Below are 71842 nucleotides of genomic sequence, written 5' to 3' on the forward strand. Positions count from 1 at the left end.
GCAAAAAGCTGGTATTGTTTGGCTTCTGACGAACCTGTTTTGTCGAGTATATTTTGCAGCTTTTAGCAGGTTTTTTGACTGAGCACATAAAACAGTTGCGTAGTCATCACAGGATGTAACAGATGGTTGTACGTGTTCTGAGAATTGCCTATACACGTCAAAATTGTGACTCACCGCATAAGAACTAGTGTGATGCGAGCTGTGGAATGGTGGGAAGATTTTGCGATCCTGGCACACCGTGTGTGCAGTCCTATGCTTTGAGCACTAGCGCAAAACTCGGATTGATGTGCGGAAAGTTATAATTTTATCATTCTGGCATGAATGATTACCTTGTGTGTTTTCGTTGAAGTTTTAGGGACCGTTCTAAAATATTCAAATTATTTTGACTTACTCACAAGGTGGTTTGGCGTTCGTGATATGACCAATAAGCTTGTTTTACTATGGTTACGCAGTACCTGTCTTGCTTTCCAAGCTTATAGAGGCATGGTTTTCAGCTTATAGAGCCCTGAAATTCGAGAACCGTTATTCCGTCTTTTCTTGTGTGAAGTATTAGCCATTTAATGTTTAATTTGAATATTCTTCAAGGTCCGACGGGTTTTTTAATTGGTCAAAGATCTATTGTGTTTATTATGCTCGTGGTCTGTGCAGTTTATCTTCGGCATACGACACTACATTTTGTGTGCATGAACTTTCTTAAAAATCTGTCACTCCCTAGCATTTGATTTCCTCCCCATTCTTATTTATTTACTTTTTTTCCTCAGATTCGCTGGGAGGTAGCAGCCACACTGTAATGATTGCCTGCATTAGTCCGGCAAGCGGCAACCGTGAGGACACGCTGGACACATTGCGCTACGCAGACCGCGCTAGGAAGATCAAGAACAAGCCAACGGCGAACATCGATCCAACGCAGGCAGAGATCGCGAACCTTCGCCAGAAGGTGGGCTTCTCTTCGCAATGCAAGCTTAAGGTCACCGTACAGCAAACAGCATCCGTGGTACTTGGATGGTATTGCATCGATGGCCACTCAGTACCTTAAGCAATTATCATATTTTCGGGACGTAACGAGAGTTTTTTTCCTTTGTGCGTTGGTTTGGGAACGCATCTTGCGTTATATCCCAAACCAAGGTGCGAACATAGTGTTTTTTTTTTGTTTTCGGCTACTTCGACGATAGCTACAGCGAGCTTCACCACTTGACTCGCGAGCTGCTAGAAGACTACTTTTCGGCAACCTTGGGCTGTCTCTCGGTGTGCATGGGCAAAGGCGAGGGTGGCGCGGGCCGATGAGAAAGAGAAGACACTGGACGAGATGAGTGAGGTAGAGAAAAGAAAGAACGGAGAAAAGAAAGAATGGGCACTGGGAGCAGGCCGCACGAAGCGTCAAGCAGCGGTGGCACTGCAGCAATGGCGGCTGCTACTCTACGGGAGTCTGCATGCATCAACGTGTCGAAGGCTGTGCTGCACTCTTTGGCTTCGCATGCATTACACCATGATATGTCGTTTTGCCAATAATATTAACGCACCTGTTGCTTTCATATTTTTGTGTGCCGTCTCCATTTTTGCAGAGCCCTCGGCTGTAGCTGGCTTGAACAGGCTGTGGTCGTGTTATACAGTTAAGCCTGGATTTAACGAAGTTGGTGCAATCAGCAGTTTACTTTGTGGCACTGTAATTTCGCTGGATAGAAATTCGTATTTATCGTGCCAACAATCCTTCAGAGCATGTGGCAGATTCCTCTCGGAGGAAAACGTCACTTGCGGTGAATACGGTCCTTTCCTTTTGTCTTCCTTCGCCGTCAAGAACAGGTTTACCCGTCACTCGTATGCCCGCTAGGATTGCATGTGCTCATGTTGTGAGCTCGCGAGCCACCTCAGCATGTCTACCACGCTGAGCATTTGGCCGATGACGGGGATCGCTATACTGTCTTGTGTTTCACTTTGCTGTCGTCATCCTCATGTGATTGCCCGAGCACTGCCGACTCGACACATTCCGGCGCCACCATGCCAGCTCACCCCAATCCTACCTTTTCTTTGGCGTACTTTATTTTGGGACCTATGCTATAATTAATTCTAGCAGACTTCCACTATAAAGGCAGTCATTATTAATTTAATTTGTTTAGTTTTTAGCGGTCACGCATGTGCATGCTATTTTATGCATGCATGTTATGTAAGAAAGGACAGATTTGAAAATTTGGGAGGTTTCTCGTAGAAAGCCAAATATTCAAGATTGAGAGTGCCTGCCTTAAAGAATTCAAAATATTACCTTGCAATTACTCAAAGTGTGCTCTCAATTACTCAAAGTGTGCAATTACTCAGTGTCCCCTTGTGGCGCGGTTCGGGTGTCCACTGAGATATGTGAGACCGTTGCTGTGCCATTTCCTATCCTGAAAGACAAATAAATTTTAAATTACTACTACTCACTTCATATTGTCTTCAAAGAATATTCGTACAAGCGTAATTGTAACGACCTCGCAAAGGGCTCAGCCACCTAGCAGTGTACCTAGGGCTTGGACATTTCGGTTTAAGCCGAACTAAAACGATAAGTGTGCGCCGATGTGAGTTTTTCAAATTCAGTTTCAACCGAATTCTGAATTCTTGGCATGCAAGGCAGAGATAGCTGGCTGTTGAATGCAAGTACGCTGAGTTAAAGCTGAAATTTAGCAAGCCGGAAGCCAGGGGCATGAAGCGACGATAGTGTTGTTGAATAAGCAGCGCAGCTGTGTGGCTTGAGGTATTGCTCTGCTAGTTGACGCGCCTGTGGTAACGGGGAAGCAGCAACTCCTCACCATCTGCAAGCTAAGCTCTGTTCCTTCACTATCATCACCTGCTTAGAGCAGCTAGTAAGTTAGGCAGGTTAATCAACTGCATGCAGGACACTGACACGGAACCGTGCATGGGCGTCACGAAAAGGTAGGTTCTGGCTACCACGAAAAATTAGGTGGCAGTTCCATCCCTGCCATCAACACAGAGACCATGTGATGCCCTTCCCTTGCGCTCAGCCCAGCGCGACAACCCAGTATTAATAAGTCAACCTAGACCTTAGCAGTAAATTTCAACTTTCGTTTTCGTCTTGCCGTTATCTTGTATAACTTGACTTACTCTTTTAATGAAGGCAGCAATTTCTTCTACAAGCACAGCTTGAATTAATAATGTTTGCACTCTGATTGCTGGTAAATAATATGTTCGTGATTACAAAAACACAGGCAGACTTCAATTGGCCATTGACTACATAGTATTGCCGCATAATATTACCGGGAAAAGCCAATATTTCATTCCTCAAAATATTATTCGGCGAAAAAACCGAGACCTCGGTTCTGATATAACTACCGATAAAAGTTCGCCAAATTTTCAAAAATAAAAACCTAAAAGTCCAACCCCTTAGTATACACGTATAAAATATGACCAGTAATATAACGAAAGGGGGAAGTTTTACGCTGTAAAAATGATCGACAGATGTACATTTGTTTTTCACTTGAGCCAGGGGATCTTCAGTACATTGTAAATATCCCATTAAAAATCCGCTAGACGGCACACGCATGCTTCAAGAAATGATGGCGCCACGTCAATCATTTGATGTACTAAGGCATATACTATGCACTTGTTAGCGTAGCGGAGAAAAAGCATCACTTGGATTGGCCACGTGGAAAGCACGCAAACAGAACTTTATTTATTCTCATAATAATGGAGGAAGAAAGGGAGTCGAATCTTCCGTACTAGAATATCGGGCATTGCAGGATTCCCAAACCAGGTGATATGAGATTGGAAGGTATTGTGGACTGACCTGTGAGTATAGATTACTTCTTGAGTTTCGCAGAACACTGAGGGGGACACCCTCAGTGTTCTCACGTGTATTCGCAGTAGTTGGCTTTTGTGGCTGAAAATTTTTGAGTGTCCCTGAGTCACTTACCCTGTGCGAATTGGTTCAACATGCGTTTGCTCGCTCACAATGTTTTGCAGCTCCAGGAGGCTGAGGCTGCACTGATGAGGTGCACAACTCATGAGGTGCAGAACCCAATAGCATCGGGTGGAGCGGAGGACGCAGAGCTGCTCAAGGATAAGTTGGAGCTGGCGCTTGCGCACAATGCGCAGCTGGAGACAGAGAACAGGCGCTTGGCCGCCAAACTACAGCAGGCACAGGACCAGGCGAGAAAGCAATCCGAGCAGGTGATCTCTGTAAGTGCCTTGTTACACAGCGGTTACTTAAGTGGGTTCCACGCAGCCCTTGGTTTCCTTCGACTTGCTTTCTGGGTTCCCCGAGCACCTAGATTGGTACATGCCTCAACCCCCCCCCCCCTCTTTCGTTTTATCCACTGCACTTTGGGAGTAATCGTGCTGGTGTTGCTTATAGCAGATTGCTTCGCTCATTTTTAATTGAATTCGTGCATTTTTCTAAGGAACTATGGACCTGCATACTCTTTTCTGCATGCATGTTAAGCATGAAGGGATGTAAGCAAAGGCACATGGGGTTCTTTGGTGCTTTTTGAAGGTTTTGAGCTCCGGTGAGGCTAAAAACATTGAAAAAGTTGTTGTAGTGTCCTGGCTTTAATTAAACTCGACTATAAAGAAAACTTTGAACGCTAAGGGGATAGAAGGTTTATTTGAATTAATGGGAACATTTTTTAATAGACTTGATATAGGTAGGGGACCAAAGCATCAGTTTGAGTACACTGGCTGGCAGATCAAGCTGATGACTGCCCATTACGCCCAGATTCCATTTATCTGCTGCATTAATGGGTAGGATAGTAAAAACGTTTATCTAGGACTATAATGTTGGTGCACACCTAAAGCAAGGTGGAGGCTGCTTTTTCAGGCTGCAGGGAAATTGGCCATGTTTTTTTTCCTTGAGGGCTGCAAAGAAATTGCATGAGCTTTAGTACTTCCTTCAAAGGCAGTTTATATATGTGTCCATCACATCACGTCGACATTTAATTGTTGAAGAGCCTTTATTTTTATTTTTTTCCTTTAAAGTTTTCCTTTTTTGTTTGACTACTCACAGCTACAAGGCTTCTTTCTTTCAGCAGCTGCTGAAGCAGCAGCAGCTGCTCTTCAGCAGCTGCTGCCGCTGCTGCTGCTGCTCGGTGGCCTGCACTCTGCACAGCGCAAGCATTTCTAAGCCAAGCTCAATACACTTCCTTAAGAGTGAAAATATCAGCCGCACTCCCCGCACCCCTCTCCACATTTTTTTGCTAATCATGGGGGCAATTATTACTGTGCGCCTGTTGGCGGGAGGCAATAATTTCATGGCAAGATTGGCCTTCTCATGTTATGTGATTGTAACTTGAACAACTACTGCCGCCGTGAAACTGAAACTTGAACATTGTTTCTGTGACACATTCAGCTCAAAGTGCTCAGAAGTAAAACATTACTTTCTAAATGCTTCAACGCCGATTGAACTGGAAAATATTTAGTTTCGCATTGTTTTGAGTAAACATTGCTTTAAACGACGCTCGCTGTATCAGCCATACCTCTGCGAGGAATTCTGACAGTACCATGACGGCACTGCGGGGGTTGGCACAGGCTCTCTTCTGTGCTTTAACCTCTTTCCTCTGGTCTGTACGTACCATGCAGATACTGGTGTTGAATATGTGACTTGGCAGGCTCAAGATTGTTACTTTGCGAGAAAATTTTGCACAGAAACTACTCATCAGTAAGCGCACAAATAAAGACGTAATAACAAGTGGCTGTCTGGGAAATGCAGGTCCCTCATATTACCACTATTTTCCATGTGCATGTTGGTAATGTCTCCTGGTTTTCCCTACAGCCTATGGAAAAGACTGTCAGCAAGCTGGGCGAGGAGCACGCGCCGGCTGAATGCATGTCTCGCATCAAGGAGCTCGAGGCCAAGGTTCAGAGACTCGAGAGGGGCTTTGAGCGGAAGATCCTTGAGGTCAAGAAGGAACTCCAGGTGGAGCTTGGGCGTGCAGTACTTTGTTATATAGCTAGGATAATTCTTACCTGCAAAGCTGCTTATTTCAGCTGCATGTTACGCATTTGCTTCGTAACTTGTAAAAAAGTAGTAACTGGAAAAAGGCGTTGTGTCAGATTAATATGCCATTGCTCAGGAGCACTGCAGACAAGAGTGACATGAATATTTCGCATGCGAATGAGTTGTGGCCAACTTGGTACTTTGTGAATGGGCACAAAGATGACTGCGAATAAATATGTTTTTGGCGCACTGCTAATGCCATTAAATGGGCCCGTCGATGCCCCCCGCGCCAAAGGACACCATTATTGAACACGGTTGTGTGGTGCGGGTGCTACTCGAACGTGTAATATGCACAAGCAGACTTCACGAATTGTGAATTTGGTCCATTGTGCAATTATATTCTGCAAAAGCAGGTTACACCAGCAGCACTATTGCATTGTGCTGTATACCACCGATGCTGCTTCGTCAACATTTGCCAGAGGGAAAAGCTATTTCTGGATTCTTATCTAGCGTCATGCCAAGAATTAGAAGTTCGTTCTTTTGCTTCGCAGGGTACTTTGCTTTGTGATGTCTACATTTACTATAACAGTGCCCCACATTGCACATACACAAACCTGTTCTAATACCTTCTGTGTATGTGCGCTGCAGGAGCTGTCCTTGTTCAAGCACTCGGCCAACTCAACGACTGAGTCTCACCAAGACATTTGTGCCTCACTGGTGGAGGGGCTGGAGGGCCAGGTATTTTTTTCTTGTCAGTCACTTGTACCCGCCGCGGTGGCTCAGTGGCTAGGCTGCTCGTCTACTGAGCCGGAGTACCCGGCTTCGAACCCGACCGCGGCGGCCGCATTTCGATGGAGGCGAAACGCAAAAGGCGCCCGTGTGCTGTGCGATGTCAGCGCACGTTAAAGATCCACAGGTGCTCCACATTATTCCGGATACCTACTACGGCACCTCTTTCTTCCTTTCTTCTTTCACTCCCTTCTTTATCCCTTCCCTACGGCGCGGTTCGGGTACCCATCGAGATAAGAGAGACAGTTACTGCGCCGTTTCCTCAAAACCGCTTCTCAATTTTTTTCGCTCATTTGCCGTGCCGAAAAAATAAAACTGGCAACGTTTTTAATTTTAGTGCGATAGCACTACTAGGCAAACTTTCTGATTCCAGGCAGCCGTTCGTACGTCTCTGAAGCCTGCTTTTTGGCAGGCGGTCCACCTACGCACCGGGTTGTGGACATCTTGCCAGGTGTGCACAACTAGGAGGCCTGGGTGAAGGGTACACCTGAGTGAAGGCCTTCATGGTAAATGCTTTCCGGGTAAAGGCCTTTAGGTCAAATGCTTTTGGGATGTAAGGACCTTACGTGCCCATCATAACTAGTGCTACTAAATGATATTCCGCGCTTAGCCATGCTTTATTAAACCGTCTGCTATCTTTTATTCCTGCACACAAGGCCTCAACCAAGACTAATTTGTGTGCATTTTATTTTTCTCCTTCGTGCAACTTCTATAGGCCCAGGAGATATACAAGCTCCAAAACGCCCAAGATGAGCCCAAGAAGAAGACTGAATAAGTGAAGACTCTGGAGGAGGACATACCGCCACACTCGTGACTGTGCAGTCAGTTTGTCTTCTCAGCTGACTTTGTGAAGGCTGAAGTGGTGTGGCAAAGAAATGCCGACCTTAGCACTCACTAGTGTAGAAAAAGCCAGCCAGCAGTCTTATCACCCTGTGATTTCTTTAACGTTCTGAAAATACACATCATCTTTATTACATTTTCTTTGCTAAGTGCTCTTCATTATTTGACAGCTCTGCGATACTGTAGTGATTAGAAGCATGCCCATAGTGCCATTGGGAGAACTAGGAGTTGCAGCCCTTTTAACCAAGGACAGTGTAAACTTGTTATTTCCAGCTTGCTAAATTCTGACTTCTGCATTAATTATACCTCTGTCACACGGGCAGTTTCGATCCTCATTGAGTCAATGCCCATCAAATCCAATGGAGATCAGAGGTTGTCACGTGGCCACTTTCAAGCGCAGTCGAGTCGGATCCTGCTTGGATCCCAAGCGCTCTTGAGGTTTCAAGCATAGTCGAATGCTGGCATTGACATTTTCGCCTGCAATGGTCTAGTAAAACAAAAGGAATTTAATAAAGTAAAAGCATGAACATTAAAGTATAAATTGGTTAAAACTCATGATCGACCATTTTTAGGACACGATTCCTGCTACACAGAAAGGGGATTGTTCGGGCTAGTTGGTGATCTATGAAGAATTTCAGCGCATCACAGCAGTGAACGAGAACAGAGACGAGTTTACACACAAGCACTGACTTCAAGCTGAAGAATAGGAAAGTCGCGCCATATCAGTAAACTTCAACCCGTGTTCTCTCTTTCGTCCTCTTCTTTTGCACTGCTATCCTCAAGATTCTTTATATACTCACTGCACTTGGAAGGCTGTGCTTGCACTGTGACATCACGAGATGGAGGCGGGGGCATACACCAGAAAATAAAAAGAAATGGCCGAACGAGTAAACAGCACCAGGCAGTCCGTAACGCCTACTAAGCTTCCCTCTCGCCTTGGTGAAGCGATGCCGTATTCCCGTTTTCCGAATGCCTGATGAGTCTTTTTTGCAGATGGCATTTTCCCGATGAAAATTACATATTCGAACCTGCATCGATACCAAGACAGTTCTAAGGATGACAAACGAGCATGGTTGAGGAGAAAAATGCTTATTCGATTCCTCGCGTGCTGAATATGGTACTAACCCTACCTCGGATTTCGTTTTTCTAGCCACTGAGGCCTCGCTGCTCCTGAATTTTCATGTCAGTGCTTTTAACAAATGGTACCATGTGCATTATAAAGAGCGAAGGCCACGTTCGCTAGGGACGGCAGGCGGCCTGCCAGCCGGACTGCTCTTGAGCCGCTCTGAACCACGGCGATACCACTACGGACGACCTTCTTGCTTTCTGTGCCCTCCCCTCTTCCACCACCACCGCCGAGAAACCGGCGGCAAAGGCTGGAGTCGCGATGCCAGCATGCTGCTGTGTCTGCAGCCAGCGAGGTGTGAGACGCGTACGGAAACGAGGCATCGCCGGCACATGGATAACGTGAAATGACAGCATGCTTCTTACTAATAAAGAGTCTGGCCTAAGCCTGAGTTGTTTCTGACGGAAAGGGACGGTGTTGTTTCACTGCGTCAAATAGCAGCCAACTTTGTGAAGAGCGCGCGAGAGGCCGCTCGTATCTCGTTCGCGTCCGTAGTCTCGGTCGCTTTCAATAACACAAACGGTACGTGTGTCATTCTAAAGCATCGCTAAGCTGTGTCGTCAGCGATCGTGTCGCCTTTCTTGTGTTTGATACTAGCACAAATATATTCAGGGCCATCTTAGGGACACTCGTGTTCATTTGTTTCCGATGCCGGCGACTATTCCCGCACGGCTAAAAATCAAGGCAATGAACACGGTCGACGGGTCCCCAGCCAAACGAACAGCCTAACTGCGTTTACCGAACTTGACTGCAGTTATCACTATTCGCCGTTATCACACATCTCGGAGCCACCGTACTCGGTTACGGCAACCAACTGCCCTTTGGATGCAACAAATGAAGTGCCGTCCGACGATGCCTTCCAGTGGCAGCGCTATACTTCCGTGCACCGCCGCAAACCGCCGCGCTAAGCAAACACCTTATCTACGGCGGATCCCTTTCGCGCTACAGGAGAGCGCCCTAAAATTTGCTGTTCCAGTGAATATTAATCCAAGGGATAAAGCAATGTCAAATATAAATCCTTCTTGTAGATCGTCGACCCATATATGCTGATCGAGTTGCTGGTACAAGTGATAGCTGCGATACAAGCAAGTTTCTCTACACAGCCGCATAGCAGCTGCTGCCGGTGATGTGGTGCGGCTGACCTGGTCTGCTTGCAGGGTAGCTACGCTTCCAATCAGACATCGCTAAAATCGATCAGATCTCTCTTTTAATAAGATACAATGGCGTTATCAGAAAGGCGGTGCCGTGAGTAGACCATGTACTGTAGCGTCGGCCAATTCCGAAGCGCCGTCCACTGCGGCTTCGATTGGAATGGCGCACTTCGAGCGCCGTTGTGCACCGGCACCGTTGCGTTAGGCTCGCGACGTCCGCTGTTGCGAGCGTTGCAAACTTGTCGCCTACTTTCGTGATGCGGCAGGGACCGGACCTATTTTTGCCGTTACGGCGCTAGAATATTTCGCAGCTTGAGCAGACGGTGCTGCAGAAAGCTGTTGATGCGCCGTCGGACGGTACTCGAAGGGCCAGAGTGATTCGAAAGCTGTTTAAAAGAGCCGTCGGGCGGCACTTTAGGCACTTCTTATTTTAATGTGTTGCTCTTGAAAAATGATTTGTGTGAAAATGCACGTTGTTGAAGCTGGACAGCTCGCGCGCTTTGGCACTTGGGCGCCGACGTGCACCCTCCGTCCAGAGGCGCCTCCATTTTCTCGGTTAACGACGGAAGCCGGGGCCGCTAAGCTCAGTTCGCGATAACTACGCTTTGGTCCGCAGTTAGTAACCACAGTTAGCGAAAACCGCGGTTACCGTAGCAGCAATTAAGCGTCGCAAAGAAGATTGTATCTGCGTTGAGAAGTGCGGCCAAACAGGCCGGGCATACCATGGGTGTCATAGTAAACATCTATTCGCCTCGCGAAAACCCGTCCGGGACGATAATCATATCCCTGGACCACTGCAAATTCTCATTTGCCATTGCTTTCAACACGCACAAAACGTATACTGCAGCTACCACGTTGGATAGGACGTTTGGGCGTCGTCTCTGTGGCACCCGCTATACCAACGCTGCTTCGGCGAGAGCCATGCCTGTAGCAATCACGCAGGAACTATAGCCATGCCCAACAAATGGCTCACGGCCGTGTTTCTTGCTCCATGCGCACGGCACTGAATGGAATCGCTGATGATGATTTCTGCTCGGCTGCCAGATTGAGAGAGAGAGAATGAAAAGGAAACGCAGGGAGGTTAACCAGATGTGAGTCTCCGGTTTGCTACCCTACACTGGGGATGGGGGATAGGGGTTAGAAAGATGACAGAGTAAATTTTCGGAAGGGCTATGGGGGTAGCTCAGGCGATGGCTAATGTAACGCTCGACGAGCCATTGCAAATAGCGGGAAGCGCAAAGGATTTTGTGTAGTTGACTGAAACAGAGAGGATAGAAGTAGCTTCCGCAGAGGCAGGTACAGCTGTCGTCAGAGACGCGCAAGTCTCGCTGCCCTTTCCCGCAAGGAAGGCTGAGGATGCGATAGAAGTGCTCGATGATTTATCAGGCAGTGGTATTGGACACAAAGAAAGTATCCCTGCCCATCCTAGAATAAACGGAGCAGACGGTCCGAGAAGAACGCTCTGAGAGCATTCGTGAGCGTGAGCGGCGAAAGAGGGAGCGGCAGGACCTGCATTCTGGGAGCAGCTGACGCGACGCGACGGACAGACAGGGACGCTCGAGAGTGCCGACTCGAGGGGCCGTTGCGAACGCCGTGCACAGATCGCAGGGAGTTTAGGCAGAGGCGAATAGGGCCGATCTCCCAGCTGTGCCAGCCACCCTCGACGGGCAGCGTCAACGTCTTCGTGCCGGGTCCGGTGGGCGCCGCAAATCCACCACCACGAAAGACGCATGCTGACGTCTCGTGCCACAGCAGGGCAGCGGGTCTACGTTGTGAGTGGCTAGGAAAGCCAGTAGGGGATGCCAGGGCGACCATTAAGCCTACCATGCCAGATTCAGGGGCGTATCACTATGATAAAACTTTCTCACGAATTAATAGGGGCACCCACTGATCCCGACGCCTCGTCAGCGCCGGCCATGTCTTGATGGGACAGTGGTGTTCGATGTGGGAGGTCAACTGACTCCACACTGTTCCCTCCCCGCCCTTGTCTTATTGCGAAAATCATAACATTGTTCGCTGGCTCGAGGAAGTGTGGCGAGAATTGGAGGGGACACTGCGAGGGAGAAATAGAGGGAGAGGGAGAAATACTTTCAAACACGTACGATGCGTTAATGTCGCGGAGTGTGCTCAAAGTTGATTTTGTAGGGGCGCTAGCATATAGTTCGCCTTCTCTGTAGAGAATTTTCTTTTTTCAGCTCAATATTTTTTATGGGGTTTGTTTCCACTGTGTTATCGGCTGCAAATTTCTCATAAAGGGCGTGTAAGGATGGCAGTTGTGGGCGCGTTCACATATTAGAATGATGAGTCGTTCGTAGGGGTTGCACCACAATGGGATAGATACGTCACGGTCTCCATCCCACCTTTTCTTTCCGCCCCTTTTGTTTTAAAAAACAGGGAGCGATGAGGGGAGGCGAAGAGAATGCTGGTTTTGGAATTTTCTTTTTGTCCGCTTCTTTGCTCTGCCGAGAGGAGGAGTCAATTTACGCTTCGCGCCTTCAAGAGGTCTCTCTCGCTAGCTCCCCTTTTCGACTGCCACGCGCTTCTGCAGGCCGAACGCGGGGTGTTATTCTGTTGATGTAAGACCCGCCATGCTTCGTGGTTGGGAGGCGGAGTCCTTGGCATCAACTTTAAGCGGTCGGCTAGGGTGACCGCGGATCGTCTCAGCCGTATCGACACCTGCACTACGTAAGTCTTGTAAATAGTTGTTTAAAAGTCTTCAGCCTCAATAGTACAGAGTCTCATGGCCTCTTCTACATCAAAGCCAACGCACCAAGGTACGAATTGTCACCACCGGACCGACTTTACTACAACAAACACAAACTCTTCTCAAAATGTCCGAACATAACCCATCGGTACATCTGGAATCTCCCTAGGAGGTGCTAATTTTTCCCGAGCACTCCCAATAGACGATCCCACAACCACCTGCTTCCAAGAAGTTGTCTTTCCAATGAAGGGCTCCAAAATCTTATACTTAGTAATTTCTCAGCTTTGGTTTGACGCACTGCGTTATTTTTGTTACGCAGCATGAAGTCATATATGCTTTGGTCACAAATTAAGAGAGAAGCTTTTTGGCGCTTGCCATGGTACGAACACTGCTTCGTGCATTTGTACATGAAGAGCTTTTCTCATCCACTCACATCACGTGCCACACCACGCACCGACGAACGATAAAGAAGTGCTTCCTTGGACATGCTCCGCACCAGACCCTGGCCAATCCCCCGCCGTCGGTATGTGCCATCGCTTCAGAGGCACCAAAAACAACATGCTCCGCGCGCCTCAAACTTGGCACTCCACTCATATTCGACCCTGCAACCCCGCGCAGTCCATAGACCCAGCCGGGCTATGTGCGCTGCGGCCCAACACGGCAAGCTCAAATACAGAGGAAATATATGTGCAGCCCCGACGTCTGCCCGCAACTGATACTAGCGCAGTGAAAGCGTTCGCGCCGCAGCTAATGATGCGGCGCGCTCTCGATCAGCACCTCTCCACGTTCAGTGAACATCAAATCCAGATCTTCTTGCTCCAATGTAGCTCATTGCATCAACTGAGGTGAGTGGAATAGTGAAGTACGTTGCCTTCCAACCTCGGCTCACGTACAGCGCCACTATTGTGCTACGGCGCAGAGGCCCTCCTCCACGCAGCAGTCTTGAATTTCGTCACGCTGTGAACAGAATGGTATGGCTCATACAGGCAAGTAGACAATATTTTTCTTAACGGGAGAGGCCCGAGGTAACTTCTTGTATTGGGAGGTGGATGGCGCGCGCCCCATCGATACGTGCCGGATGGTGGCGGCGCAGCCTTGGCCTCACATGCCGTCGCCGGGATTTTGCGGAATGGCTCGACTACTGTTCTCGCAGTAAAAGAAACGCAACGAAGCAAAATATTAATTCGAATAGGTTTTGTGAGGTATTCGGCAAAAATATTCTAAAATTCTCTAAGATTCCAAAATACGTTTATTCACTGTTCAGCGAAAGTTATATAGTTTCATTTAACATACTGTCTGTCACCGACTTGCAGAGTTTGGTTGAAAGGCTATCAGGAGCCGCGTATATAGCGCGAACGAAACTCATTACTGCATTTGATCTATGGTTAATTTCCTTTGTGTTTCACAATAGTTTCAGCAGCAGCTGATGTCTGTTCTGACACATCGACTATACTACCAACGTAGTAAATATGGGCGCACCTCTGGGCACCCACCCGCAAGAAATTCATTTTCCACCTGCCAGCTTCCACCTAATCCCCACCCGGCAGCCTCCACCTTCAGCTTATACCGCGGCTGCCAACGCGCACGTGCAGATGCCTCCATCTGCGCATGTGCATTTGCGGCCGCGGTAAGCGATCAGAGTATACACTATGCTAAAGGTATTATTTGCTGTAAATATTTGATTTTACAGTTGCAGTAGCAGTTTTTATTTTACATTAGTTGGATTACCTTGCAGTTATATTAGTGTACAGTTGCTTTACGAAATGTTCCACTTTCGTAGTGGAGTCCTACGAACAATTTCCCTTTACGTGTACCCATGATACACGTATAAAGGGACTCAAAGACACCCCCAGCAATTTTCTTGACACTTCTTCGCCTAGCAAGCCTTCCCCCTCGAGGCATTTCGCAAGATTACCTTATCCTCACCACAAACAAACAATTGACAGGGTTTCACATGAACTGACGTGGTGAAGCTCCGACAGCAGGGAGCTTTTGCCTTTCGCTCTACCGTGGTCGCCATCCCACTGGTTCTTTGAATTCGATTTCGCCGTCATTTTTTCGTTCCACTGATACGTGGGCTCCTGGCGACTGGAAGGTGAAGGTGGCTGGCGATACTGGAGGGTGGCCTGGCACGTTGACAGGATTTTTTATCGCGAAGGGGGCAATGAAAATTCTTCAATTGGGGGAAGTTGGACAACCTCAACAAGAGAACGATAAGGAAATTTGAGTATGAGGGCGGTTTCCTCGGGCCTACTTGGATACGTGCCTGGTATGGTATATGGTGTTTAAACAGTTTAACACCTCACAACGTCTCAGAACCAGTTTAACATCTCAGAACTAGGTGTGGGATTCCTCATTCATCAGGATATAGCTGGCAACGTAGAGGAGTTCTATAGTATTAACGAGAGGGTAGCAGCTATTGTAATTAGGCTCAATAGGAGGTACAAGCTGAAAGTGGTGCAGGCCTACCCGCCTACATCCAGTCATGATGACGAGACCGTTGAAAGTCTCTATGAAGACGTGGAATCGGCAATGAACGATGTAAAATCACACTACACTGTACTGATGGGTGACTTCACTGCGAATGTGGGCAAGAAGGAGGCTGGCGACCACGCGGTAGGCGACTATGGGATAGGTTCTAGAAATAGCAGGGGAGACTTGTTAGTAGAATTCGCAGATAGAAATAATTTATGTATCATGAATACTTTCTTCCGCAAACGAGAGAACAGGAAGTGGACCTGGAAGAGCACCAATGGTGAGACTAAAAATGAAATCGACTTCATACTATGCGCTCAACGTGGCATCGTTCAGGATGTGGCCGTCCTCGGAAAGGTGTGCTGTAGCAACCACAGAATGGTAAGGTCTCGAATTAGCTTCGACTTGAAGAGGGAATGGAAGAAGCTAGTGAAGAGGAAGTCCAGTAACAAGTTATAGCGGTAAGAGGGAAAACACAGGAATTCAGGATATCACAGCAAAACAGATATTCGGCTTTAACTGAGGAAGACGATCTTGATGTTCATACAATGAACGATAATCTGACAGCCATCATTACGGAGTGCGCAGTAGAAGTAGGAGGTAGGACAGTTCGGTAGGATACCGGAAAGCTATCTCAGGTGACGAAAGATCTGATTAAGAAACACCAAAGCATGAGGGCGTCTAACCCTACCGACAGAATAGAACCGTCAGAGCAATCGAGGTTAATAAATAAGCGCAAGGTAGCCGACATAAGGAAGTTTAATATGGAGAGAATCGAGCATGCTCTAAAGAACGGAGGTAGCCTAAAAGCGGTGAAGAGGAAACATGGCATAGGTAAAAACCTGATGTATGCGCTGAGAGAAAAGGAAGGCAATGTCATTAGTAATATGGATAAGATAGTTAAGGTAGCCGAAGAGTTCTACAGAAATCTGTACACTAGCTAATGTAATCATAGCGTTAAAGAGAGAAACAGTAGTGCAGAGCAATGTATCATCCCGCCAGTAACGAAAGGGGAAGTAAAGAAAGCCTTAGGAGCAATAGAAAGGGGAAAAGCAGCTGGGGAGGATCAGGTAATAGCAGATCTGTTGAAGGATGGAGGGGGGATCGTTCTAGAAAAACTAGCCACCCTGTATACGCAATGCTTTATGACCTCAACCGTACCAGAAGCTTGGAAGAATGCCAATATTATCTTAATTCATAAGAAGGGCGGCGCCAAGGACTTGACAAATTATAGACCGATCAGCTTTCTATCTGTTGCTTACAAGGTATTTACTAAGGTAATCGCTAGTAGAGTCAGGGCAACCTTACACTTTAATCAACCAAATGATCAGGCAGGCTTTTGTAAAGGATATTCAACAATAGATCATATTCATACTATCAATCAGGTGATAGAAAAATGCCCAGAATATAACCAGCCTCTGTATATAGCCTGCATTGATTACGAGAAAGCATTCGACTTAGTGGAATCGTCAGCAGTCATACAGGCATTGCGTAATCAGGGTGTAGAAGAGCCTTATGCCAAAATACTGGAAAATATATACAGCAACTGCACAGCTACCATAGTCCTCCATATATTCAGCAATAAAATTCCAACTAGAAAGGCCGTCTGGCAAGGACACACGATCTCGCCAATGCTATTCACCGCCTGTTTACAGGAGGTATTCCAAGGCCTGAATTGGGAACACTTGGGAATAAGAGTAAATTGAGAATACCTAAATAATCTGCGATTCGCTGATGACATTGCCTTGCTGAGTCACTCAGGAGGTGAACTGGAAATCATGATCAATGAGTTAGACAGGCAGAGCAGAATGCTGGGTCTAAAAATTAACATGCAGAAAACCAAAGTAATGTTCTGCAGTCTAGCAAGGAAACAGCTGTTCACAATTGGCAGTGAGCGCCTGGAAGTGGTAAAGGAATACGTCTCCTTAGGGCAGGTAGTGACAGCTGATCCGGATCATGAGAGGGATATAACTAGAAGGATAAGAATGGGGTGGAGCGCATATGGCAGGTTGTTTAAAATCATGAATGGCAGTTTACCAATTTCTCTCAAGAGAAAAGTGTAGAACAGCTATATATTACCGGTACTCACCTGTGGGGCAGAAACGTGGGGGCTAACGAAAAGAGTTGAGCTTAAGTTAAGGACAACGCAGCGAGCCATGGAAAGAAAAATGATAGGTGCAACGTTAAGAGACCGGAAGCGGGCAGAGCGGGTGAGGGAACAAACGCGGGTTAATGACATCCTAGTCGAAATGCGCTTGGGCAGGGCATGTAATGCGAAGGCAAGATAACCACTGGTCCTTAAGGGTAACGAAGTGTATTCCAAAAGAAAGTAAGCGTAGCAGGGGACGGCAGATGGTTAGGTGGGCGGATGTGATTAAGAAGTTTGCAGGCAAAGGGTGGTAACGCTGGCAAAAAACATGGTTAATTGGAGATACATGGAAGAGGCCTTTGCCCTGCAGTGGGTGTAATAAGGCTGATGACTATGATGATGATGATGAACATCTCAGCCAGACATGGCAGTAATTGAGTTACTGTAATGAAATTGCTCGCTTTTGATTATTTTTCTGGTAATCTCTAATGCGGTGAATTCCTTTTATGGTCTGGTAATTTAGTAATGTAATGAATTTCTTTTATGGTCTCGTAACTTAGTAATGTAATGAATTACTTCAAACAGACAACCGGATTCCTGATTTGGTGGTGAGGAATGACGACCAGTCATGGATCCTCGATGTCCAGAAAGTAGGGACGTGAGTGACCCTCAACCTGGCTCATACGCGAAGGTTCAAGAGTTCAGGGAAGCCTTGCCCTTCGCCCTGATTCAGGGGGGCAGTTCTAAGAGACCGATGTTGTGGAGTATCACTATGTTCTATCAGGGCGTCTCGTGCAAATAGGCCTCAAAGGAGGATAACGCCCCCCCCCCCCCCCCCCCCATAATCTAAGTCAGGCCTGTTGACACGAAATCACACTGTCAGACTGCAAGTAGGGCACGCAGGTGTAGCTGCTCTGTGCGAGCATTCCAGCTAGGAAGAGAAGCTTATGCTAAAAGCAAAATTTGGGAGGCGCTCGTATATGCACCGACAGGCAGGATGGAAACGGACTACATATATCTCCTTTTGGTATGTCAGCAACTCGTTGCGAACAGGATGTCCGTCATAATATCAGCTGCGGGTCGACGAACGGGCTTACACACGTACAGGGCTCCAGCCAGGTCATTTGTGGCATGGCTTGCATCCATTGCAGCGTATACGCTCGCGTACAAACACTTTTATTTGAGGCTGCGAAAAATTAATGCAAACGTTATACTTCCCTTATGTGCATGCCACCGTTGTACACAAAACGAAGTGGTTCGTAAACTAGGTACTAGTTCAAATTATTCGCACATTTTAATTTAAATACACTGCAGATCGAGGTCCGTTTGTTTTCTGTACCTCCGAAACAGTCCCAAAAAGTGCGTGTAAGCAACAGAGAATGAGCTAATCTATTAGAATCATCTTAGTGGGAATTGGATGCTTTTTGGTTGTTTAAGCATAGTTTGCGAGTACGACTGCTTACGCAAGCTTTAATACGCCATGTTATAGGAAAGAAATTAAGCGCCGAGGAACTTCAAGCGAGCATTTTTATGATTAAAACCAGGCCTCGTCGTATTATGTGCGTTAGGTGGTTGCACAACACTGCGCACATCTCATGCTCGAGTATGCAGTTCAGTTAGCGATGTGCAATTGTGGGTGGCACACTAATCTTTTCGCCATGTTTTTGTCGTGCTTATTCAATCTACCCGCCTCTCTCAAGATAAGTGAGTGAGCTAGATATTTTACATGACGGTTACCACAAGCGCCTGAATGTATATTGTATTACGAATTTTGTGTACTGCCATCCTATATAGAAAGATCGAGGGGCCGTGGTATAACGCACTACTCCGTTCGCTATAAATTTGTTTTAGAAATCAGATAGTTTGGAGCTAATTAAGCTGTGCGCTTCCATATTTTTTGCCCGAAAGAAATATATGCTACGACATGATTGCTCGGGAGGCTGATTCATGGGGTAAGCCTTAGAGGGGCAGGTGGAAATGGGAGCGGAATTTTTTGCACAGTGCATTCCTAGAACTTTGGGAACGCTGGGCGCTGACCTGGGTGTCCTCTAGAACTGAAGATTATCTTTCTCACTTTCCCATTGGAAGGGCCAGCTTAAACTAGCTGTTGAAGTTGCTGCGGAGCCCATCTTCTGTGGATGTCCACTATCCGATGAACTGCGCTCTATGAATGTCCTTAGGAAATCATGGCAAAAAATAACCGCAATTTAACCCCCTCAGCACGTCAAAATGTCCGGTATCGACCTACGGAAGGCATTCGCTGAGAAGCCTCCTTTTTTTTTTGCACGGAGCGGTCCTGAAGACATCTTTAGTCCGCATTTGGTATTCATATGCGTCCGATTTACAGCTGAAGATTTTGTGGCGGACATCATTCGTATATCCTTCTCCTCGGCTCGCTTTCTAGCTTTCGTGAGTTTTGAATGGGCAGCTTTCTTTGCATCCCGCACACACAAGCACACAATTCTCTTGGAAGTCCTCAGCCAACCATCCGTTTCTTTATTTTAGTCCTCACGCAAACATGTGATAACCACAGTGACTTAAAAATCCCCGCAGTCACATCCCCACTAACGCCAAATTAGATTACTCTACAGACTACGTCGACAGTCTGTCCTTCTGAATTACAGCCCGAAAAACGCCATCGAGACAAAGACAAGAGAAACAGTTACAGACCGGTGACTATCTACTCCTATTTTATCAATGATGCTTCGCTTATATAGGCGCCATGTTGAAGAAGCGACGGGATGCTGTTTCACGATAGCTGGGTGGTGCGAAATGCTCATGCCAGTCGGAGTTTTCAGCACGACCTGGTTAGGCGTGTGGTATGTCTGTTGCTTTTTGCCGATTCACTCGCATTAGCTCTGACAACCTTTTGCTGAGAGTTCAGGAGCAGCCCAGTGCAGCAACCTGTCACGAGGAAAAGGGGTAGAGGTGGGGATGTCAGGGCAGAGGTGCACGTACCCAGCTCTACCTCCCTTCTACATGACTGGTTGCTGCACCGGCTTCTGTAAAAGGGCAGGCGTGCCTCAGGCACTCACGCATGACGGTACAGGAGGGGTGGGGTGGGGGGAGGCGCTGTCATTTAGGATGAGGAGCATGGGGCGTGGCGTTGATAGTGCTGAAGTAGCCGAGCGCAGTAAGCATTCGTGGGAATGGGGGGAGGGGGGGGGGTGCTGGCGTGGAGGCCTCTGCCGACAGCGACATATGATATCACCAAACAACTGTTTTCCGTAAAACATAAACAAAATATGCGTTAAGAGCATCAAAATTAGTGATAGGCTCAGGTCATGGTAGATGCTTTAACCGGTGCCGATGTACGCCTCTTTGTTCGATAGCGCTATCGAAGTTCGACTGACTCATTTGTGGTGGCTCCTTGCGATCAGCTTACACAGCTTGTTCACGTCTTGTTCGACACCACGGTGCAGCGTCTTCCGCTCTATTATAGCTTTAAACTATGCCAATGCCTATTTTCCCTACTAGCCTTAGTGTTCCTAAAAGATCGCGCAATGGCGGATTTATAGGTCACTCATGGTGGGGTTAGAGGGTGGCGGTCCCAAGGAGCTGCAGTCCCTAAAACCCTCCAAAAATGTGATTCAGCATGGCTTTCCTATCTACACTTCATCGTTTGCCCCCTCTCACTCTTAAATCTGCATTTGAGCTCATGTTGTTGTCATTGCCTCTGGAGCAACGGCACATATATCTTAAATCTGCTTATTCGTCTGCTGCTTCTTCATCTTGTTGTTCGAATGTCACCTGGACAACTAGCTCCTATATCTACGCGGCCAAGCATGCAGCGTACGCTCTGCGTACAGTGCACGCATGCAATAAAGAACGGCCATACGGGTATTCGTTACGACGAGATACGTCCGACGTACCCAATCGATTCTCAACGACGCACGTCGATGTAGGCCCATGGCTTAAGTCACGTTCAACGTATGCCCGTCGTTGCTTTGCTACGCGTACATGAAGCTTTCGAGGACCTGCAAAGAGAAGTTAGCTCGCACTTACACCTCCGCACTTCCACAAATTACACGGATCGACGTTTTCACACCCGCAAGCGCGCAGCGCGCGCACTGCGGTCCCTCGATCGCATCGGGTTGCATGCAAGCGACGGCGGCAGGCGACGTAACCTACGTCAGAAGAGGTAGGCATTCGTTCCGTACTTTCACTTCGCACTATAACGAAAAGTATGTATCGTTATCTGTCACCTCGGTCTGCTCGTAATTTAGGCAGGCTATTACTATATAGAATTAGCGCTGTCTGCGCTTCTGCGCCGCCGACCTCTGAAGCGTAGGTATAGATTGATTGAATTCTTTTATATCAATGAGGATGGATCTGTGACCTAGTGATTGGGTTGGCCCGGGAGTAGAGCAGGAAAGTTCGCATGCGTCGGTCGGCGCGGGTGGTGCGCACAAATGCCCACATGGACAGAAGCGTGTCAGCGCGAGCCGAGTTCCGGAGCACGATCCAGTTGTGTATACTGGCGAACATCCCGGGCGATGTGCTGAGCGGGAATTTGCTGCATCCCGGCACACTCCCACAGAAGGTTAAAAATAGTCGGACTGACGCCTGTGTCGCAAGAAGAAGAAGACACCGGTGTCGGAGGCCTCAGCGCCGTCGTTCGTCCATGTGGCGTTGTGTCCTCTCTTCGGAGAGTAGTTTCGCCACTGCGCAAGAATTTCGGCAGTGTAGGCCGTTCCGGCGCGGGCGTTGTGCATGAGAACCTGCGGGGAAGCCCTGCAGGAAGGGGCGCAGGATTGACAAAAGTGCAGTCGGCGTCGGTCCGCCTGGCGGGCTGCAGCCTTCTGCTCCATGAGGAAGCGGTCCGACGCTATAAAGAGGACTGACATGTTCGGGTCGGAACGGATGCTTTCTTGCTCGCTTGCACACGCGTAGACATTTTCAGAAAAAAGGTGGAAGGGCGCCGCCATATTGGACACTGGGCTGTGCTCGTAGCATAGAAGTTGAGGATTAAGCTTCCCCACGCTCACCCTACCAGTCGAACATCCGGTTTCTCCGAGGGTCGTGATTACGGTTGAAGGGCGTGACACTGTCAGATTTGGCAGGACGATCCTGCGTGACTCTACACCCCCCCCCCCTCCCTTCAAGCCGTCATATTGTTGCGAGGTTCGAAACTAAACGCTCCAACTGAGGGGCGTTCGCGGGCCGAAAAACGTAAAGGCCCTTGATAATATGAAAGTTCCGCCAACCATTGAACTTTGCCGCCGCCGCGCGACCTCCTCGCCTTCTCCTAGCAGGAAGGGGTGAGGAGATTTCTTGCGCGATGATTGGTCTCCCTGCCGTTGCCCTTGGAAACGCGGGGGTCCGGCGTTTTGCTTGTGTTTTTCTTTTTCTGTCGCGCCATTTTTCTCATAGGCTCGGCGAGCGAATATTACGCGCTGTGCTTTTATTGCACATGCAAGCGCTATACCGTGCGGTCGCGCGTACAACTGCAGCAAGATGATTATGCGGTAGTCATGATACCATATATATTTACGTTAGGGGATTAACCACGACGTCATAACGAATGGTTGACGCCGTTGGTTGGAAGGCATCCTTCGAGGGTTGTTTGCTGCTTTGTTTTTAGGTTATTTTGCATGCGAGGCCTGAACGGAACGAATCTCCTAAGCATCCGCGCATTGCATCTTCTCTGCAAATAGCGACTGGCGTCAAAATGTGCTAGTTCTTGCACCTGCAGCGTCGTCTTTTTAACAACAAATCTGCAATTTTTAACAGAGAAGATTTTAGCGTAAGATCTCATTGTTCGTCAACTTTCGGTTGCATGAAACTGCTGTATACATGTACAAAGTGACGTTGATTTGACCTATGACATAAAGCACTGTTGTATTTCCTTGAGCATGTTTTTTCTCAACTGTCATCGCTACTGCATATCACATTTCTGCACTAGGGTAGATGCTGAATATTATGTGATTATGTGATTCTCCCGTCTGCTACGGGTATCTTGTCAATCAACGTTCTTGTGCATGCGCGAAAATAAATCATCCTGCTGACCATGCTCTCATTTTCTTTAATGATACATTTTTTATGCCTAATCAAAATACCAGCTTTATATCGTTTGCTAATTAGTGAAACGAAATTTCGGTGTCAAGTATAATACTATATTGTTGAGAGGTGTTTATCTTTCCTAGAGATATAGAATGCATACTCTCATAGGTATACCGAGTATATTCTTAAGCTTCCTTGGCACCAGTGCCTAATATTGTTCTATGAATTGCGGCCGATGAATGGTTGTCCGCGCTCCTTGATCGCATTGAAAGTGCGCAACTCTTTTATTCAGTGAACAGGTAGAATGCAAAAGCCTCTTCCACACTGATGAGACATACCTATGGACGGAAGATGCACTCATGTCTAATTTATTGTAATCAGGTGCACGCTAAATAAGACCTACTGCACGCAAGTATGCACAAGCAAAGAAAAACATTTCGAAGCAGTTCGTGCTAAGCCTAGTTAGAGTGTTATCTCTGTTGCTGTGTTGTTGTTCTTTTAGTTTGGCTAGCTAGCATATTGCGTTTGCACTTGCCCTTAGTTTTCCATCTATAGTGCAATGTTTGTATTTAACTGCAGTTAAATAATTAGCACTAATTAATTCGGGTCTGTAACTAGCACAGCTCATTTGCACTGAAATTAGGCTTTCGAAAGTATATGACTCGATGCTATAATGCAAAGGGTGATTTTGATTACATATAGCTCATTAATATTAACTTATAGGGATCGCTAATTCAGAGCATTTGCATTCATCTTAAGCTTTTCAACAGTACTTGATTGTCTAGCTCAAAGTTTGGTTTTATACAAACTTAACTAATTAGCGCAAATTAATGCGGATCGCTAACAATCACAGTGCCATTACACTTGGCCTATGCTTTCCAACGGTATATGGCTCGGTGCTGCAGCACAAATTTAGATTTTAATTGCAATTTACTAAATATAAATTAATTTGGCCCAGTAACTGGTGAAAATAAGTGTATAAGTAACCAATGATCCAAACTCACGGTTGATCACGTGATATATACTATACTTAGACAGCTTGACAGTACCGTAATTAAGTCCCGATTCGACCTTCTCTGATCTTGAAGTTCAAAGCAACTCCCTGGGCCGTTTTCCGAAGTTTTACTGCGGTGACAGAGTTAACGCCCTTAAGAAACAAACACAGAAAAAGTCAGAGGCAGTACTAGGTCAGGTGCACAAAGTAAGACACCTTATCATGTGACTTAAAAAGCGTCTGCAGTACCGAACTCGCCTGAAAGCTTTGTTTACCTCAGTATTCCCCATTCAAACAGTTCTAAGAAGAAACCAACCTCTTCATGAACGTTACTTTGGGCATTGTCAATGCTTTTCTCGCAATTTTTCAAATACTTTGCGTGCGCACTCCTGGAGCGCAGACCTGGCCCAAAAACACGCTCTTCACTCACTGCTGCGGCCGGCCGGCGGGCGCTGTTAGATGCGGGCCCCTGGTTCGCCTGTGCCGTCTCTCGCCAAGGTCGGTGTCCCCGGGTTCCGGATCGGGAGACTGCTGTAGTGGGGGTGACGAAGAGATGAGAGGGTCTTCGAGGTGGAGAAGAGACTGAACGGGTTTATTTACATTTTTGCAAAGTTCGAAAGAGTGAATCAGGAGCTGGCTGATCACACGCCAGATCGCTGCCTAAATAGGGTCCCCTGTCCCCAGGTCCTTAGTTGGGGAATCTAGTTCATTAAAAATGCGTCGAATCACTGTGATGTAGATCACGTGTCCAGTCTTTAGGTTCCGCCTTCCAGGACGCCCCCAACAACACAATCTTGCCACTTCTGGCAAGTTATGGTCCGCGCTGTCCAGGCAGCAGTGATGAATAGCCCCAAGCGGGTCCCAAGCAGCGTCGAAGGTCAGCCACCTGCACTTCACAGCGGTAGCGTGGGAACGAAAGGATGCCACTGCAGTTTGCAGAAGGTTCCACGTATAAGGAAAAGCACGGGTGGGTCCGGCGTTGAGAACAAACGACAGGTTCACCAAAGCCGTTCTCAGGCAGCGAAGGGCCGTTTCACCCCGTAAACAGCAGGGGGGGGGGGGGGGGAGGTTCCTTGTAGACGCCACCACCTGCCACTCGTGGCGCTGCAACCACGTCGACGGCCCTTTGAAGCCTCTGTCGATTTATGCTTCTAGTGGCTTGATTATTCTTGGCATGTTGGCGTCTCCAAACGTAAAAGCGCCCACGAGAAAAAGCGTGTCGTGCGCAGAGCTCGCAGCCGCCACGCGAGGAGAATCGAGGAGGAAAGCGCGGCGCGGAGGAGTGTCGCTACTTTCAAATTATCAAGGGGCTTTAGAAAAACGATGAACAAAGGGAGGTGGGGAGGGGCCAGCGCGCCCAGCTTCTCCAATAGGTGCGTCCAAGGGCGCTGACACCCCTCCGCCACGCCCTGGGATGGGCTAATTCAAAGTCACTAGATGAGCTTTGCTAAGCTCATTATTGGATGCCGGACAACAGGATTTGTCTCGCTCGTAAGCAGCGAGGCAGTGCGACCGCCATCTTGATACGCGCTGGCCGCGTAGGTGTGCCGCGCAGCTGACGTCTCGTGAAAACGTTCTGGGGATCGCGCGCCCTTACCCGGAACAACATGTGCATCTTACCCGGCAGAGCACCCGAAAGTAATGCGTTAGTAATATCATGATAGCTTTTTTTTTTACCGGCAAATAAAATGTTCATTTTTAAAGTTTAAAAAACTCTACATGAAGCCACGTCGAGAGCAATAGTACATCGAATTTATTTGAGGCATATGGTTACTATGCTGGCACAATGGCGATGACCAGGCCGATGTGCATGCCAAGGCGAAGGCGTGATCCACCCCAACACACTGGGGAGGAGCAACCGCAAAGCTGCCGGCATGTACGAGCCACTTTCGGGAAAACACCGTCGAAATTGAGCTTGTTCGCCTACATAAAGTTTATCGCCTAGGGCACAACAACAACCTGGAGCTTAGAGCCCCGGAGCTTAGCCCGAGCCGAAAGGCTCCGCTCAGCCATCGCCACGCATGTATTTTAAGCACCTGTGCGGTGTGTGCTCAACTTCGACAAGGGCAGTGGTTCGTCGCAAGAAAACAAGCTTCCATGTTCACGAAGCGGATTTCGGCACACAGCAGAAATATACTGTGGTCCATGTTGGCATGTAAGAGACAGGAGTAATTTTGTAGTTCACATGCTGCAACTAAACGACGTGCGGCTAAGAGCACAACCGGAGGACAAGGTAATTCTGTTATGAGCGTAGCAGAACAAGCATTTCATTGCTGATGCTGTCGAAGTACGTGCATCATCATCATCATCAGCCTTACTACACCCACTGCAGGGCAAAGGCCTCTCCCATGTCTCTCCAATTAACCCTATCCTTTGCCAGCTGTATCCACCCTTTGCCTGCAAACTTCTTAATCTCATCCGCCCACCTAACCTTCTGCCGCCCCCTGCTACGCTTACTTTCTCTTGGAACCCACTCCGTTACCCTTAAGGACCAGCGGTTATCTTGTCTTCGCATTACATGCCCTGCCCAAGCCCATTTCTTTCTCTTGATTTCGACTAGGATGTCATTAACCCGTGTTTGTTCCCTCACCCACTCTGCCCGCTTCCGATCTCTTAACGTTACACCTATCATTTTTCTTTCCATGGCTCGCTGCGTTGTCCTTAACTTAAGCTGAACTCTTTTCGTTAGCCTCCACGTTTCTGCTCCGTAGGTGAGTACCGGTAAGATTATGCTGTTGTACACTTTCCTCTTGAGGGAAATTGGTAAACTGCCACTCATGATCTGCGAGAATTTGCCATATGCGCTCCACCCCATTCTTATCCTTTTAGTTATCTCCCTCTCATGATCCGGATCAGCTGTCACTACCTGCCCTAAGTAGACGTATTCCGTCACAATTTCTAGGCTCTCGCTGCCAATTGTGAACTGTTGTTCCCTTGCTAGGCTGTTGAACATTACCTTGGTTTTCTGCATGTTAATTTTTAGACCCATCGACCTGCTCTGCCTGTCTAACTCATTGATCATGATTTGCAGTTCACCTCCTGAGTGACTCAGCAAGGCAATGTCATCAGCAAATCGCAGATTATTTAGGTATTCTCCATTTATTCTTATTCCCAACTGTTCCCAGTTCAGGCCTCGAAATACCTCCTGTAAACATGCGGTGAACAGCATTGGCGAGATCGTGTCTCCTTGCCTGACGCCCTTCCTTATTGGAATTTTATTGCTGCCTTTATGGAGGACTATAGTAGCTGTGCAGTTGCTATATATATATATATATATATATATATATATATATATATATATATATATATATATATATATATATATAGATATATATATATATATCTTCCAGTATTTTCACATAAGGCTCTTCTACCCCCTGATTACGCAATGCCTGTATGAATGCTGAGGTTTCCACTGAGTAGAATGCTTTCTCGTAATCAATGAAAGCTATATATAGAGTTTGGCTATAATCTGCGCATTTCTCTATCACCTGATTGATAGTGTGAATATGATCTATTGTGGAATATCCTTTACGAAAGCCTGCCTGATCATTTGGTTGATTAAAGTCTAACGTTGCCCTGACTCTATTAGCGATTACCTTAGTAAATACCTTGTAGGCAACGGACATTAAGCTGATCGGTCTGTAATTTTTCAAGTCCTTGGCGTCTCCTTCTTATGAAATAAGATAATGTTTACGTCCTTCCAAGCTCCTGGTACGGGCGAGGTAATAAGGCACTGCGTATACAGGGTGGCTAGTTTTTCTAGCATAATCTCCCCTCCATCCTTCAACTGATCAGCTTTTACCTGATCCTCCATCCCCAGCTGCTTTCCCCCTTTGCATTGCTCCTAAGGTTTGGTTTGGGTTTATGGTTTATACGAGTTTACGTCCCGAAGAAACCCAGGCTACGAGGAACGCCGTAGTGAAGCGCCCCGGAAATTTCGACCACCTGGGGTTCTTTAACGTGCACTGACATCGCACAGCTCACGGACCTCTAGAATTTCACCTCCATTGATATTCGACCCCCGCGGGCGAAATCGAACCCGCGTCTTTCGGGTCAGCAGCCGAGTGCCATAACCACTGAGCCACCGCGGCGGCCATTGCCCCAAGGGGTTTCTTACTTCCGCTTTCGTTACTGGCAGGATGGCGCATTGCTGTGCGCTACTGCCTCTCTCATTAACGTTCTGATTGCATTGGCTAGCGTATAGATTTGTGCAGAACCCTTCGGCTACTTTAACTGCCTTCTCCATATTGCCTTCCTTGTATCGTAACACGTACATCTGGTTTTTACCAATGCCTATAGTCTCCTCTTCACCGCTTTTAGGCGACCTCAGTTCTTTAGAGCATGCTCGAGTCTCTCCATATTAAGCTTTGTTATGTCGGCTACCTTGCGCTTATTTATTAACTTCAATAGATCTGCTAGTTCTGTTCTGTCTGTAGGGTTAGACGCTCTCATGCTTTGGCGTTTCTTAATCAGAACGTTCGTCTCCTGCGATAGCTTGCCGATATCCTGTCGAACCGTCCTACCGCCTACTTCTACTGCGCACTCTGTAATGATGGCTGTCAGATTATCGTTCATTTATGAACATTAATGAACCATCTTAATTAATATGGTCTTCATCACTTAAAGCTGAATATCTGTTCTGCAGCGATATATTGAATTTCTCTACCTTCCCTCTTACCGCTAACTTGTTAATAGACTTCCTCTTCACTACTTTCATCCATTCCCTCTTCAAGTCTAAGCTTATTCGAGACCTTACCAATCTGTGGTCGCTATAGCGCACCTTTCCTAGGACGTCCATATCCTGAACGATGCCAGGTTTAGCGCATAGTATGAAGTCGATTTCATTTTTAGTCTCACCTTTGGGGTTATTCAAGGTCCACTTCCTGTTCTCTCGTTTGAGGAAGAAGGTATTCATGATACGTAAATTATTTCTATCTGCGAACTCTACTAATAACTCTCCCCTGCTGTTCCTAGAACCTATCCCATAGTCGCCAACCGCCTGGTCGCCAGCCTCAGCACCGAACTCCAATCACGCCACTCCAAGCAATAAACATTCTAGAACCAAAGGTATAACTATCTTCGTATATGGTAATCCTGAGGAGCGCAATGAGAATAAAATCGAGCATGCGGCGGGGAAGTTCCACATCGGGGCGGGTACGGCGCCGATCGAGCGCCCAGACGATCCTTTGACGTGCTTCTCCCGGTGCGCGGGGAGCCCCTGGTCGTCGTACAGCGAATAGACACGCAGAAAAGATCTCAGAATTCTCAGACTTTGAAGGAACACTGAAAATTAGGGACTGGGCACAGATAGCAGGTCCGCTAATCGTCGTATTCCTCGTCTTCTCTACCAGCGCCATCACACGAGCATGCAGCAAGCCGCACGAAATGACAGGAGATTAGAAGCAGTGAAATTCAGTTATAAGATCCAATGCTATCGCAATATCACCACGCGTGGTAATTAAGCGGCCTACAAACTTTCCTTGTTCTGAGTCTATTCTCTCCTTAGCACTCTTTGTAACTATCGCGGTAAATGCCACTGCATTGTTTTATAAGTATTCTTGGCGTATCCTAGTTTTTGCACACAGACACAACTACGCGCTGACAAATTGTAGGAGTTCATACATATAACATCAAAATAAGTGCAGGGCGCATTTATGCATGTAGTTCATGCCAGAAGTAAAGGCAGAGTGATATCTTGGGGCTCAACTCGTAACTGTCACGGTTTATCTCATGTAGTAGCTCAAGGTCAAACAACATACGCCGGTATAAGCATCTAGCCTCTCGTCCAATAGTGCCTTGAGGGCTTTCCTTACATGTTTATAATCAGTAATATCGCCAGAAGTTGCCGACTTTAAAAATAACTCGAGTTTTAAAACAACTATTAGTGAGGATGAGGGAGGGCCGGATAATATTTCAAAATGAGGGCGAGGGTGAGGGAGAGCCATGGATTCAAAAGTTAGAATGAGAGAGTAAAAATAAAAATGAGGACATTTGCCCACCTCTGGCCACGAGGCTAATCACAACATCAGCGCGATCGTGGCCAGAAAACAAGCCCTGCAGTAAGCTGCAAGCTACACAACAAACGAGTCATATGCATTGAAAATAAGGTACCAAATGTGTGCGTGTGCCCATAAGATACAGCAAGAGTGCAGGAACGGTGTTTGTGGTTTCGGAAGCAGCAGCAGCGCGCCTATCAACGTGCCGATATATATGCACTGCGCGCATGAGAAATCAAACGACCCGCCAAGAACGTACCGTAGTCCCAAGTGCCGTACTATTGCCATATAAAAAAAAAACTGCACCTCGAAACAAAACAAAACAGCTTGTAAAGGCATTCAAACTCAGGTTTAAAGTATGAAACCATTGAAAGCGCTGAAAGCTCTAAATACGGTGAAGCGGATAAGTACTATAGCGGCCGAAGCCGCCACCTCGTGAGCCAGTCATAACCGCCGTAGCGCGTGCGTGCTAGAACACCGAACAGACGAAAGCAGAGACGCGCCATCTCGCAACTCAACTGCTGCTCCTTACGTCTTGAATTCTTGTGTTCCTCTACCCAAGGATCTTATCGTTGCTGTAAGTGTACCGGTTCTAATTAGTCTGCCTCATGCACGTTGGCAGCTCTGTCGGTACTGCCTGCCTTCGGTCCTCCTCTTACGTTCACTGCGGTGATTTTTACTGCTTGGTGGTGTTGATGAAAGCTTTATTTGAAACAGGGGAATTTCAGACACTGAGGACCTTGGGCCCCCACTCGGCACCACTGCGCAGAACTCGTTGTGGTAAGTGTACCGGTTCTCATTCGTCTGTCTCTTGCACGTTGGCAGCTCTGTCGGGACTGCCTGCCTTCGGATCTTCTCTTACGTTCACTGAGGTGACTTTTACTGCTCTTTGGTGGTGATGAAAGCTTTATTTGAAACAGGGGAGTTCCAGACACGAAGGTTCTTGGGCGCCCACTCAGCCCCACTGCGCGGCCCCACCTAAAACGCGGAGGCTCCAGACCGGGTCCTAGGAGGACACTAGGGTGGTTCAAGCCTCCCAAGGGGTAAGGTGCTCCAGGCACCGCAGGGGAGGGTTCTGTTTCGTACATAACGAAATCACTCCACTGTGAGAGATGCATTACTAGGAGCGGCATGATTCTGCTCAGGCTGTATTATCTATAAACAAAGATAAATTATAAACTTGGCCTGCTTCCAAATTCTCACTCCCGGTTTCGCGTCTGCGAAGTTGAAATGGTTCTCTGAGCCATTGAACTTTCCCTGTCGCGTTCATTTGCGATGAACCGTTGGATTACATTGTTAAATTGCAAGCAGTATACTCAATTCTTTTCGCGCTTGATTAAGTGCGACGGGTCACCTTTTAATCGCAACGGCCCGCCACATATCCACGAACCCAACACTCTGCTTCTCAGCGTGTCATTGCAAACTATTTAACTTCTCTGTCCGAATAAATTGTCTCTCTTTTTCACGTCCGTTTTAAAGGGACACTGAATGATATATATGGGCATATTCTAGTGCAACAGATCCGTATAAGTGGTCTTTGAGGGTATTCGAGTCAAATTTCTGTGTGGACCCTATAGTTTAGAAATCATTTTTTAAAAATTGCTGTTGGCCTAGCTCTGTTAGGCCAGGATATACGTATCGAAAGCGTGGCGACTTCTGCATCGGAAGAGTTAATATATGAAACCCGTGCATTCACTAGATGCGCATTTATTTAACATCAAGCCCTTAGCCGTTATGGTGGAGTGCTAGCGTCTCTGCCTCAAACGCCAAAGGCCCTGGTTCGATTCCCAGCCTATACACATGTTTTTTTTTATTCAGTGAGTGTGCGGGGGTTTCAGTGGCTCCCATAAATAGTGCGCCACCAAATACGTTGGTTAGCGGTTAAGCGCGTAAGGGCGGGTACGGGCGGCTCCGCAGCGAGGAGCGTGGTGTGACGTCATGCCAGATGCCGCGGCGAGCGCGAGGCGTTCCCCAGCTGCAGCCGCTGCTAGGCGACGGCTCTGTTCCTCCTCCTCGGGAGTGCCACAGCGAAATCTCAAGTTCGTGGCCAATGTAACTCGCTACAAAATTTCTGCTCGTAATAGCTCGCAACCGATTAGGGCGGCACCTCACCTCCGAATCCCGATGACGTCAGTGGGCAGTCTGGGTATGTCTGGGCGAACTTCAAGGCTCGCCCAGACTGCCCACTGACATCATCGGGATGCGGCGGTGATGTGTCGCCCTAATCGGTTGCGAGCTATTACGAGCAGTTTTTAAAAATGATTTATAAACTATAGGCTCGACACAGAGCTTTCATATTTGACTCGAATATCCGCAAAGACCACTTCTACAGATCTGTTGCACTAGAGTATGCCCATCGAAATTGTTTCAGGGTCCCTTTAGAACGACTGTTTTCTGACATATTTTACTGTTCGTTTGTTTATTTTCCTGCAGACTTATCGTTAAATGGCGTCAAATGATGACATTCCTGTAAAAGTGGCCGTCCGTTGCCGCCCGCTCATATCCAAGGAGATTATAGGAGGATGCCAGGAATGCACCGTGCTAGAGCCGAGCGAGAAGACCGTGGCTGTTCGTGGTGAAAAAAAGTTCACCTACGACTACGTCTTTGACCAAGACTCTAGCCAAGCGGCTGTATACGAGACCTGTGTCTCCAAAATTCTGCCAAAGATATTCTATGGTGAGCATACTTCTCTAAAATATACGCCCCTCCCCCCTTCCAGTTCTTTCCTTTCTGATCCCGCCACTGGGGTAGGTCCGAGAATCGCGAAAAGGTCAGTCAGCTGGCACCTTGCTTACATGCGACTTGGGGTGAACAACGGTGCTGGTGCCACAATCAGTGCAAGAATTTTGACGATGAAATTCGTCGTCAGATTTTGATAAGTGTGTCATTTGGCTCCGACAAATGTGATGTTTACTTCTTAGGTGTGTTTCCTCAGCACCCGTTTTTAAGCTTTCAAAATTCTTGTTGGCTTCAGTCATCCTGCTTTCTTTGCTGCTACTGCTCGCATATGCAAGCTGCCTTCCTGGCTGACATGATCATCACTTATAATCATTTATTATACCCTTAAATGCCCTGGGTGGGGTAATACATAAGGGAGAGAGCAGGTAGCGCATAAAAATAACACAAAAATTGTTGGCCAAAACGACCATGAAACAGTCAAAAGGCTCAAGTACAAAATCACGCTTCAAGTGATAGAGGCACTGTAATGATAAGAGGAAGCAACAATTTATGGCATTATGGCAAGTAATGGCAAGATGACATGTCAGGCATTGTTTGCATCTACCAGGATCACGTTCGATTACAACATGGTCAGGAGGCTGGTTCCACTCCTTAATTACGGCTGGCAAAAAAGATTTGTTAAGGGTGTTAGTAGGTCCATGTAAGCGACAGATGCTCATAGAGTTGAACAGACGATATGATGTGTGCACTGTTGGAACTTGTAGAGAATCACGGAAATTGGGGAAGTCTTGTGGTACAGTTTATGGAACAGACAGAGACGAGAAAATTTACCTCTAAAGGGTAGTGGGCGGGTACCGAGAGGCGTCTTAAGACTGCTGATGCTGTAGCGAAAGTCATAGTTTGAAGATATGAAATGGGCGGCGCAGTTCTGGATGGATTAAATTTCGTTAATTAGGTACGTCTGATGGGGGATGCGTATTCGAGCTTCGGGCAGATAAAAGTTTCGTATCCAAGTTTACGAATGAATAGCGGTGATAGCGAAAGTGACCTTCTAATGTGTACCCTGTGTACTGTACGTTGTCAGTGCACGTTAAAGAACCCCAGGTGGTCGAAATTTCCGGAGCCCTTCACTACGGCAGTGTACTAAATGTCAGCAGCTAGTTTTGTGATATGCTGATTCTATGTTAGTTTATTGCTGATAAGGACGCCTAGGTACCTGTAAGACTCAACCTGTGATATGATAGTTGATTTTAGTGAATACTCATCAGAAATGTTAGAACGTTTAAGTGAGACGTGCATGAATTTGAATTCTGCTGCGTTCAGCTCCATCATCCAATTTGAGCACCAAATTTCAGTTTTACGTCAGTCGTTCTGAAAGGTTATCTGTTCATGGTGAGAAGAAATGCGACGGTGTAACGCGCAGACTTCGGCGAACAGACCGATGGACGATGCTATGCGAGAGAGGAGGTCATTTACGAAGGCTAGGAAAAGCAACGGTCGAAGGACAGAGCCTTGGCGCACCCCGAGATTACTTTGTTAATGGCGGAATGACATCCTCGTATGACTGTGTATTAAAAGCTGTTCGTGAGGAAACAGTTAATCCAGGATAAGGTCAGGCATTCGGGAGGCGCTGCGTTTGATCCCCAGTGCCGCCGGGTACAAATCGGTTTTCTAATGGGTACAAGATTTCCCGCCGCCTGGTGCTCCTCTCTTCTGCGAGGAGATGCTTGGGAAAAGGGTCTTCGACCAAACCGTTGCGTTGACGGGCCAGTGATTCGTTCCGCCGTCAAGCAACCCTAAGTCCGCCTCATGCGGTAAAAGCCCCCTTGTGTCCCTTCGAGCCTACTTATAACGGTCGCTATTGTAACGAACGCTCGGTTATTACGAACGAGGGCGGCGTTCCCGTCAAAACATGCGTTATGGTGTGGCAATGCGTCTCACATAAAACGAACAACCGTGACCATACCACCCGGTTATGTAGCGAATGAGGAAGCACCGTTAAAACGCGCGCTTTCCGCCTCTGCGCGCACACCGAAGAGTACCCCAGCCTCCATGGTCTCCCCCAAGAAAGTGTTAACTACCCCCCCCCCAGAAAAAAGTAATAAACAGCGGCATTGTAACTTTGGAAGCAGTATGACGGAAGCAGTATGACGGGGCAGTATGAATGGAAGCAGAATGACGGGGCAGTGCTGTTGGAAGCGAAACTACGGTCCACGGCCGGTTATCAACCAATGGCAGCAATGCGAGAAGTTATGTCTGCTGGCCCATCCCATCACGTGGCCTGCCTTGTGTACACGCAATCGGATCTCCACCTTCTGCCCTGCTGCCGCACACAGACAGCGCGTAGACGCCTACCAGTGGGCATCACTCTTGCTTAGCATGTCGGCACCAATAAATGAAACTGAAATCACACAGTACCCGATGTTTTTCGTGTGAACCGCTGGCCCCTACCTATAGTTTGTCCGTCTATGCAGCTTTACCTCTGTGCAAATTATTCTTGAAGAACCTAGTAAATGCGGCGAGCTGTCTCTTTGGTTGGAGTCCAATGCGCTGCTCGAACGTTTTACACAAGGGTGGTGCATACTGCACGAGAAAAGCACTGCGCGCTGCGAACACGTTCTTATAACTTTGTCAGGACAGAAGACAAGTACGCCAGCCTACCACCAGTTTCCGCCAACGCCTCAGTCGCTTTCGGTGGTACAGTTAAGATTTATCGAACTCTGTTAGATCAAATTATGCTTTATATCCAATAATTGCTGAGCACCGTAAAGCTACAATGTGAATGTATAGGGAAATGTACGGCTATAGCGTACAAAACTTAGCCGTCACATCCGATAGATCGAACTTCGGGCAACACCGGTCCAATTGAGAACCAGAGATATTTTAAATCTATCCACAAATAGTCCCAATCATTTTGAGATACACGTGAAACATCCGTAAGATCATTCACAAGAGAACATCTGTTAGTAGACATCCGCTGGAATTGCATTTTGTGATATCATCAAAATGTCGCTTTGTGCACATCGCTGAGACTCAAACAGGTGACTTTCTGTGGACGTTCACAAATAGACACGATTAATTTAGGCAGGATCGCGGTAGCATCACAAGAAACTCATTTCATTTGCCTTGTCTGCTAATAGGTTAACGAAGGTCTCGGTTCTGGCAGTCTTGATGCCGTAGGTAGCATAAGAGAGTTCTCTCACAGTTCCCGCCCTCACCGTTAAATGACGTTTACGTCACACTCGCGGTAATACAGGACGTTCTACGTCCACCGCTATGGTCGAGGGTGGCGCTGGTGAACTCTCTCAAGGTTCGCTTACACTCAATAAACATAATACCCACGAGAGCAGCAGATTGGGACAGCCGTCGCCGTAGCTCAGTTGATAAGAGCATCAGACGTGATATTTGGAGATCGTGGGTTCGGCTTCCCACCGTCGGCATGGTTGTTTTTCTGCTGCTTTATAAGTAATCTTCTTTAGGCGATAGATTAATCTAAGTATTATTATCCACTGATTAGCACTACACATTAAAAAATGAAAGACAAAAACATTTCCCTATGCACCTTGGTTTCGGTTACTGTTGGCTCCCTTCATAAGTTTATCAAAACGAGCCCCTCATTTCCGTTACCTTGTCTGCTAATTGCTTAACGAGGGTCTCAGTTCTGGCAGTCTTGATGACATAGGTAGCATAAGAGGGCTCTCGCACATTTTCCGCCCTCGCCGTTAGATGACGTTCCACGTCACACCTCCCGCTAATACAGGACGTACTACGTCCGCCGCTATGGACGAGGGTGGCGCTGGCGAACACACTCATGGTTCGCTTACACCCCAATAAACATAAATTTCCCCGAGAGCAGCCGATCGGACAGCCGTCGCCGTAGCTCAGTTGGTAAGAGCATCAGACGCGATATTCGGAGATCGTAGGTTCGGTTCCCACCGGCGGCATCGTTGTTTTTTCTGCTGCTTTATAAGTAACCTTCTTTAAGCGACAGATTTATATATATATATATATATATATATATATATATATATATATATATATATATATATATATATATATATATATTATCCCACAGATTATCACTACACATTAAAAATTTCTTTTTAAAAACACTCCCCTATGCACCATGGTTTCGGTGACTGTTGGCTCTCTTCATAACTACACGTATATATATATATATATATTATATATATATATATATATATATATATATATATATATATATATATATATATATATATATATATATACATATATAGCAGACTTTTTAAAGAAATAAACGGTTACTCTTGTATGACTTGTGTTTTGGCTGCAGTAGCTTAAGTCCACCAACTACGATACAACGAACGCTATCCCTGTGACCGTCGGATTCGTTATAAGTAGGTGCAACTGTGTTAGTGGACTGGTCCCGGTCGTTTTCCTTGAAGAGATCCAATGAAGGCAATATTTTTGTTATTCGTCTACTGGTTTATTTTATGTTCACTGGAAAGATTTATAAAAAATTGACTTTTTCACCTGTAATGTTTTTTAGTCTGCATACTCGACAAAATGATGAGTTGTTTTTATTGGCAGTTCTTCTTCAAAAAGTGCAGTTCTACCTGAGCCTTCCTGTGGTTCTTATGAGGTGCTGTTTTTGATGTATTGCAGTTAAAATATTTCCCACTAATCTTAATTTTGGCAACCAACACAGTGCCCTGTGCAACAAAAGAGCATTGACACGTTATTTTCTTTCATCACAAATAGCAACAGCAAGCATCGCCACTGGTTTTGTATCAACCAAAAATTTACAGCTGATGTACAGTCTCCTTCTGTTGAGTGTGTGTAGGCTGAAGTGGCTTGATCCAGCTTTGTGTATGAGAAAAGCTAAGCGTTGTGGAAACCTAAAAAAGCATAGGCATTCTTTTTGAAAGCGTCTGTTAGAGAAAAATAATTGTGTAATGATTTAAATAAGATGTAATCACAGGCAGTAGTACAAATTAGGCATGACATCCGTGGCCGCAAACACATGACCTTCCAATGTTACATGCAATGCTTTACCACTGAGCTAAAGTGGTGGCGGTCTCAGCTCTTGCTGTCGAATGCATTCATGTTGTGTGCAGCGTAATCTTGAGTATTCACCAGCGTTGCTCCCCAACTTTGCAGTGGACGACGTATATCCTGTGTTGTCATTTGGCTTCAGTGACTGTTACCATTTTTTGCTTTTCGCCCATTCTGACAAACCCTTTTTCCCTTTGTCCTTCCTTCATCTAGCTGCATAATATGTAACGAGTTCATGACCATGTAAATGTTTGAAACCGTGACTGCCTGCTCTGTGTTCTAGGATTTAATGTCACCGTGATCTGCTACGGGCAGACGGGTTCCGGTAAAACCCACACGATGGGAATTCGCTGCTCAAAAAATGCTGACGATGAAGGCATAATCCCCAGGGCAATTGGGGACATCTTCAAGAACATGACAACAACCACAGGGAAGTCTTTTCTTGTGCGTGTGTCGTTCTTGGAGGTGAGTGTGTTTTCTGCAATACATGAACGTTGGAATTTTGTCACATAAGCCATTGCATAGTGAACACAACCAAACTATTTTATGGCAAGAAATTGTTAAAGCTGTTCTGCCTAATGGGCGATTATGGTCTGTTTCTCCTCAAGAGCCAGGCAGAAAAAAAGAACTTGTCTGGAAAAAACTTGGTCCCTGAGCGGTATGTAAACCACTGCCGGCGCAAACATAACAGCTTTGTCTTCCGATGCCTTGGACAATTCGGCTACCGCCACAGTTTGTACCTGCTCTCGCTTTCCAAAATACAAACGTGCGTCGTAAGTGCATTTCAAGAAATTATCTCACATTTTAAAAATGAGACATGAGTGCTGCATGTGCAGGATTTGCTTTAAATGCGAGTCCTCCGGTCACCAGATGCACTAAAGTAGTTGAAAACGATACTAACTGGAGCTTCCTACCCCTGCCTGGGAGCGAAAGCATGAGGAGCAACAAGACTGTGCCATGCACGAAGCCAAGTGCGATTGTGATGGATCGTCATGTCCAAACTTAGCATGGGCATCAATCAAGCCGCAAGCTTAGCCGTTGCAAATTTTTGTTTGGCATCACTTGTTCTTCACTCTAATTTGCATGCATGCTTATCGCTTACTAAGTGCCACCGCATGCTGTATGCACCTTGAGGATCTTTTGCATTCAATGGTTCGCTATAAAATCCCCGTAACCTAGAATTTGAACATTCAAGTGCAGCCTTGCTTCGTGCTGTCACACTGTCCAGAAGTAAATGTAAATGTAGGGTGTTGCATCATGTCTGTAGCATGCAAACTGGCTTCTTATGGATTTTTTGCTGTTGCAAATTTCTTGCAGATATACCAAGAACAAACCTTCGACTTGCTCTCAAACAGCAGAGGGAGGGTGCCACTTGCAATTCGGGAAGACAAAACTGGTACAGTAAAGGTGAGATTCCACTCCTATATTCTACATCCCTGCACAAACTGCATAAAAAATAGTATGCAACTTGAATTTTATCTGCAAGGAAAATGTAGTACCTGGCTGAGCAAGCAGTTCATGTTTTAGGGCCCTACATCAGTAAAAAGATGGGGTTTGCTCATTCTGCTACACTCTCTAAGTAATGTGACTGAATTTATGTGCAGTATGCAAAACATACCTTGCTGTGCTTGTTTTGTGGCCTAACCTGTACAATTTTGAACTCTTTATCGCACTTCCGATTTGCTTGGGGCTCCTTATATTTTTTTTTTTGGGGGGGGGGGGGGGGGGGCGAGGAGTGTAGTTCTTTCTCGTTCTGCGTTCGTTCCCATTTGCAGTTTTCACCCTGCTCACGAAGACCTGCTTATGCAACAAGCTCTCTTATTTTTAACTCTACTTTTGTGTGCGCAGGTTCCCAACCTGACAGAACACAAAGTGGCGACCGCAGATGAGACAGTCAGGCTGGTTGTCATCGGCTCTGCGTCCCGGATCACTGCGGCCACAAATATGAATATCTGCTCCTCGCGGTCGCATGCCATCCTCACACTGACAGTGGAGCAACAAAACGAGAGCGGAGGTGCCACGACGGTGGCAAAAATGAATTTTGTAGATCTCGCTGGTTCCGAACGGGCTGAGAAGACCAAGGCAATTGGCGAGAGGTTCAAGGAAGGTTGGTCACTGATATTTCAATGTTTCAGCGAGTATTTTTCGATGGGCGACTCCGTCGGCAGTACTGAACTGCACGAGCCGCCACAATAGCAATAGGCACAGTTGTCAAACTGCAGTGACAGATGAAAGGAATTGGCAGAAGCATAGAAAAGACGCATTGCTGTCGCACTGCCTGCAAAGCCAGTGGTTTAAATAAATTTTTTTTAATGTACTAGCACCTCTGCCCGCAGTGAGAGATTTCAGAAATGTCCACGTGGTCCTTTGGCGTCACAGAAACCCAAAAATATCGCAGAAAAATGTTCCAGGAGTTGGATTCGAACTCGGGAATCCCTCGTGGGAAGCAAGTACTTAGCCTCATAGGAATGACGAGTGCCGTCTTTCTTGTTGGATAGAGTTGAACATAGTCTGTGCAGTAAGGCAGCAGCAAAAAAAAACAAATAAACGTCAAAATATTTAAAATAAAAATAAAAACAACAAAATAAAAGTGAAGAAAAAAACGCAACAAAAGAAGGATGATGCGGTGTGAACAAGGAGGTGGTGGCAATGGCTAAGCAGTAGTTAAAAGCAAATAAATGAAAGTTTGCAATGGCCAACGAAAGGTGTTTGCAAATGGCTAAGCAGTCGTTAGTGTGGTCAACTGCTTGCTAACACATTCAAACCTTGCACTCAGCAGCGCATGATCTTTTTCATTGATGTTTTTTACGCACCTTTTACTCTGCCATGTCATCTCTGAGAGCTTTAGTTCTCGTACTTTCTGCAGTTTTCTCGGTGTGTGTTCAAGGCCAGCAGTCATATGTTACATGATGCATGGAGAGAAATGTATCGTTTTGCTATGTGCCTTACTGCATATCTCGCTCAAGTGGTCTGGAGGACGCCTGGCCCACGTTGCTTTTGTTGTAGAAGGCCGGCATCTCCTCATAACTCGTATCTTGTACACACTGCGAATAGCATTTTTATTGCTTGATTTTGCCAGACCTAGCGCTTGTGATAATCATTTCCGTCCTGTTCTTGGTCATATGTTGCTTTTTTAATCATTTAGTTACCACTGAGCTTGAATTTTTTTAATATTTCTCACCTCCAAAACATGGCTGAGGTTGTACTCCCAATTTGTTTGCAGGCATGAAAATAAACCATGGCCTCTTGTCTCTTGGCAATGTCGTGAGCTCTTTGAGCGAACGAAAATTCCACGTTCCGTACCGGAACTCCAAGCTGACCAGATTGCTGCAGGGTGCGTACAGAAATTTTCTGTCTGTGCGGCTCTCTTGGCATTCCTGTTTTACAGTTTTGCATTTGGAATGTGGCACTTATTGTACGCTCTGCACAGCACAGTGCACAATTTTTCTTGTCTTCATAGACATCTAGTTTTGTAGTGTATACAGCCTTTAAGGCATTGGTATCCCTACTACCTCGGTGAGCTGTCCCACGCAGCTTCTGTTTCCGACCCCTGTGTAGCATTTTATGTGGTGCATCAATTACAGCTGGTTATGCACGCACCCAATCAAAAGACAAATTCAGTACTACTTGAACACATTTCTACTCCGGCACTCAAGTTTATGAAACATAGTAATTGGCAAAATACTTTGGCTTCATCGTCATCTTCGCACAGAGCCTGGAAAAAAAAGACTTGTGCAGCTTTAATTCTGCAGGTTTGGAAATTGCCGGGAATAATTCAATCTGGAGTAATGTTCCCTTGATGCTAAAGAATTGTATGTTTTGCCAAAATTTCATTCTAAAAACTTTTGGTGGTGAGTGTACTTGTACATCTTATCTCTATTGACTCTCTGCAATTCAAGATAAAATAGTGCTTTAGTGCATTTCTAGGCATGCAAACTCCTCGGTCGGCAGTGTTATTAAAAAGAAATTGCCCGAGCAAATATCCCAGTAAACATCCCGACCGGTAGCTTATCTCTTCGTGCTACAGTTACTATTATGCATTGCTGTCTGTATCAGTTTCGTACCTCTCAAATAATCTGCATGCTTTATGAATCTCTAGCCAAGACAGTGCAATGACGTATTTTGGAGTAAGTGTCATTAATATTAGTCTATGTATAATCCCATGCAATTCAATGAATTTCTGCGGCCCTGTAATTTATAATGCAAATTTTAGCGGATATTTTGTGCTGGCAGGTTGTCCCGGCTTGCTTAATTCGAAGGCCAGGAGTGATATGTCAGAATGCCCGAGTTCGCAAACTCTAACACCAAAGTGCACTTGGTAAAGCAGCGTTACTCCGCTTATAACTGGGGTGCAAGCCCACTCATAGCAGCACAATGCTTAATCTTGCTCTTCAGTGCTTCACATAACATTATGCAGACAGCAGTGGCACTCAGACAATTAGTGCGTGGTATGATGGCTTCACACTGGCCAAAGTGACCTCCTGCAGTTTGCTGGTGCCTGACTCCCGTTTGGTAGTGTTCACTGCTCGAAACTCGCTGATACGAAATACATTGAACACTGGCCGAGCTGGCTGGATGGACCCCACGCAGTCTTCTTGTTTCTACTCTTCAGCTGAAAGCTTCTGCGCATGCGCCTAAAAGGTGCGTCGCGCATCGCGCCACTAACCTCGGATATCTGACCTTGACCTGCACTCTTGCATGCACTGAGAAGATTGTACAAAAGTATCGGCGAACGGAGAAAAGCTGTGCCGTTAACCAAGTACAGCCAGATAGACGAGCGACTGTGTTCTGGAAACGTTGAAACTGGCATGGCGGAATCTCAGGCAGCCAGCAGTGATGTGGCAACCATGACGACTCCAAGCAAGCCTTCACTGTGGAGCATTTAACTGTCAAACGCTGACCTCAGTTCTGTTGAGTGCATTAGTAACGACTGCGAAGTTCTGTAAGCAGTAGTACATTATGTGCTTGCTTTTTGCTTTTTTTGTTATTTTATTAATTCGAATCTCTGGATAATTAACAATTCAACGGGGCACTTTGTTGACCTAAAGGGCGGTGAGGCGAAAGCCCTTAGCGCGGTGTTGCTGCTTGCATCATTGATCTGTGGTTAAGACGTTAATTAAGCACATACTTGTTTTTAAATGCTGGAGGCACTGCAGGATGTTTGGGAGGCATCCGTCGTCCGATTCGACGCCTTTCCGCACTCTCCGGCGTCCTAGACAAGGAGAACTGCATATGCACTGGCATGAAGTAGCGTAGTCATTAGCACGCTCGTCTGCGGACCGGAAGGATGGTGGTTCGAGTCCAATCGTGCGCAAAGGTTTTCTTTTTCTTATCGAGTTGAAGAGCGTAACGAACAGACGAACGGTATGACGACACATCCGTTGTCATGACTTTCAGTTGGCGATTCAAAGGATGGGCAGGATCTCAACCGGGAGTATGAGCCATTGAAGGCTTTCGCCTTAAAACTGTTCGACTTCATCCATTCATGCTCCTTTAGAGTCTATGAGAAAATATAGCCTGTTAATTCGAACGGTAACGGTTTGCGCCACCGGTAACTTGAACTACGCGCCTGGGCGGCCTGGGCGGCCTGGGAACGCATCGAAAAAAGCAGCGCTCCAGTGAGGCTGCATGACCTCTTTGGAGATGTGAAGAGGGTAAAATTGGTGTGCGAGCTGGGAGGCTGGATAACCGTGGAGGCAGGGCTCTTTCCGTGTTATCGGTAGCATGGTGACGGCAGCTACGCGAGACCTCAGAGATTTGTACCCGGCTGTTGCATGCGTTGCTTGTTAACGCCAATCTCGAAGGCTTCAGTAGCTTGCTGGGTTAACTTTTGTTGTTGAGCGATGAATGGCGTGACCAGCGGCGGGATGCTATGGTGACTCGATGTAGTGCAATGCCATACAGGGTGGAGACACCGCCTCCGTGACCGCCATTTTGGGGCAAGCGCAGAAAACGCCGGGCAATGATACGGTGGTTGGTATTCGTGTTCAGCATACACTTGCGTAAGCAGGCACAGATGTATAAAATTTTTGCACATATACTCGCAATTCGGATCTTTCTGCTCACAGACATAAAGAGAAATGTATTAGCATGTACTTGCATGCATAGCTATAGCTCCCGTAGAAAATGACTATTGTGCAGCTAGGTCAGCATATACACTTACACCGTCTCGGATGCTAAATTCGTGATGGAACAGCGCAAAACGCCGGGACAGGAGACAAACGCTTTGTCTCCTGTCCCTATGTTTTGCGCTGTTCCGTCACAAATTATTAGCCAACATGCCCAAGCTGCTGCCCTGTCGGATGCTCAAAGTGGTTATTTTTAATATACAGTGACTGCTTTATAATGCAATGCATTGCGGAAGTGCCTGGCATGAATGAATTTATGCGGTGCATAACATGCATTAGGCTTCGATTGCTTCTCTTGCTACACGTCAGCTAATTTACGTTTTAGTCAGGCGCGTATATCGAAACTGCTTTGCATCGCAGTAGTCTATGGTAAGTCATTGATAATACAGTTGAGCCGTGATAAGTAGGCTAATATCCGACATGTGTCGCAGGCTAATGAACACATTTTATTGCAGAACAGTTCTCAGGAAACTTTTTGAAGCTGTCTCTGGCTGCACGCCTAGGAGGAGGGATTTCCTGCACTGATTATTTAATGTTGGTCCCGACTACGGCTTTCCTGCCATACAACTTTAATTCGGGTGTCATATGGCCAAATATAACATCACTACAGTTTAGCTTATTCTCGGACGGGTACTTGCGTACTTGACAGGGGCCTCATGAGGTGTCACTACATGGCAAAGAAAAAGCTGCATTCGGAATGAAATTTCGTGCTGCGCAGGTAGCTTGCTTCCTCGCTATCGCTTTCGCAAGGAGACGCCGCTGCACCAGTTAACGACAGAAGTTTCGTCGTCACTATTCGAACTGCAAGCAATATACTATAAACAAATTTATCCGCGAGGACCTAACTTTTGTGCTTTTTCCGAATCACAATAACCTCCCAAAAATTGTTTCCGCAATAAATTTGAGAAAAAGTAGCTCTAAGGGGCCTCTCACCTGTGATTTGCGCAATTTAGTACTCGCTAAAATACCAGGTGCTAAATTCCAGGACGGCTGACTTACAGGATGGTTTTTTGCAAACAAAAATCGTTATTCTGATCATAGAGAATTTTTGTGGCGCAAAAGCATCTGCGTCCAAAGAGCGCCATGGCACAAAGTATTTGTTGTTTCCTCAAGGCGGGGACAAAGAACCATTTCCCAAGCATTTCACCCGGATTAACCCGAGCACCAGGCTTTAGCAGGGTGAAATGCTTGAGAAATGGGCCTTGTTCGCAGACTGAGCTCTCATTTCATACTTTGCCCACAAACGGAGTTAGTGCTAGGGGAGATGCATCTGTCGCCCTCCAATGCATTTTTTTCTGAAAAGGAAAGAGGGGAATGTCCCTTAATATGCGTGAACCTGAAGCCCGTCGGTTGCCACCAGCTTTCAAGATCGAGTGCAAAGGGCAGTTGTCTAAAGGGTACAATGGTGCATTGCTTTGACAATTACCAGGCTCTATACTTGCTTCATTTGTCCGCGCACCGCGGCTCTGAACACAAAAGGGGAGAGCGCTAGTCACTACAGATCGCTGTGATGCACTCTTCGAATGATACTAAAGTCATGGGTCACTCATTGTGAGTGACGCTAAAGATTGTCATGTGTCAGGGATATAACAGACACAATTGTCCATATATATTACCTCGTCAGCCATCACACACCCATGAGTTCAATTGTCCCCTCGAAAACACGCGCGCTTCTCCAGATGCCAAAGAATTCGATGCAATGCTTTTGATATTCACGTTTCTAACCATGTTTCGAGTCACTTCAACGATGAAGAAGGTATACCAAAATGTCCGGTAACCACAGTGCGAGATTGGTGAACAAGATAAAAAATTATTCAAAACTCGAAAAGATTCACCTTAAAAGAGAATTGGTGAAGCGTTATAAAATAATGTTATTGCTACCGGGAGCGCATAATTCCGTACTACATGTAGAAAAGCAGCACCGGTACTGTGGCCTTAGCGGCCATCCTAAGCAGTGTGTCACGGCGTAATGCTTTAAAATTGTCGTCTGTTTGCGATAATTAATGCGCCAAAATGCTTCAAGAGAAATTGAAACCAAGTGTGATGTCGACGCAATAGTGTGTTATCAAATTAGGATGTGGCCAAAAACCAGGCTTATAGGTTTGGCAGTTTGCTACTTCGGGTCAGAAGGCTGGAAAATCAGGCAGCGTACGTGCAGCCACACTGAGGATTTTTGCGTTTCGTCCTAAACAGTCGTTCAACGGCCGCGACTCTCAAGTGTGAATCAGCAAGTCGCTGAGGTTGTGCTATTGTTTTGGTAGAAAAGCGGCAGTCTCGTGACGGTCACACGTTGATCGATTTTCCAGCCTTGTGATGGTCACACACACCCTTTGCGCCTCCGGTGCGCCCTCCGCTGCACAAGCTGGGGCACACCGAATGCTGCCTTCCTCTGCTTAAGTTTTGAAGGGGGAAAAAAGAGGCCTTCAGATAGTTCGGGCTTGAGAAGAGAATGTGATGGTCATTGCCTTCCAGGAAAAAAAAAAGCAAAAGGTGATGACTGAATATTTCAGAACAATGAAATAGGGTACTGGCTCTAACCGACTGCTTCCCGATCACAGTGTTCCGCATATTCTGTTCACTTTCGTTAGTTCGAGCTTTAGTTAATTCGTACTAGGTTGACGTCCCTGCCGAATTCCAATTAATGAGCTTTTATGTAGTTTGAAAACCTGCTTAAGCGGTTAACGGCCTTTAGATGAGCTCACTTGGTTCCTCGCAAAAAGCTGGTATAGTTTGGCTTCTGACGAACCTGTTTTGTCGAGTATATTTTGCAGCTTTTAGCAGGTTTTTTGACTGAGCACATAAAACAGTTGCGTAGTCATCACAGGATGTAACAGATGGTTGTACGTGTTCTGAGAATTGCCTATACACGTCAAAATTGTGACTCACCGCATAAGAACTAGTGTGATGCGAGCTGTGGAATGGTGGGAAGATTTTGCGATCCTGGCACACCGTGTGTGCAGTCCTATGCTTTGAGCACTAGCGCAAAACTGGGATTGATGTGCGGAAAGTTATATTTTTATCATTCTGGCATGAATGATTACCTTGTGTGTTTTCGTTGAAGTTTTAGGGACCGTTCTAAAATATTCAAATTATTTTGACTTACTCACAAGGTGGTTTGGCGTTCGTGATATGACTAATAAGCTTGTTTTACTATGGTTACGCTGTACCTGTCTTGCTATCCAAGCTTATAGAGGCATGGTTTTCAGCTTATAGAGCCCTGAAATTCGAGAACCGTTATTCCGACTTTTCTTGTGTGAAGTATTAGCCATTTAATGTTTAATTTGAATATTCTTCAAGGTCCGACGGGTTTTTTAATTGGTCAAAGATCTATTGTGTTTAGTATGCTCGTGGTCTGTGCAGTTTATCTTCGGCATACGACACTACATTTTGTTTGCATGAACTTTCTTAAAAATCTGTCACTCCCTAGCATTTGATTTCCTCCCCATTCTTATTTATTTACTTTTTTTCCTCAGATTCGCTGGGAGGTAGCAGCCACACTGTAATGATTGCCTGCATTAGTCCGGCAAGCGGCAACCGTGAGGAGACGCTGGACACATTGCGCTACGCAGACCGCGCTAGGAAGATCAAAAACAAGCCAACGGTGAACATCGATCCAACGCAGGCAGAGATCGCGAACCTTCGCCAGAAGGTGGGCTTCTCTTCGCAATGCAAGCTTAAGGTCACCGTACAGCAAACAGCATTCGTGGTACTTGGATGGTATTGCATCGATGGCCACTCAGTACCTTAAGCAATTATCATATTTATCGGGACGTAACGAGAGTTTTTTTCCTTTGTGCGTCGGTTTGGGAACGCATCTTGCGTTATATCCCAAACCAAGGTGCGAACATAGTGTTTTTTTTTTGTTTTCGGCTACTTCTACGATAGCTACAGCGAGCTTCACCACTTGACTCGCGAGCTGCTAGAAGACTACTTTTCGGCAACCTTGGGCTGTCTCTCGGTGTGCATGGGCAAAGGCGAGGGTGGCGCGGGCCGATGAGAAAGAGAAGACACTGGAAGAGATGAGTGAGGTAGAGAAAAGAAAGAACGGAGAAAAGAAAGAATGGGCACTGGGAGCAGGCCGCACGAAGCGTGAAGCAGCGGTGGCACTGCAGCAATGGCGGCTGCTACTCTACGGGAGTCTGCATGCATCAACGTGTCGAAGGCTTTGCTGCACTCTTTGGCTTCGCATGCATTACACCATGATATGTCGTTTTGCCAATAATATTAACGCACCTGTTGCTTTCATATTTTTGTGTGCCGTCTCCATTTTTGCAGAGCCCTCGGCTGTAGCTGGCTTGAACAGGCTGTGGTCGTGTTATACAGTTAAGCCTGGATTTAACGAAGTTGGTGCAATCAGCAGTTTACTTTGTGACACTGTAATTTCGCTGGATAGAAATTCGTATTTAGCGTGCCAACAATCTTTCAGAGCATGTTGCAGATTCCTCTCGGAAGAAAACGTCACTTGCGGTGAATACGGTCCTTTCCTTTTGTCTTCCTTCGCCGTCAAGAACAGGTTTACCCGTCACTCGTATGCCCGCTAGGATTGCATGTGCTCATGTTGTGAGCTCGCGAGCCACCTCAGCATGTCTACCACGCTGAGCATTTGGCCGATGACGAGGATCGCTATACTGTCTTGTGTTTCACTTTGCTGTCGTCATCCTCATGTGATTGCCCGAGCACTGCCGACTCGACACATTCCGCCGCCACCATGCCAGCTCACCCCAATCCCACCTTTTCTTTGGCGTACTTTATTTTGGGACCTATGCTATAATTAATTCTAGCAGACTTCCACTATAAAGGCAGTCATTATTAATTTAATTTGTTTGGTTTTTAGCGGTCACGCATGTGCATGCTGTTTTATGCATGCATGTTATGTAAGAAAGGACAGATTTGAAAATTTGGGAGGTTTCTCGTAGAAAGCCAAATATTCAAGATTGAGAGTGCCTGCCTTAAAGAATTCAAAATATTACCTTGCAATTACTCAGTGTGCTCTCAATTACTCAAAGTGGGCAATTACTCAAAGTGTCCCCTTGTGGCGCGGTTCGGGTGTCCACTGAGATATGTGAGACCGTTGCTGTGTCATTTCCTATCCTGAAAGACAAATAAATTTTAAATTACTACTACTCACTACATATTGTCTTCAAAGAATATTCGTACAAGCGTAATTGTAACGACCTCGCAAAGGGCTCAGCCACCTAGCAGTGTACCTAGGGCTTGGACATTTCGGTTTAAGCCGAACTAAAACGATAAGTGTGCGCCGATGTGAGTTTTTCAAATTCAGTTTCAACCGAATTCTGAATTCTTGGCATGCAAGGCAGAGATAGCTGGCTGTTGAATGCAAGTACGCTGAGTTAAAGCTGAAATTTAGCAAGCCGGAAGCCAGGGGCATGAAGCGACGATAGTGTTGTTGAATAAGCAGCGCAGCTGTGTGACTTGAGGTATTGCTCTTCTAGTTGACGCGCCTGTGGTAACGGGGAAGCAGCAACTCCTCACCATCTGCAAGCTAAGCTCTGTTCCTTCACTATCATCACCTGCTTAGAGCAGCTAGTAAGTTAGGCAGGTTAATCAACTGCATGCAGGACACTGACACGGAACCGTGCATGGGCGTCACGAAAAGGTAGGTTCTGGCTACCACGAAAAATTAGGTGGCAGTTCCATCCCTGCCATCAACACAGAGACCACGTGATGCCCTTCCCTTGCGCTCAGCCCAGCGCGACAACCCAGTATTAATAAGTCAACCTAGACCTTAGCGGTAAATTTCAACTTTCGTTTTCGTCTTGCCGTTATCTTGTATAACTTGACTTACTCTTTTAATGAAGGCAGCAATTTCTTGTACAAGCACAGCTTGAATTAATAATGTTTGCACTCTGATTGCTGGTAAATAATATGTTCGTGATTACAAAAACACAGGCAGACTTCAATTGGCCATTGACTACATACTATTGCCGCATAATATTACCGGGAAAGGTCAATATTTCATTCCTCAAAATATTATTCGGCGAAAAAACCGAGACCTCGGTTCTGATATAACTACCGATAAAAGTTCGCCAAATTTTCAAAAATAAATACCTAAAAGTCGAACCCCTTAGTATGCACGTATAAAATATGACCAATAATATAACGAAAGGGGGAAGTTTTACGCTGTAAAAATGATCGACAGATGTACATTTGTTTTTCACTTGAGCCAGGGGATCTTCAGTACATTGTAAATATCCCATTAAAAATCCGCTAGACGGCACACGCATGCTTCAAGAAATGATGGCGCCACGTCAATCATTTGATGTACTAAGGCATATACTATGCACTTGTTAGCGTAGCGAAGAAAAAGCATCACTTGGATTGGCCACGTGGAAAGCACGCAAACAGAACTTTATTTATTCTCATAATAATGGAGGAAGAAAGGGAGTCGAATCTTCCGTACTAGAATATCGGGCATTGCAGGATTCCCAAACCAGGTGATATGAGATTGGAAGGTATTGTGGACTGACCTGTGAGTATAGATTACTTCTTGAGTTTCGCAGAACACTGAGGGGGACACCCTCAGTGTTCTCACGTGTATTCGCAGTAGTTGGCTATTGTGGCTGAAAATTTTTGAGTGTCCCTGAGTCACTTACCCTGTGCGAATTGGTTCAACATGCGTTTGCTCGCTCACAATGTTTTGCAGCTCCAGGAGGCTGAGGCTGCACTGATGAGGTGCACAACTCATGAGGTGCAGAACCCAATAGCATCGGGTGGAGCGGAGGACGCAGAGCTGCTCAAGGATAAGTTGGAGCTGGCGCTTGCGCACAATGCGCAGCTGGAGACAGAGAACAGGCGCTTGGCCGCCAAACTACAGCAGGCACAGGACCAGGCGAGAAAGCAATCCGAGCAGGTGATCTCTGTAAGTGCCTTGTTACACAGCGGTTACTTAAGTGGGTTCCACGCAGCCCTTGGTTTCCTTCGACTTGCTTTCTGGGTTCCCCGAGCACCTAGATTGGTACGTGCCTCAACCCCCCCCCCTCTTTCGTTTTATCCACTGCACTTTGGGAGTAATCGTGCTGGTGTTGCTTATAGCAGATTGCTTCGCTCATTTTTAATTGAATTCGTGCATTTTTCTAAGGAACTATGGACCTGCATACTCTTTTCTGCATGCATGTTAAGCATGAAGGGATGTAAGCAAAGGCACATGGGGTTCTTTGGTGCTTTTTGAAGGTTTTGAGCTCCGGTGAGGCTAAAAACATTGAAAAAGTTGTTGTAGTGTCCTGGCTTTAATTAAACTCGACTATAAAGAAAAATTTGAACGCTAAGGGGATAGAAGGTTTATTTGAATTAATGGGAACATTTTTTAATAGACTTGATATAGGTAGGGGACCAAAGCATCAGTTTGAGTACACTGGCTGGCAGATCAAGCTGATGACTGCCCATTACGCCCAGATTCCATTTATCTGCTGCATTAATGGGTAGGGTAGTAAAAACGTTTATCTAGGACTATAATGTTGGTGCACACCTAAAGCAAGGTGGAGGCTGCTTTTTCAGGCTGCAGGGAAATTGGCCGTGTTTTTTTTCCTTGAGGGCTGCAAAGGAATTGCATGAGCTTTAGTACTTCCTTCAAAGGCAGTTTATATATGTGTCCATAACATCACGTCGACATTTAATTGTTGAAGAGCCTTTATTTTTATTTTTTTCCTTTAAAGTTTTCCTTTTTTGTTTGACTACTCACAGCTACAAGGCTTCTTTCTTGCAGCAGCTGCTGAAGCAGCAGCAGCTGCTCTTCAGCAGCTGCTGCCGCTGCTGCTGCTGCTCGGTGGCCTGCACTCTGCACAGCGCAAGCATTTCAAAGCCAAGCTCAATACACTTCCTTAAGAGTGAAAATATCAGCCGCACTCCCCGCACCCCTCTCCACATTTTTTTGCTAATCATGGGGGCAATTATTACTGTGCGCCTGTTGGCGGGAGGCAATAATTTCATGGCAAGATTGGCCTTCTCATGTTATGTGATTGTAACTTGAACAACTACTGCCGCCGTGAAACTGAAACTTGAACATTGTTTCTGTGACACATTCAGCTCAAAGTGCTCAGAAGTAAAACATTACTTTCTAAATGCTTCAACGCCGATTGAACTGGAAAATATTTAGTTTCGCATTGTTTTGAGTAAACATTGCTTTAAACGACGCTCGCTGTATCAGCCATACCTCTGCGAGGAATTCTGACAGTACCATGACGGCACTGCGGGGGTTGGCACAGGCTCTCTTCTGTGCTTTAACCTCTTTCCTCTGGTCTGTACGTACCATGCAGATACTGGTGTTGAATATGTGACTTGGCAGGCTCAAGATTGTTACTTTGCGAGAAAATTTTGCACAGAAACTACTCATCAGTAAGCGCACAAATAAAGACGTAATAACAAGTGGCTGTCTGGGAAATGCAGGTCCCTCATATTACCACTATTTTCCATGTGCATGTTGGTAATGTCTCCTGGTTTTCCCTACAGCCTATGGAAAAGACTGTCAGCAAGCTGGGCGAGGAGCACGCGCCGGCTGAATGCATGTCTCGCATCAAGGAGCTCGAGGCCAAGGTTCAGAGACTCGAGAGGGGCTTTGAGCGGAAGATCCTTGAGGTCAAGAAGGAACTCCAGGTGGAGCTTGGGCGTGCAGTACTTTGTTATATAGCTAGGATAATTCTTACCTGCAAAGCTGCTTATTTCAGCTGCATGTTACGCATTTGCTTCGTAACTTGTAAAAAAGTAGTAACTGGAAAAAGGCGTTGTGTCAGATTAATATGCCTTTGCTCAGGAGCACTGCAGACAAGAGTGACATGAATATTTCGCATGCGAATGAGTTGTGGCCAACTTGGTACTTTGTGAATGGGCACAAAGATGACTGCGAATAAATATGTTTTTGGCGCACTGCTAATGCCATTAAATGGGCCCGTCGATGCCCCCCGCGCCAAAGGACACCATTATTGAACACGGTTGTGTGGTGCGGGTGCTACTCGAACGTGTAATATGCACAAGCAGACTTCACGAATTGTGAATTTGGTCCATTGTGCAATTATATTCTGCAAAATCAGGTTACACCAGCAGCACTATTGCATTGTGCTGTATACCACCGATGCTGCTTCGTCAACATTTGCCAGAGGGAAAAGCTATTTCTGGATTCTTATCTAGCGTCATGCCAAGAATTAGAAGTTCGTTCTTTTGCTTCGCAGGGTACTTTGCTTTGTGATGTCTACATTTACTATAACAGTGCCCCACATTGCACATACACAAACCTGTTCTAATACCTTCTGTGTATGTGCGCTGCAGGAGCTGTCCTTGTTCAAGCACTCGGCCAACTCAACGACTGAGTCTCACCAAGACATTTGTGCCTCACTGGTGGAGGGGCTGGAGGGCCAGGTATTTTTTTCTTGTCAGTCACTTGTACCCGCCGCGGTGGCTCAGTGGTTAGGCTGCTCGTCTACTGAGCCGGAGTACCCGGCTTCGAACCCGACCGCGGCGGCCGCATTTCGATGGAGGCGAAACGCAAAAGGCGCCCGTGTGCTGTGCGATGTCAGCGCACGTTAAAGATCCACAGGTGCTCCACATTATTCCGGATACCTACTACGGCACCTCTTTCTTCCTTTCTTCTTTCACTCCCTTCTTTATCCCTTCCCTACGGCGCGGTTCGGGTACCCATCGAGATAAGAGAGACAGTTACTGCGCCGTTTCCTCAAAACCGCTTCTCAATTTTTTTCGCTCATTTGCCGTGCCGAAAAAATAAAACTGGCAACGTTTTTAATTTTAGTGCGATAGCACTACTAGGCAAACTTTCTGATTCCAGGCAGCCGTTCGTACGTCTCTGAAGCCTGCTTTTTGGCAGGCGGTCCACCTACGCACCGGGTTGTGGACATCTTGCCAGGTGTGCACAACTAGGAGGCCTGGGTGAAGGGTACACCTGAGTGAAGGCCTTCATGGTAAATGCTTTCCGGGTAAAGGCCTTTAGGTACAATGCTTTTGGGATGTAAGGACCTTACGTGCCCATCATAACTAGTGCTACTAAATGATATTCCGCGCTTAGCCATGCTTTATTAAACCGTCTGCTATCTTTTATTCCTGCACACAAGGCCTCAACCAAGACTAATTTGTGTGCATTTTATTTTTCTCCTTCGTGCAACTTCTATAGGCCCAGGAGATATACAAGCTCCAAAACGCCCAAGATGAGCCCAAGAAGAAGACTGAATAAGTGAAGACTCTGGAGGAGGACATACCGCCACACTCGTGACTGTGCAGTCAGTTTGTCTTCTCAGCTGACTTTGTGAAGGCTGAAGTGGTGTGGCAAAGAAATGCCGACCTTAGCACTCACTAGTGTAGAAAAAGCCAGCCAGCAGTCTTATCACCCTGTGATTTCTTTAACGTTCTGAAAATACACATCATCTTTATTACATTTTCTTTGCTAAGTGCTCTTCATTATTTGACAGCTCTGCGATACTGTAGTGATTAGAAGCATGCCCATAGTGCCATTGGGAGAACTAGGAGTTGCAGCCCTTTTAACCAAGGACAGTGTAAACTTGTTATTTCCAGCTTGCTAAATTCTGACTTCTGCATTAATTATACCTCTGTCACACGGGCAGTTTCGATCCTCATTGAGTCAATGCCCATCAAATCCAATGGAGATCAGAGGTTGTCACGTGGCCACTTTCAAGCGCAGTCGAGTCGGATCCTGCTTGGATCCCAAGCGCTCTTGAGGTTTCAAGCATAGTCGAATGCTGGCATTGACATTTTCGCCTGCAATGGTCTAGTAAAACAAAAGAAATTTAATAAAGTAAAAGCATGAACATTAAAGTATAAATTGGTTAAAACTCATGATCGACCATTTTTAGGACACGATTCCTGCTACACAGAAAGGGGATTGTTCGGGCTAGTTGGTGATCTATGAAGAATTTCAGCGCATCACAGCAGTGAACGAGAACAGAGACGAGTTTACACACAAGCACTGACTTCAAGCTGAAGAATAGGAAAGTCGCGCCATATCAGTAAACTTCAACCCGTGTTCTCTCTTTCGTCCTCTTCTTTTGCACTGCTATCCTCAAGATTCTTTATATACTCACTGCACTTGGAAGGCTGTGCTTGCACTGTGACATCACGAGATGGAGGCGGGGGCATACACCAGAAAATAAAAAGAAATGGCCGAACGAGTAAACAGCACCAGGCAGTCCGTAACGCCTACTAAGCTTCCCTCTCGCCTTGGTGAAGCGATGCCGTATTCCCGTTTTCCGAATGCCTGATGAGTCTTTTTTGCAGATGGCATTTTCCCGATGAAAATTACATATTCGAACCTGCATCGATACCAAGACAGTTCTAAGGATGACAAACGAGCGTGGTTGAGGAGAAAATGCTTATTCGATTCCTCGCGTGCTGAATATGGTACTAACCCTACCTCGGATTTCGTTTTTCTAGCCACTGAGGCCTCGCTGCTCCTGAATTTTCATGTCAGAGCTTTTAACAAATGGTATACCATGTGCATTATAAAGAGCGAAGGCCACGTTCGCTAGGGACGGCAGGCGGCCTGCCAGCCGGACTGCTCTTGAGCCGCTCTGAACCACGGCGATACCACTACGGACGACCTTCTTGCTTTCTGTGCCCTCCCCTCTTCCACCACCACCGCCGAGAAACCGGCGGCAAAGGCTGGAGTCGCGATGCCAGCATGCTGCTGTGTCTGCAGCCAGCGAGGTGTGAGACGCGTACGGAAACGAGGCATCGCCGGCACATGGATAACGTGAAATGACAGCATGCTTCTTACTAATAAAGAGTCTGGCCTAAGCCCATCTGAGTTGTTTCTGACGGAAAGGGACGGTGTTGTTTCACTGCGTCAAATAGCAGCCAACTTTGTGAAGAGCGCGCGAGAGGCCGCTCGTATCTCGTTCGCGTCCGTAGTCTCGGTCGCTTTCAATAACACAAACTGTACGTGTGTCATTCTAAAGCATCGCTAAGCTGTGTCGTCAGCGATCGTGTCGCCTTTCTTGTGTTTGATACTAGCACAAATATATTCAGGGCCATCTTAGGGACACTCGTGTTCATTTGTTTCCGATGCCGGCGACTATTCCCGCACGGCTAAAAATCAAGGCAATGAACACGGTCGACGGGTCCCCAGCCAAACGAACAGCCTAACTGCGTTTACCGAACTTGACTGCAGTTATCACTATTCGCCGTTATCACACATCTCGGAGCCACCGTACTCGGTTACGGCAACCAACTGCCCTTTGGATGCAACAAATGAAGTGCCGTCCGACGATGCCTTCCAGTGGCAGCGCTATACTTCCGTGCACCGCCGCAAACCGCCGCGCTAAGCAAACACCTTATCTACGGCGGATCCCTTTCGCGCTACAGGAGAGCGCGCTAAAATTTGCTGTTCCAGTGAATATTAATCCAAGAGATAAAGCAATGTCAAATATAAATCCTTCTTGTAGATCGTCCACCCATATATGCTGATCGAGTTGCTGGTACAAGTGATAGCTGCGATACAAGCAAGTTTCTCTACACAGCCGCATAGCAGCTGCTGCCGGTGATGTGGTGCGGCTGACCTGGTCTGCTTGCACGGTAGCTACGCTTCCAATCAGACATCGCTAAAATCGATCAGATCTCTCTTTTAATAAGATACAATGGCGTTATCAGAAAGGCGGTGCCGTGAGTAGACCATGTACTGTAGCGTCGGCCAATTCCGAAGCGCCGTCCACTGCGGCTTCGATTGGAATGGCGCACTTCGAGCGCCGTTGTGCACCGGCACCGTTGCGTTAGGCTCGCGACGTCCGCTGTTGCGAGCGTTGCAAACTTGTCGCCTACTTTCGTGATGCGGCAGGGACCGGACCTATTTTTGCCGTTACGGCGCTAGAATATTTCGCAGCTTGAGCAGACGGTGCTGCAGAAAGCTGTTGATGCGCCGTCGGACGGTACTCGAAGGGCCAGAGTGATTCGAAAGCTGTTTAAAAGAGCCGTCGGGCGGCACTTTAGGCACTTCTTATTTTAATGTGTTGCTCTTGAAAAATGATTTGTGTGAAAATGCACGTTGTTGAAGCTGGACAGCTCGCGCGCTTTGGCACTTGGGCGCCGACGTGCACCCTCCGTCCAGAGGCGCCTCCATTTTCTCGGTTAACGACGGAAGCCGGGGCCGCTAAGCTCAGTTCGCGATAACTACGCTTTGGTCCGCAGTTAGTAACCACAGTTAGCGAAAACCGCGGTTACCGTAGCAGCAATTAAGCGTCGCAAAGAAGATTGTATCTGCGTTGAGAAGTGCGGCCAAACAGGCCGGGCATACCATGGGTGTCATAGTAAACATCTATTCGCCTCGCGAAAACCCGTCCGGGACGATAATCATATCCCTGGACCACTGCAAATTCTCATTTGCCATTGCTTTCAACACGCACAAAACGTATACTGCAGCTACCACGTTGGATAGGACGTTTGGGCGTCGTCTCTGTGGCACCCGCTATACCAACGCTGCTTCGGCGAGAGCCATGCCTGTAGCAATCACGCAGGAACTATAGCCATGCCCAACAAATGGCTCACGGCCGTGTTTCTTGCTCCATGCGCACGGCACTGAATGGAATCGCTGATGATGATTTCTGCTCGGCTGCCAGATTGAGAGAGAGAGAATGAAAAGGAAACGCAGGGAGGTTAACCAGATGTGAGTCTCCGGTTTGCTACCCTACACTGGGGATGGGGGATAGGGGTTAGAAAGATGACAGAGTAAATTTTCGGAAGGGCTATGGGGGTAGCTCAGGCGATGGCTAATGTAACGCTCGACGAGCCATTGCAAATAGCGGGAGGCGCAAAGGATTTTGTGTAGTTGACTGAAACAGAGAGGATAGAAGTAGCTTCCGCAGAGGCAGGTACAGCTGTCGTCAGAGACGCGCAAGTCTCGCTGCCCTTTCCCGCAAGGAAGGCTGAGGATGCGATAGAAGTGCTCGATGATTTATCAGGCAGTGGTATTGGACACAAAGAAAGTATCCCTGCCCATCCTAGAATAAACGGAGCAGACGGTCCGAGAAGAAGGCCCTGAGAGCATTCGTGAGCGTGAGCGGCGAAAGAGGGAGCGGCAGGACCTGCATTCTGGGAGCAGCTGACGCGACGCGACGGACAGACAGGGACGCTCGAGAGTGCCGACTCGAGGGGCCGTTGCGAACGCCGTGCACAGATCGCAGGGAGTTTAGGCAGAGGCGAATAGGGCCGATCTCCCAGCTGTGCCAGCCACCCTCGACGGGCAGCGTCAACGTCTTCGTGCCGGGTCCGGTGGGCGCCGCAAATCCACCACCACGAAAGACGCATGCTGACGTCTCGTGCCACAGCAGGGCAGCGGGTCTACGTTGTGAGTGGCTAGGAAAGCCAGTAGGGGATGCCAGGGCGACCATTAAGCCTACCATGCCAGATTCAGGGGCGTATCACTATGATAAAACTTTCTCACGAATTAATAGGGGCACCCACTGATCCCGACGCCTCGTCAGCGCCGGCCATGTCTTGATGGGACAGTGGTGTTCGATGTGGGAGGTCAACTGACTCCACACTGTTCCCTCCCCGCCCTTGTCTTATTGCGAAAATCATAACATTGTTCGCTGGCTCGAGGAAGTGTGGCGAGAATTGGAGGGGACACTGCGAGGGAGAAATAGAGGGAGAGGGAGAAATACTTTCAAACACGTACGATGCGTTAATGTCGCGGAGTGTGCTCAAAGTTGATTTTGTAGGGGCGCTAGCATATAGTTCGCCTTCTCTGTAGAGAATTTTCTTTTTTCAGCTCAATATTTTTTATGGGGTTTGTTTCCACTGTGTTATCGGCTGCAAATTTCTCATAAAGGGCGTGTAAGGATGGCAGTTGTGGGCGCGTTCACATATTAGAATGATGAGTCGTTCGTAGGGGTTGCACCACAATGGGATAGATACGTCACGGTCTCCATCCCACCTTTTCTTTCCGCCCCTTTTGTTTTAAAAAACAGGGAGCGATGAGGGGAGGCGAAGAGAATGCTGGTTTTGGAATTTTCTTTTTGTCCGCTTCTTTGCTCTGCCGAGAGGAGGAGTCAATTTACGCTTCGCGCCTTCAAGAGGTCTCTCTCGCTAGCTCCCCTTTTCGACTGCCACGCGCTTCTGCAGGCCGAACGCGGGGTGTTATTCTGTTGATGTAAGACCCGCCATGCTTCGTGGTTGGGAGGCGGAGTCCTTGGCATCAACTTTAAGCGGTCGGCTAGGGTGACCGCGGATCGTCTCAGCCGTATCGACACCTGCACTACGTAAGTCTTGTAAATAGTTGTTTAAAAGTCTTCAGCCTCAATAGTACAGAGTCTCATGGCCTCTTCTACATCAAAGCCAACGCACCAAGGTACGAATTGTCACCACCGGACCGACTTTACTACAACAAACACAAACTCTTCTCAAAATGTCCGAACATAACCCATCGGTACATCTGGAATCTCCCTAGGAGGTGCTAATTTTTCCCGAGCACTCCCAATAGACGATCCCACAACCACCTGCTTCCAAGAAGTTGTCTTTCCAATGAAGGGCTCCAAAATCTTATACTTAGTAATTTCTCAGCTTTGGTTTGACGCACTGCGTTATTTTTGTTACGCAGCATGAAGTCATATATGCTTTGGTCACAAATTAAGAGAGAAGCTTTTTGGCGCTTGCCATGGTACGAACACTGCTTCGTGCATTTGTACATGAAGAGCTTTTCTCATCCACTCACATCACGTGCCACACCACGCACCGACGAACGATAAAGAAGTGCTTCCTTGGACATGCTCCGCACCAGACCCTGGCCAATCCCCCGCCGTCGGTATGTGCCATCGCTTCAGAGGCACCAAAAACAACATGCTCCGCGCGCCTCAAACTTGGCACTCCACTCATATTCGACCCTGCAACCCCGCGCAGTCCATAGACCCAGCCGGGCTATGTGCGCTGCGGCCCAACACGGCAAGCTCAAATACAGAGGAAATATATGTGCAGCCCCGACGTCTGCCCGCAACTGATACTAGCGCAGTGAAAGCGTTCGCGCCGCAGCTAATGATGCGGCGCGCTCTCGATCAGCACCTCTCCACGTTCAGTGAACATCAAATCCAGATCTTCTTGCTCCAATGTAGCTCATTGCATCAACTGAGGTGAGTGGAATAGTGAAGTACGTTGCCTTCCAACCTCGGCTCACGTACAGCGCCACTATTGTGCTACGGCGCAGAGGCCCTCCTCCACGCAGCAGTCTTGAATTTCGTCACGCTGTGAACAGAATGGTATGGCTCATACAGGCAAGTAGACAATATTTTTCTTAACGGGAGAGGCCCGAGGTAACTTCTTGTATTGGGAGGTGGATGGCGCGCGCCCCATCGATACGTGCCGGATGGTGGCGGCGCAGCCTTGGCCTCACATGCCGTCGCCGGGATTTTGCGGAATGGCTCGACTACTGTTCTCGCAGTAAAAGAAACGCAACGAAGCAAAATATTAATTCGAATAGGTTTTGTGAGGTATTCGGCAAAAATATTCTAAAATTCTCTAAGATTCCAAAATACGTTTATTCACTGTTCAGCGAAAGTTATATAGTTTCATTTAACATACTGTCTGTCACCGACTTGCAGAGTTTGGTTGAAAGGCTATCAGGAGCCGCGTATATAGCGCGAACGAAACTCATTACTGCATTTGATCTATGGTTAATTTCCTTTGTGTTTCACAATAGTTTCAGCAGCAGCTGATGTCTGTTCTGACACATCGACTATACTACCAACGTAGTAAATATGGGCGCACCTCTGGGCACCCACCCGCAAGAAATTCATTTTCCACCTGCCAGCTTCCACCTAATCCCCACCCGGCAGCCTCCACCTTCAGCTTATACCGCGGCTGCCAACGCGCACGTGCAGATGCCTCCATCTGCGCATGTGCATTTGCGGCCGCGGTAAGCGATCAGAGTATACACTATGCTAAAGGTATTATTTGCTGTAAATATTTGATTTTACAGTTGCAGTAGCAGTTTTTATTTTACATTAGTTGGATTACCTTGCAGTTATATTAGTGTACAGTTGCTTTACGAAATGTTCCACTTTCGTAGTGGAGTCCTACGAACAATTTCCCTTTACGTGTACCCATGATACACGTATAAAGGGACTCAAAGACACCCCCAGCAATTTTCTTGACACTTCTTCGCCTAGCAAGCCTTCCCCCTCGAGGCATTTCGCAAGATTACCTTATCCTCACCACAAACAAACAATTGACAGGGTTTCACATGAACTGACGTGGTGAAGCTCCGACAGCAGGGAGCTTTTGCCTTTCGCTCTACCGTGGTCGCCATCCCACTGGTTCTTTGAATTCGATTTCGCCGTCATTTTTTCGTTCCACTGATACGTGGGCTCCTGGCGACTGGAAGGTGAAGGTGGCTGGCGATACTGGAGGGTGGCCTGGCACGTTGACAGGATTTTTTATCGCGAAGGGGGCAATGAAAATTCTTCAATTGGGGGAAGTTGGACAACCTCAACAAGAGAACGATAAGGAAATTTGAGTATGAGGGCGGTTTCCTCGGGCCTACTTGGATACGTGCCTGGTATGGTATATGGTGTTTAAACAGTTTAACACCTCACAACGTCTCAGAACCAGTTTAACATCTCAGAACTAGGTGTGGGATTCCTCATTCATCAGGATATAGCTGGCAACGTAGAGGAGTTCTATAGTATTAACGAGAGGGTAGCAGCTATTGTAATTAGGCTCAATAGGAGGTACAAGCTGAAAGTGGTGCAGGCCTACCCGCCTACATCCAGTCATGATGACGAGACCGTTGAAAGTCTCTATGAAGACGTGGAATCGGCAATGAACGATGTAAAATCACACTACACTGTACTGATGGGTGACTTCACTGCGAATGTGGGCAAGAAGGAGGCTGGCGACCACGCGGTAGGCGACTATGGGATAGGTTCTAGAAATAGCAGGGGAGACTTGTTAGTAGAATTCGCAGATAGAAATAATTTATGTATCATGAATACTTTCTTCCGCAAACGAGAGAACAGGAAGTGGACCTGGAAGAGCACCAATGGTGAGACTAAAAATGAAATCGACTTCATACTATGCGCTCAACGTGGCATCGTTCAGGATGTGGCCGTCCTCGGAAAGGTGTGCTGTAGCAACCACAGAATGGTAAGGTCTCGAATTAGCTTCGACTTGAAGAGGGAATGGAAGAAGCTAGTGAAGAGGAAGTCCAGTAACAAGTTATAGCGGTAAGAGGGAAAACACAGGAATTCAGGATATCACAGCAAAACAGATATTCGGCTTTAACTGAGGAAGACGATCTTGATGTTCATACAATGAACGATAATCTGACAGCCATCATTACGGAGTGCGCAGTAGAAGTAGGAGGTAGGACAGTTCGGTAGGATACCGGAAAGCTATCTCAGGTGACGAAAGATCTGATTAAGAAACACCAAAGCATGAGGGCGTCTAACCCTACCGACAGAATAGAACCGTCAGAGCAATCGAGGTTAATAAATAAGCGCAAGGTAGCCGACATAAGGAAGTTTAATATGGAGAGAATCGAGCATGCTCTAAAGAACGGAGGTAGCCTAAAAGCGGTGAAGAGGAAACATGGCATAGGTAAAAACCTGATGTATGCGCTGAGAGAAAAGGAAGGCAATGTCATTAGTAATATGGATAAGATAGTTAAGGTAGCCGAAGAGTTCTACAGAAATCTGTACACTAGCTAATGTAATCATAGCGTTAAAGAGAGAAACAGTAGTGCAGAGCAATGTATCATCCCGCCAGTAACGAAAGGGGAAGTAAAGAAAGCCTTAGGAGCAATAGAAAGGGGAAAAGCAGCTGGGGAGGATCAGGTAATAGCAGATCTGTTGAAGGATGGAGGGGGGATCGTTCTAGAAAAACTAGCCACCCTGTATACGCAATGCTTTATGACCTCAACCGTACCAGAAGCTTGGAAGAATGCCAATATTATCTTAATTCATAAGAAGGGCGGCGCCAAGGACTTGACAAATTATAGACCGATCAGCTTTCTATCTGTTGCTTACAAGGTATTTACTAAGGTAATCGCTAGTAGAGTCAGGGCAACCTTAGACTTTAATCAACCAAATGATCAGGCAGGCTTTTGTAAAGGATATTCAACAATAGATCATATTCATACTATCAATCAGGTGATAGAAAAATGCCCAGAATATAACCAGCCTCTGTATATAGCCTGCATTGATTACGAGAAAGCATTCGACTTAGTGGAATCGTCAGCAGTCATACAGGCATTGCGTAATCAGGGTGTAGAAGAGCCTTATGCCAAAATACTGGAAAATATATACAGCAACTGCACAGCTACCATAGTCCTCCATATATTCAGCAATAAAATTCCAACTAGAAAGGCCGTCTGGCAAGGACACACGATCTCGCCAATGCTATTCACCGCCTGTTTACAGGAGGTATTCCAAGGCCTGAATTGGGAACACTTGGGAATAAGAGTAAATTGAGAATACCTAAATAATCTGCGATTCGCTGATGACATTGCCTTGCTGAGTCACTCAGGAGGTGAACTGGAAATCATGATCAATGAGTTAGACAGGCAGAGCAGAATGCTGGGTCTAAAAATTAACATGCAGAAAACCAAAGTAATGTTCTGCAGTCTAGCAAGGAAACAGCTGTTCACAATTGGCAGTGAGCGCCTGGAAGTGGTAAAGGAATACGTCTCCTTAGGGCAGGTAGTGACAGCTGATCCGGATCATGAGAGGGATATAACTAGAAGGATAAGAATGGGGTGGAGCGCATATGGCAGGTTGTTTAAAATCATGAATGGCAGTTTACCAATTTCTCTCAAGAGAAAAGTGTAGAACAGCTATATATTACCGGTACTCACCTGTGGGGCAGAAACGTGGAGGCTAACGAAAAGAGTTCAGCTTAAGTTAAGGACAACGCAGCGAGCCATGGAAAGAAAAATGATAGGTGCAACGTTAAGAGACCGGAAGCGGGCAGAGCGGGTGAGGGAACAAACGCGGGTTAATGACATCCTAGTCGAAATGGGCTTGGGCAGGGCATGTAATGCGAAGGCAAGATAACCACTTGTCCTTAAGGGTAACGAAGTGTATTCCAAAAGAAAGTAAGCGTAGCAGGGGACGGCAGAAGGTTAGGTGGGTGGATGTGATTAAGAAGTTTGCAGGCAAAGGGTGGTAACGCTGGCAAAAGACATGGTTAATTGGAGATACATGGAAGAGGCCTTTGCCCTGCAGTGGGTGTAATAAGGCTGATGACTATGATGATGATGATGAACATCTCAGCCAGACATGGCAGTAATTGAGTTACTGTAATGAAATTGCTCGCTTTTGATTATTTTTCTGGTAATCTCTAATGCGGTGAATTCCTTTTATGGTCTGGTAATTTAGTAATGTAATGAATTTCTTTTATGGTCTCGTAACTTAGTAATGTAATGAATTACTTCAAACAGACAACCGGATTCCTGATTTGGTAGTGAGGAATGACGACCAGTCATGGATCCTCGATGTCCAGAAAGCAGGGACGTGAGTGACCCTCAACCTGGCTCATACGCGAAGGTTCAAGAGTTCAGGGAAGCCTTGCCCTTCGCCCTGATTCAGGGGGGGCAGTTCTAAGAGACCGATGTTGTGGAGTATCACTATGTTCTATCAGGGCGTCTCGTGCAAATAGGCCTCAAAGGAGGATAACGCCCCCCCCCCCCCCCCCCCCCCCATAATCTAAGTCAGGCCTGTTGACACGAAATCACACTGTCAGACTGCAAGTAGGGCACGCAGGTGTAGCTGATCTGTGCGAGCATTCCAGCTAGGAAGAGAAGCTTATGCTAAAAGCAAAATTTGGGAGGCGCTCGTATATGCACCGACAGGCAGGATGGAAACGGACTACATATATCTCCTTTTGGTATGTCAGCAACTCGTTGCGAACAGGATGTCCGTCATAATATCAGCTGCGGGTCGACGAACGGGCTTACACACGTACAGGGCTCCAGCCAGGTCATTTGTGGCATGGCTTGCATCCATTGCAACGTATACGCTCGCGTACAAACACTTTTATTTGAGGCTGCGAAAAAATTAATGCAAACAATATACTTTCCTTATGCGCATTCCACGCATACGCTCGCGTAAAAACACTTTTATTTGAGGCTGCGAAAAATTAATGCAAACGATATACTTCCCTTATGTGCATGCCACCGTTGTACACAAAACGAAGTGGTTCGTAAACTAGGTAATAGTTCAAATTATTCGCACATTCCAATTTAAATACACTGCAGATCGAGGTCCGTTTGTTTTCTGTACCTCCGAAACAGTCCCAAAAAGTGCGTGTAAGCAACAGAGAATGAGCTAATCTATTAGAATCATCTTAGTGGGAATTGGATGCTTTTTGGTTGTTTAAGCATAGTTTGCGAGTACGACTGCTTACGCAAGCTTTAATACGCCATGTTATAGGAAAGAAATTAAGCGCCGAGGAACTTCAAGCGAGCATTTTTATGATTAAAACCAGGCCTCGTCGTATTATGTGCGTTAGGTGGTTGCACAACACTGCGCACATCTCATGCTCGAGTATGCAGTTCAGTTAGCGATGTGCAATTGTGGGTGGCACACTAATCTTTTCGCCATGTTTTTGTCGTGCTTATTCAATCTACCCGCCTCTCTCAAGATAAGTGAGTGAGCTAGATATTTTACATGACGGTTACCACAAGCGCCTGAATGTATATTGTATTACGAATTTTGTGTACTGCCATCCTATATAGAAAGATCGAGGGGCCGTGGTATAACGCACTACTCCGTTCGCTATAAATTTGTTTTAGAAATCAGATAGTTTGGAGCTAATTAAGCTGTGCGCTTCCATATTTTTTGCCCGAAAGAAATATATGCTACGACATGATTGCTCGGGAGGCTGATTCATGGGGTAAGCCTTAGAGGGGCAGGTGGAAATGGGAGCGGAATTTTTTGCACAGTGCATTCCTAGAACTTTGGGAACGCTGGGCGCTGACTTGCGAGCTCACTATCAGCCCTTAGAGCCGTTGTCCCGAATTAGTCCTTCAGGTGTCCTCTAGAACTGAAGATTATCTTTCTCACTCCCAGTGGAAGGGCCAGCTTAAACTAGCTGTTGAAGTTGCTGCGGAGCCCATCTTCTGTGGATGTCCACTATCCGATGAACTGCGCTCTATGAATGTCCTTAGGAAATCATGGCAAAAAATAACCGCATTTTAACCCCCTCAGCACGTCAAAATGTCCGGTATCGACCTACGGAAGGCATTCGCTGAGAAGCCTCCTTTTTTTTGCACGGAGCGGTCCTGAAGACATCTTTAGTCCGCATTTGGTATTCATATGCGTCCGATTTACAGCTGAAGATTTTGTGGCGGACATCATTCGTATATCCTTCTCCTCGGCTCGCTTTCTAGCTTTCGTGAGTTTTGAATGGGCAGCTTTCTTTGCATCCCGCACACACAAGCACACAATTCTCTTGGAAGTCCTCAGCCAACCATCCGTTTCTTTATTTTAGTCCTCACGCAAGCATGTGATAACCACAGTGACTTTAAAATCCCCGCAGTCACATCCCCACTAACGCCAAATTAGATTACTCTACAGACTACGTCGACAGTCTGTCCTTCTGAATTACAGCCCGAAAAACGCCATCGAGACAAAGACAAGAGAAACAGTTACAGACCGGTGACTATCTACTCCTATTTTATCAATGATGCTTCGCTTATATAGGCGCCATGTTGAAGAAGCGACGGGATGCAGTTTCAGCGATAGCTGGGTGGTGCGAAATTCTGATGCCAGTCGGAGTGCTCAGCAAGACCCGGTTAGGCGTGTGGTATGTCTGTTGCTTTTTGCCGATTCACTCGCATTAGCTCTGACAACCTTTTGCTGAGAGTGCAGGAGCAGCCCAGTGCAGCAACCTGTCACGAGGAAAAGGGGTAGAGGTGGGGATGTCAGGGCAGAGGTGCACGTACCCACCTCTACCTCCCTTCTACATGACTGGTTGCTGCACCGGCTTCTGTAAGATGGCACGCGTGCCTCAGGCACTCACGCATGACGGTGCAGGAGGGGTGGGGTGGGGGGAGGCGCTGTCATTTAGGATGAGGAGCATGGGGCGTGGCGTTGATAGTGCTGAAGTAGCCCAGCGCAGTAAGCATTCGTGGGAATGGGGGAGGGGGGTGCTTGCGTGGATGCCGCCGCCGACAACGACATATTATGTCGCCAAACAACTGTTTTCCGTAAAACATAAGCAAAATATGCGTTAAGAGCCTCAAAATTGGTGACAGGCTCAGGTCATGGTACATGGTTTAACCGGTGTCGATGTACGCCTCTTTGTTCGATAGTGGTATCGAAGTTCGACTGACTCATTTGTGGTGGCTTCTTGCGATCAGCTTACACAGCTTGTTCACGTCTTGTTCGACACCACGGTGCAGCGTCTTCCGCTCTATTATAGCTTTAAACTATGCCAATGCCTATTTTCCCTACTAGCCTTAGTGTTCCTAAAAGATCGCGCAATGGCGGATTTATAGGTCACTCATGGTGGGGTTAGAGGGCGGCGGTCCCAAGGAGCTGCAGTCCCTAAAACCCTCCAAAAATGTGATTCAGCATGGCTTTCCTATCTACACTTCATCGTTTGCCCCCTCTCACTCTTAAATCTGCATTTGAGCTCATGTTGTTGTTATTGCCTCTGGAGCAACGGCACATATATCTTAAATCTGCTTCTTCGTCTGCTGCTTCTTCATCTTGTTGTTCGAATGTCACCTGGACAACTAGCTCCTATATCTACGCGGCCAAGCATGCAGCGTACGCTCTGCGTACAGTGCACGCATGCAATAAAGAACGGCCATATGGGTATTCGTTACGACGAGATACGTCCGACGTACCCAATCGATTCCCAACGACGCACGTCGATGTAGGCCCATGGCTTAAGTCACGTTCAACGTATGCCCGTCGTTGCTTTGCTACGCGTACATGAAGCTTTCGAGGACCTGCAAAGAGAAGTTAGCTCACACTTACACCTCCGCACTTCCACAAATTACACGGATCGACGTTTTCACACCCGCAAGCGCGCAGCGCGCGCACTGCGGTCCCTCGATCGCATCAGGTTGCATGCAAGCGACGGCGGCAGGCGACGTAACCTACGTCAGAAGAGGTAGGCATTCGTTCCGTACTTTCACTTCGCACTATAGCGAAAAGTATGTATCGTTATCTGTCACCTCGGTCTGCTCGTAATTTAGGCAGGCTATTACTATATAGAATTAGCGCTGTCTGCGCTTCTGCGCCACCGACCTCTGAAGCGTAGGTATAGATTGATTGAATTCTTTTGTATCAATGAGGATGGCTCTGTGACCTAGTGATTGGGTTGGCCCGGGAGTAGAGCAGGAAAGTTCGCATGCGTCGGTCGGCGCGGGTGGTGCGCACAAATGCCCACAAGGACAGAAGCGTGTCAGCGCGAGCCGAGTTCCGGAGCACGATCCAGTTGTGTATGCTGGCGAACATCCCGGGCGATGTGCTGAGCGGGAATTTGCTGCATCCCGGCACACTCCCACAGAAGGTTAAAAATAGTCGGACTGACGCCTGTGTCGCAAGGAGAAGATGACACCGGTGTCGGAGGCCTCAGCGCCGTCGTTCGTCCATGTGGCGTTGTGTCCTCTCTTCGGAGAGTAGTTTCGCCACTGCGCAAGAATTTCGGCAGTGTAGGCCGTTCCGGCGCGGGCGTTGTGCATGAGAACCTGCGGGGAAGCCCTGCAGGAAGGGGCGCAGGATTGACAAAAGTGCAGTCGGCGTCGGTCCGCCTGGCGGGCTGCAGCCTTCTGCTCCATGAGGAAGCGGTCCGACGCTATAAAGAGGACTGACATGTTCGGGTCGGAACGGATGCTTTCTTGCTCGCTTGCACACGCGTAGACATTTTCAGAAAAAAGGTGGAAGGGCGCCGCCATATTGGACACTGGGCTGTGCTCGTAGCATAGAAGTTGAGGATTAAGCTTCCCCACGCTCACCCTACCACTCGAACATCCGGTTTCTCCGAGGGTCGTGATTACGGTTGAAGGGCGTGACACTGTCAGATTTGGCAGGACGATCCTGCGTGACTCTACACCCCCCCCCCTCCCTTCAAGCCGCCATATTGTTGCGAGGTTCGAAACTAAACGCTCCAAATGAGGGGCGCTCGCCGGCCGAAAAACGTAAAGCCCCTTGATAATATGAAAGTTCCGCCAACCATTGAACTTTGCCGCCGCCGCGCGACCTCCTCGCCTTCTCCTAGCAGGAAGGGGTGAGGAGATTTCTTGCGCGATGATTGGTCTCCCTGCCGTTGCCCTTGGAAACGCGGGGGTCCGGCGTTTTGCTTGTGTTTTTCTTTTTCTGTCGCGCCATTTTTCTCATAGGCTCGGCGAGCGAATATTACGCGCTGTGCTTTTATTGCACATGCAAGCGCTATACCGTGCGGTCGCCCGTACAACAGCAGCAAGATGATTATGCGGTAGTCATGATACCATATATATTCACGTTAGGGGATTAACCACGACGTCATAACGAATGGTTGACGCCGTTGGTTGGAAGGCATCCTTCGAGGGTTGTTTGCTGCTTTGTTTTTAGGTTATTTTGCATGCGAGGCCTGAACGGAACGAATCTCCTAAGCATCCGCGCATTGCATCTTCTCTGCAAATAGCGACTGGGGTCAAAATGTGCTAGTTCTTGCACCTGCAGCGTCGTCTTTTTAACAACAAATCTGCAATTTTTAACAGAGAAGATTTCAGCGTAAGATCTCATTGTTCGTCAACTTTCGGTTGCATGAAACTGCTGTATACATGTACAAAGTGACGTTGATTTGACCTATGACATAAAGCACTGTTGTATTTCCATGAGCATGTTTTTTCTCAACTGTCATCAATACTGCATAGCACATTTCTGTACTAGAGTAGATGCTGAATATTATGTGATACTCCCGTCTGTTACGTGTATCTTGTCAATCGACGTTTTTGTGCGTGAGCGAAAATAAATCATCCTGCTGACCATGCTCTCATTTTCTTTAATGATACATTTTTTATGCCTAATCAAAATACCAGCTTTATATCGTTTGCTAATTAGTGAAACGAAATTTCGGTGTCAAGTATAATACTATATTGTTGAGAGGTGTTTATCTTTCCTAGAGATATAGAATGCATTCTGTCATAGGTATACCGAGTATATTCTTAAGCTTCCTTGGCACCAGTGCCTAATATTGTTCTATGAATTGCGGCCGATGAATGGTTGTCCGCGCTCCTTGATCGCATTGAAAGTGCGCAACTCTTTTATTCAGTGAACAGGTAGAATGCAAAAGCCTCTTCCACACTGATGAGACAAACCTATGGACGGAAGATGCACTCATGTCTAATTTATTGTAATCAGGTGCACGCTAAATAAGACCTACTGCACGCAAGTATGCACAAGCAAAGAAAAACATTTCGAAGCAGTTCGTGCTAAGCCTAGTTAGAGTGTTATCTCTGTTGCTGTGCTGTTGTTCTTTTAGTTTGGCTAGCTAGCATATTGCGTTTGCACTTGCCCTTAGTTTTCCATCTATAGTGCAATGTTTGTATTTAACTGCAGTTAAATAATTAGCACTAATTAATTCGGGTCTGTAACTAGCACAGCTCATTTGCACTGAAATTAGGCTTTCGAAAGTATATGACTCGATGCTATAATGCAAAGGGTGATTTTGATTACATATAGCTCATTAATATTAATTTATAGGGATCGCTAACTAATTCAGATCATTTGCATTCATCTTAAGCTTTTCAACAGTATATGACTTGATTGTCTAGCTCAAAGTTTGATTTTATACAAAATTAACTAATTAGCGCAAATTAATGCGGTTCGCTAACAATCACAGTGCCATTACACTTGGCCTATGCTTTCCAACGGTATATGGCTCGGTGCTGCAGCACAAATTTAGATTTTAATTGCAATTTACTAAATATAAATTAATTTGGCCCAGTAACTGGTGAAAATAAGTGTATAAGTAACCAATGATCCAAACTCACGGTTGATCACGTGATATATACTATACTTAGACAGCTTGACAGTACCGTAATTAAGTCCCGATTCGACCTTCTCTGATCTTGAAGTTCAAAGCACCTCCCTGGGTCGTTTTCCGAAGTTTTACTGCGGTGACAGAGTTAACGCCCTTAAGAAACAAACACAGAAAAAGTCAGAGGCAGTACTAGGTCAGGTGCACAAAGTAAGACACCTTATCATGTGACTTAAAAAGCGTCTGCAGTACCGAACTCGCCTGAAAGCTTTGTTTACCTCAGTATTCCCCATTCAAACAGTTCTAAGAAGAAACCAACCTCTTCATGAACGTTACTTTGGGCATTGTCAATGCTTTTCTCGCAATTTTTCAAATACTTTGCGTGCGCACTCCTGGAGCGCAGACCTGGCCCAAAAACACGCTCTTCACTCACTGCTGCGGCCGGCCGGCGGGCGCTGTTAGATGCGGGCCCCTGGTTCGCCTGTGCCGTCTCTCGCCAAGGTCGGTGTCCCCGGGTTCCGGATCGGGAGACTGCTGTTGTGGGGTGACGAAGAGATGAGAGGGTCTTCGAGGTGGAGAAGAGACTGAAAGGGTTTATTTACATTTTTACATAGTTCGAAAGAGTGAATCAGGAGCTGGCTGATCACACGCCAGATCGCTGCTTAAATAGGGTCCGCTGTCCCCAGGTTGTCCTAGTTGGGGAATTTAGTTCATTAAAAATGCGTCGAATCACTGTGATGTAGATCACGTGTCCAGTCTTTAGGTTCCGCCTTCCAGGACGCCCCCAACAACACAATCTTGCCACTTCTGGCAAGTTATGGTCCGCGCTGTCCAGGCAGCAGTGATGAATAGCCCCAAGCGGGTCCCAAGCAGCGTCGAAGGTCAGCCACCTGCACTTCACAGCGGTAGCGTGGGAACGAAAGGATGCCACTGCAGTTTGCAGAAGGTTCCACGTATAATGAAAAGCACTTAGTCT

At 46.8% G+C, this 71842-nt stretch overlaps 2 protein-coding genes and 1 long non-coding RNA gene across 3 annotated transcripts in view; all 3 read left to right on the forward strand.

Annotated features, from left to right (window-relative positions):
• LOC144115880 (chromosome-associated kinesin KIF4A-like) overlaps window positions 1-7634 on the forward strand; it is a 16138-nt gene extending 8504 nt beyond the window's left edge. The window contains exons 5-9 of the mRNA XM_077650484.1: window positions 762-937; window positions 3952-4167; window positions 5756-5899; window positions 6569-6658; window positions 7425-7634. Coding sequence (XP_077506610.1) covers window positions 762-937; window positions 3952-4167; window positions 5756-5899; window positions 6569-6658; window positions 7425-7484 — 686 coding nt within the window. The 3' untranslated portion in view covers window positions 7485-7634. The remainder of the gene's footprint in view (window positions 1-761; window positions 938-3951; window positions 4168-5755; window positions 5900-6568; window positions 6659-7424) is intronic.
• A 22946-nt stretch (window positions 7635-30580) lies between these two features.
• LOC144095353 (uncharacterized) lies at window positions 30581-32744 on the forward strand. The gene is made up of 4 exons (XR_013306721.1): window positions 30581-30667; window positions 30808-30870; window positions 31011-31133; window positions 32524-32744. It is a non-coding gene; the product is annotated as an uncharacterized LOC144095353 (long non-coding RNA).
• A 5402-nt stretch (window positions 32745-38146) lies between these two features.
• On the forward strand, window positions 38147-54280 carry LOC144115883 (chromosome-associated kinesin KIF4A-like). Its single transcript, XM_077650496.1, has 8 exons — window positions 38147-38272; window positions 39656-39914; window positions 41031-41141; window positions 47409-47584; window positions 50600-50815; window positions 52402-52545; window positions 53215-53304; window positions 54071-54280. Exons 1-8 carry the CDS (start codon window positions 38147-38149, stop codon window positions 54128-54130), a joined length of 1182 nt encoding a protein of 393 aa, XP_077506622.1. The 3' UTR covers window positions 54131-54280.
• The last annotated feature ends 17562 nt before the right edge of the window (window positions 54281-71842 follow it).

The sequence above is a fragment of the Amblyomma americanum genome, chromosome 1 (genome assembly GCF_052857255.1).
Source record: "Amblyomma americanum isolate KBUSLIRL-KWMA chromosome 1, ASM5285725v1, whole genome shotgun sequence".
Lineage (NCBI taxonomy): Eukaryota > Metazoa > Arthropoda > Arachnida > Ixodida > Ixodidae > Amblyomma > Amblyomma americanum.

What these genes read in the sequence shown, in the direction of transcription:
- LOC144115883 (XM_077650496.1), top strand. Translation starts at nt 38,147, where the DNA reads ATGGGAATTCGCTGCTCAAAAAATGCTGACGATGAAGGCATAATCCCC. An exon ending in TGGCGAGAGGTTCAAGGAAG is followed by an intron (nt 39,915 to 41,030) that starts GTTGGTCACTGA and finishes ATTTGTTTGCAG; the next exon opens with GCATGAAAATAAACCATGGC. An exon ending in AATCCGAGCAGGTGATCTCT is followed by an intron (nt 50,816 to 52,401) that starts GTAAGTGCCTTG and finishes TTTTCCCTACAG; the next exon opens with CCTATGGAAAAGACTGTCAG.